The following is a 72089-nucleotide window of genomic DNA, read 5'->3' as shown; positions in this document are numbered from 1 at the left end:
TGTGTTCTGCCCATTTCTTCACTGGATTATTTGTTTTTCGGGTGTGGAGTTTGATGAGCTCTTCACAGGTTTTTGGATACTAGCCCTTTGCCTGATATGTCATTTGCAAATATCTTTTCCCATTCCATCGGCTGCCTTTTAGTTTTGTCGATTGTTTTCTTTGCAGTGCAGAAGCTTTTTATCCTCATGAGGTCCCAATAGTTCATTTTTGCTTTTAATTCCCTTGCCTTTGGAGATGTGTCAAGTAAGAAATTGCTGTGGCTGAGGTCAGAGACGTTTTTTCCTCCTTTCTTCTCTAGGGTTTTGATCGTTTCCTGTCTCACATTCAGGTCTTTCATCCATTTTGAGTTTATTTTTGTGAACGGCGTAACAGAGTGGTCTAGTTTCAATCTTCTGCATGTTGCTGTCCAGTTCTCCCAGCACCATTTGTTAAAGAGACTGCCTTTTTTTCCATTGAATATTCTTTCCTGCTTTGTCAAAGATTAGTTGACCATACTTCTGTGGGTCCAATTATGGAGTCTCTATTCTATTCCATTGGTCTATGTGTCTGTTTCTGTGCCAATACCATGCTGTCTTGATGATTACAGCTTTGTAGTAAAGGCTAAAGTCTGGGATTGTGTTGCCTCCCGCTTTGGTCTTTTTCTTCAATATTACTTTGGCTATTCGGGGTCTTGTGTGGTTCCATTCAAATTTTAAGATTGCTTGTTGTAGCTTCGAGAAGAATGCTGGTGCAATTTTGATTGGGATTGCAATGAATGTGTAGATACCTTTGGGTAGTATTGAAATTTTAACAATATTCTTCAAGTCTGTGAGCACGGAGTGTTTTTCCATTTCTTTGTATCTTCTTCAATTTGCTTCATAAACTTTCTATAGTTTTCAGCATACAGATATTTTATATCTTTGGTTGGGTTTATTCCTAGGTATTTTATGCTTCTTGGTGCAATTGTGAATGGGATCAGTTTCTTTATTTGTCTTTCTGTTGCTTCATTATTAGTGTATAAGAATGCAACTGATTCCTGTACAATTGATTTTGTATCCTGTGACTTCGCTGAATTCATGTATCAGTTCTAGCAGACTTTTGGTGGAGTCTGTCAGGTTTTCCATGTATAATATCATGTCATCTGCGAAAAGTGAAAGCTTGACTTCATCTTTGCCTATTTTGATGCCTTTGATTTCCTTTTGTTGTCTGCTGATGCTAGAACTTCCAACACTATGTTAAACAATAGCAGTGAGACTGGACATCCCTGTCGTGTTCCTGATCTCAGGGGGAAAGCTCTCAGTTTTTCCCCATTGAGGATGATATTAGCTGTGGGCTTTTCATAAATGGCTTTTATGATGTTTAAGTATGTTCCTTCTATCCCGACTTCCTCGAGGGCTTTTATTAAGAAAGGATGCTGGATTTTGTCACATGCTTTTTCTGCATTGATTGAGAGGATCATATTGTTCTTATCTTTTATTTTATTAATGTGATGTATCACAGTGATTGATTTGCAAATATTGAACCAGCCCTGCATCCCAGGAGTGAATCCCACTTGATCATGGTGAATAATTCTTTTTATATGCTATTGAATTAAATTTGCTAGTATCTTGTCAAGAATTTTTGCATCCATATTCATCAGGGATATTGGCCTGTAGTTCTCCTTTTTTGCTGGGTCTCTGTATGGTTTGGGAATCAAAGGAATGCTGACTTCATAGAATGAGTCTCAAAGTATTCCTTCCCTTGCCACTTTTTGGAACAGCTTGAGAAGGATAAGTATTATTTCTGCCTTAAATGTCTGGTAGAATTCTCCAGGGAAGCCATCTGGTCCTGGACTCTTAATTGTTGGGAGATTTTTGATAACTGATTCAATTTCTTCACTGGTTATGGGTCTTAGCATGATTTCTGAAGAGATGTCCAATTAATTCTTATCCTTTCTCCCCTTCTGGCTTTTTAAAAAATTTTCTCTCTTTATTTTATTTTCTGCACTTTTTAAAGTTTATTTTTTTTTATTTTGAGAGAAAGAAAGAGTCAGCAGGGGAGGGGCAGAGAGAGTGTGAACGAGAATCCAAGCAGGCTCCACATTATGAGCACAGAGCCAGATGCTGGGATCAAAGTCACGAACTACGATATCATGACCTGAGCCGAAATCAAGAGTCAAACACTAAGCTGAATGACCCATCTAGCTGCCCCTGTTTTCTGCGCCTGTTTTTGAATATGTTATATCTCAGTGCGGTTTTCCCCCCTGTATTTTTATCTTGCTGGGTGTCCTTTGAGTTTCCTGGATCTGTGGTTTGATGACTGTCATTAATTTTGGATATTTTGCAACCATTATTCAAATGCTTTTTCTGCTCTTTTCTGTATTCTCTCTATTTCTGGTATTCTTATTACATATGTAGTATACCTTTTTTCCAAATTTTCCTGCAGCTCTTGGATTTTGTGTGTGTGTGTGTGTGTGTGTGTGTGTGTGTGTGTGTGTGTGTTTTATTCTTACATTTCAGCTTGGATACCCCTAGTAACTTATCTTCAAATTCACGGATTTTTTTTTCATCAGCCATGTTGAATCTCTGATGAGCCCACCAAAGACATTGTTCATTTCTCAGTGTTTTAAATTTCTAGCATTTCCTTTGGGTTCTTTCTTAGAGTCATCTCTTTGCTTATGTAACTATATGTTCTTGCATGTTGTCCACTTTTCCCATTAGAACGCTTAAAATATTTTAACTTCGTGATTTTAAGTGATTTTAAGTTCTTGATCTGATAATTTAAAAATCTCTACCATATCTGTGTTAGTTTCTGATATTTGCTTTGTGTCTTCATCGTGCTTTTTTCTTTGCTTTTTAGTATACCTTGTAATTTTTTTGTTGAAATCCAGACACGATGTATTTGGAACTGAGGTCTTGATTGTGACCTCAGTTTTATGTTTATCTGTCTAGGAGTTAGGCTGCATTTAATGTTTGCATTAGCTATAGCTGTCAGATGCTTCAGTTTACTCTAGTATCCTTGTTTTTATCTCTCCTGTAGGCTTTGGGTTTCCCTAGAAACTCCCTCTTAAGTAGAGTTCATGTCTTGCTGCTCAGTTAATTGTATTTTCCTGTTGGTATACTGGAGCCTTGTTGATGTTGTATTTTGTACGGGAAGCATTCTATCATCTTAGGAATAAATGTCCATTTATTTTTTCTAAAGAGGGCTGGAGTCTTTGGACTGTGACCTTCAGAAGAGTTTCTTTTCTTTTCTTTCTTTCTTCTTCTTCTTTTTTTTTTTTGAACTGCCCATATGTGAGACAGAAGGCTACAGGGGGCTAGAGTTGGCTCATTGTTCTTCCTTAGGTCAGATAAGGTTCTACTGAAGTACTTTTCCTTGAGGTAGGCCTATGTTTTGGAGAACAGAATGCTCATGATGTATTTCAGAATGTTTACTTTTCCTTTTCTCCTTCACAAAGAACATGGCCATTTTTACCAGTCTTCACAAGTGGGAATCTGGTGAGGTACTTAGAGGTAAAGCTCATGAATATACAGTTTCTCTAAAACTGGTCCCTCAGGAGCTTTAACTCTAAAGCTAGTCCACATTCAATCTCCAGATATTGTCAATTACAGTTTTTAGAGTTTCTACCAGTTTGAGGCTCTAGTGGTATCTGCCTCTGGTAAGCTGTGATTCTCTGTGTTCTCGTGTCTCCCCAGGTTTCAAGGCAGTGATTTGCTCTGTGACCTCAGTTGTCTGAAGAATCTAAGAAGAATTGTTGAGTTTGAGTTTTTCAGTTTTCTTCTTATTTTGAGGGTGGGAGTTATGACTTCAAAGTAACTTATATGTTGAGTGGAAAATGGAAGTGACAATTATTTGCATTATAGTTTTCAACTCAAGAATTTCCTTTTTTTTCCTTTTTACAACTTTTACCTCTTTCTTGATAGTCTCTATTTGATGAATCACTGTTACCATATTTCCCTTTAATTTGTAAGTATGGTTTTCTTTTCTTCCTTGAACCCATTTGTAATAGCTTCTTTCAGGTCTTTGACTGCTAAGTGCAACATTTGGTCACCTATTATAGTCAGGTTTCTCTTGACTGCTTTTTTCCTCATGTGTGGGCAACAGTTTTGTGTTTCTTTGCATGTATTCTAAGTTTTTGTTGAAAACTGGACATTTTAGATAATATAGCAAATGTGAATTTGAATCTTCTCTGGTTGTCATTTGAGTTTTGCTTATTGGTTAAGGATTTATTTGGACAAATTCTCTGGAATCTGGCTACCCCCAGAGTGTGTGAAGATGTGTTTGATGTTTCTACTATCATTTTTTCTTTTTCATTATCACTTTTATGTGTAGCTTGACTTCATGGGCTTGCTCCCATGCCAGAATTGCTAGTGTTCCTTCACTAATTACAAGTTTTACTCATCTACCTTGAGCCAGTAAGGCGTCTGCCTTTGTTTATGGATTTATGCATGAGTTGGGGGACATATTTGAAGTTCAGATGGTTTACTAGTTGTTCCTGGCTTTAGCTTTCTGCTAGCACAGTCCTCACATTCATCCAGGGATAAGTAGATATGTGCCTTCTCCAGTCTCTGTTGAGAATATGTGCAACCTTGGACATGCACACCATCTTTAAGACCCCCAGAAATATGTGGGAGCCCACCAAGGCTTACTCTTGCAATCTATCTCCTGTTAAATTTATGCCTATTCTGTTTCCCTGTTTTGTTGGCCCCAACTAGGATCACAGTCTCAGGCTAACTGACATTGGCCTTTCTTATTTGTCACTAAAATTGCTACTGTGACTATCAATGCCCAGGAGTATGAGGATTTTGTGTTCTGGCAAACGTTGGCCCATATCTCTCCTGGGTGAGAGGCTGCTGGTTTTCATGGCTTTCATCATCGTACTACATAGAGGGGCATCTAGTACATAGATAGATGGCAGGGGAAGAATGGTAGAACCCCAGGCTAAAATACCACAGAGAAGTGTTTGTCTGAACTACTTTAGTGGTTTCTCTTACATAGATCCCCCTCAAAATGCTTTGTGCCTTTGTTCTGTTTTCAGAATCTTGAAATTTTTCCTTTTGACAATTTTATCCAATTTTATCATTGATTTTTGGGGAATGCTTTGCTGAACTCCTCATTCCACCATTCCAGAAATGTTGCCCAACCATACATAATTCCTTTGGTTTCCTTAAGGCAGATTGCTGTGGTTGAGGAAAGATGTTGAGAAAGTGAGCAGCGCTGCAGTGGTAATTGAGAGGGATGGGAATGGAAACTGACCAAGGGATGTGTGGTAGAACTGGTTGATGGTTCTTATGTCTCAGCTGAAGTTCTAGGATGGGAATTTAGCAAGGTAGCATTTGACATGCTATTCTGAATATCTAGTACAACACCACCCAGATTGGAGCTAAAGGACTATCGATAATAGCCAAAGTATAGAAAGAGCCCAAGTGTCCATCGACAGATGAATGGATAAAGAAGATATGGAATATATACACAATGTAATATTAATCAGTGATCAAAAAGAATGAAATCTTGCCATTTGCAACAACGTGGATGGAACTAGAATGTATTATGCTAACCAAATAAGTCAGAGAAAGACACGTATCATATGATTAAACTCATATGTGGAATTTAAGAAACAGAACAGATGAACATAGGGGAAGGAAGGAAAAAATAAGATAAAAATAGAGAGGAAGGCAAACCATAAGAGAGTCTTAAATACAGAGAACAACATGAGTGTTGCTGGCAGGGTGTTGGGTGGAGGGATGGACTAAATGGGTGACGGGCATTAAGGAGGGCACTTGTTTGGATGAGCACTGGGTGTTATATTTAAGTGATGAATCACTAAATTCTATGCCTGAAATCATTATTACACTATATGTTAACTAACTTGGGTTTAAATAAAAAAAAAAAAAGATTAGAGCTAGAGGCCTGGAGGAATTTAGCTGGTGTTGGACTTCACCTAGGTGGTTTCTCAGAAGGTGATGGGCAGAAGACAGTGAAGGATGCTGGTGAGAGATTAGTTCATATGGTTAACCTTGAGGTATACACACTATGAAAGGGAAAGAAGCAATGATAGTGCCCATGGTCTAGAAGAACTTGAAGGAGTCACGGCACTGAAAGCATTGGTAAGTTGGAAGTAAAAAAGGTATTTATCTTGAAGTCATGAGTGAGTTGGAAGTCATTAAAAATTTGGGGTCAGAAGCTAAGATGGAGTAGATGGACCAGAAGCTTCAGTGGAACCAGTTATTTGCTACCAAACCTTACTAGCACTTTCAGATATGGGATAATGAAGAACATTCAGTTTAATGGATTATAGGGGAAACTGGAATATCCATGTGATTAAGAAGAGTCATAACAGACAGTGGAATCAAGTTCTAGAATTTGATTACTTAGGTTTTACTTCCTGTTTTCCTTTCACAAATTGGTAAAAATTACAAAAACAAATAAAGAGCCAAACAGTTTATTCTCCAGCCTCATAGTTAACTGTATAGTCTTCCTCTTTGACCTATCAGGGAGGATGCAATGGCCTATTGCACCCCTTGGGATCTATTTCTTTGACCCCCATGGCTCTTACTGCAGTGGGCACCCTGGAAATGAGAAACTGTGAAAATAAGATTTGGACCATGATGAAATGATTAATCTTGTTAGGAATTTTGACAAGATAGCCATTTAAAAAAATAAAATGTCTTAGAATAGCATAACTTGAAGAGGTTATTTTAGTATTCCGCCCCTCAAAAGTGTTTCTTTTTTAAAAGCTGGCTCATTGTAAGTAGTATTTGGCATCCAAATAAGTAGTTAATTTAATCCATTTGACTCAATTGTTTATCATCAAGACCTCTCCCCCGGCTCTATTTTTTATCATTCAACAAGCTGTCATAGCATGAATAGGTATAGCTGTGGGAGGGGGGACAGATAGGTCTCTTGTACTATATACTTGGTGTTTAATTCATTTTCTACACTTGTTGTTGGTTCTTCTAGACAAGGGAATCTGTAAGAAGGTATATGAAGCAAAGTTGTAGAACTAACAGGTGATTTTTTTTTTCCTTAGAAAAAATACTTGGTTTGTCATTTACGAGCTTGATCAATGGCTCCATAATGAATTCAGGCTTTAGAAATTTCGATTCTGATTATTTGAGTTTTTAGAAAAAAATTTAAAAAAATTTAAATTAAAAATTTTTAAATCTGTTTTTTAAATGATTTTTATGGCAACTAGTTTAATTATGGATCATTAATTACCTCACTTCCATTCTAGTTTCATCAGAGTTTCTTTATTTTTCATTTGGGAAATTTTCAAAGGGAACAAACGTCTCTTGAGAGATTCTCACTGTACCCATCATGGCTTCTGATGGTGGGACTGAAGAGTAACCACAAAAGCTGACCATGAAGTGTCAATTATTTATTTACTTACTTATTTATTCATCTCTTTACCTATTTAACAACTGATGAAATAGTTTCATAAAAAAGTATGTTTTCTAAGGCATCCATTTAAAAATAATTAAATTACTTATTATTTACACACCCGAGCACGCACACGCACACACACAGGCACACGCACACACACCATAAAAGTCATGGATGTTTTGTAAGAGAATAATTAAAATTTTCATTTTGTTAGTTTGAAGCATGTATTTGCAAGACTGCAGTGAAAATGGAGCTTCAAAAGTGTGTGTGTTTGTGTACATTTAATTGACACTTAGAATTATATGAACCATATCCTTCCACCCTTAAGTAGAAGATTTCTTAATCATCCTCATCTCAGAAACATCATTTCTTAGTTCATTATCATGTGGAATTTTGATGCCATTTGCTTACCTCCATAATTGCCAGATTCAAGGATAACATTTCTTCCTAGTGTTAGAAATTCAAACTCAAATAAGACACGTACTAGCAGTTCAAACTTCTATTTTTGTGATAAAGAAGTAATTCTCTATTTCATAAGCTCCATGGCTTGGTGCAGTCAGCCCCAGGACCATCCTTGGTGATCCTTACCCCAGGAAGCCCTTAGTAATGGACCTGCCAATCTGCCCTACACGTGCTAGCCCAAGGATTGTGGAAGGCAACATCAATATCTTGCCCTTGAAATCATCTTCCCTCAGTCTCTTCCCAGATCTTTTTAATTAATGTGTAAACTTCTTATTTTGTGCTGTGCCCTATCAATCTTGGAATGATTTACAACTTCCCCATGTAATTTTCATTGTGGTTCTTTCCAGCAGTGAAATTCCTGTCTCTCCTCAGGGAAACAACTTCTCCACTCCTCATTTTTAACCTTGAGAAATGTACTGACTTCTATATGCTTTTGCTGTGTTTGAGGAGACCTGTCTCATAGTTTTCATACTTTCTTAACCTGATTGAATGCATTTCAATTCTATTTTATTCTGTAACCGTAATCGGGGGGGTACCAACAGGATGCAGGCTATGGAGAGAATCTTTCTCACTAATATGTTTCACTGTGGACAATGAGACTTTTAAATGTACATAGATAACTTATTTTATTTAGATTTATTTTTCAGGATATTCACAGTGACTGTGGTAGATAAATATTCCCTTCAGGATAGTGTGTCTCTGTACTTTGTGTGGAGCTTCAAGGAGAGATAAAGATGGGTTATTCCTATCATTAACAAAGAAAGGCCCCTTCCGTAGAGTGCTAAGTAAGAATACCGGGATTTGATTTGAGAGAAATGCATATTACCTAGTTCAGATTACAAGAAGAAAACAAACATGTTGCCTAAGATTTTCCTTCAGTCAAGAGCTCTTTCTTCTGCAAAATAGCGGGATTGGATTTGATCCATGATTTTTTTTAAAATTTTGGTTTGAACTTTGGAACCATTTCCTAAATGTAAATATTCTCCTTGAACTTAATGGGTATGTGGAAGTTTTAAAATATTGCCTCAAATTCTTTGATAATGTTTCCATTAAGGTTAGGGTCTATGTTCCTCCCCCTTGGGTCTAGGTAGGTTTGTGACTGTTTCAGCTGATAGGGTATAGTGGAATAGACACTAACTTCTAAGGTTGAGTTGTAAAAGGCCATAAAACTTCTGCCTTGTCTGGAACACTTACTCTGAAGGCTGGGAACTTACCAAAGTAAGCAGTTTGACTACCCCGAAGCCACCAGACTGAGGGAAAGTCCAAACCACAAGGAGAGGCCATGTATCAAGATTCTGGTCAACAGTCTCAGTCAGATATCCCAGTCCAAACTCTGGGATTTCATTCCTCATCCACTTGAATTGCCCTCTAGCTGTGTGAGACTTCTCAGCAGAGGCTTCAAACGTCAGAGACCAGAGACAAACCATGCCTTCTATGCCTTATCTGAATTTCTGAGACTCACAGAATTTGTGAGAATAATAAAATGAGTGCTTAAAAATACGATTGGGGTTTGGAGTAGGTAGTTAAGCAACAATATATGACCAGAACAAAACTATAAAGAGAATATTGGAGTTACTTAAGCTGAAGTAAAGGATCTATGGAATTCTGGCAATTACCATTCTGAAAACAGCTTATGATACCTGGCAACCATAAGAAATAGTGGGCCAATGATGGTCTTTTGCCGATGAGAGACATACTACAAATCTTTCAAAATGTTCATTCTTAATAGTAAACACTCCATGGAAATATAGCGTGGCTGTAAAAGACCTTTGATGAGAAAGGTCACCATTTAAAATTACTTCCTGTGATCTGAGGTTATGGAGGATCCACTTCTGAAAATGACATTTCTTTTGAAAATGTGGGTGTTATGAACCAGGTGGATACCGATTATTTTATTTTATATAAAAATTCAAGGTAGTAGCTCTATGCAGACACAATCTGAAAATTTGCGTGGCACTTTTCCTTTAGCTATGTATTTCACGATCAAGAGCATTCTTCCCAGGTAATTAAAAAAAATTGGTTATGCTTCTTCCTAACTAATTATATTTTGAAAGTTAAGTCATCGATTTAAAAATTCAGTACAGACATAGTTTTAAATTTTTATTTTCGAAGATAATTCAAAGTGGCAGATACCATCCTTGGATGGACTATCAAAGGAATATTCACCCAATAAAATCTTCCAATGTGGTAAAACTATAAGCTTACATAAAGGTTTGTAGATCATAGAAATAGTGTTCTGAACCAGTGTAATTTTTTTCTTCCTCAAAGAAGGTGAGGTGTGTTTGACAATTTTGATTGATAGAATATGAATGGAGAGCATTTGAAAAGTAGTTATATTTCATAGATGCTTATTTTTTTTCTGAAACACAATGATTAAAGGGATGTGAAATAGGATTTTGATAATCTAATTTCCAGAAAAGTTAGTATGCATGCTAGCAAAATAGTGGGGTTTTTTGTTTATTATTTTTCATGAATCTACACATGCATGCACTGCATATAATCTTTGTAACAGGAGGTGGAAGGAGAATGATTAAAAAAATTAAATGTCTGAAATGTCTGGGGTGTTGAGCAACAAATGAGTCCCACAGCTAACCTGCTTTCTGAAATAATCTCATGTAGTTAAGCAAGGCTCTAATTAATAGTTACAGATGTTTTTGATGTCTTTGAACTCTCTTTCAGAGACACAGTTACAGCCCATTAATAATGTACCTGTAGATAAAAATATTTTAGATAGTTATCTGTGTAGTGTGACAAGTTGGGGAAAGGGACAAATTGGTTTAAGAACTGATGCTGCGTTACATCTCCAGCTGTGACTCTAAGGCTAATCTCACACTTTATTACTGAAAAGAGAAGGGAAGTAATAGGGTTCACAAAAGGCTGCCACACAGGATGCCGATGGCCACAGAATCACCACCAATAGGCATCTGCCCTAACACTGCCCTGCAGCAGGTAGCAGGGGGATTAATGGGATAATGTATGTAGAGGGCTTTGATTCTTTGGGAGAAGTGGCTGTACAAACCCAAAGCTTTATATTATTGTTATGACTTTTCCTCTAACCTATGATTTTTCCACATTATGCAGGCTTGTCAGTTACCCACCTGTGCCCTGTTCATGCCACCATGATTTTATTTCTCATTTTTAAGGTTTATGATTCTAATTGAGAGACATTGATGTTTCCATATTCATCCTGGCAGATTAATACCCAGCAAGAAAGACCTGCTGTCAATGGGCATTTTGAATTATGTGTTTAAAATTGCTTTTGATAGCAAGGATGTCAAATTATGCGCTTCACTAAAACGGTTTTGTGCTTCTTTGCTAGGTATGTGATTGAAAATCGCAGATGTTTGATATCACATTTTACTGCATTTGTTTGGTAAGTGAAATCTTAAACATATTATACTTCTTTGAAATCCATCTTCTGATGCCATTTAGAGAACATTAAGAGAAAATTAAAAAAAAAAGACTTCATATCTCTGACATTTAGCTTCTAGAAAAGTCAACCTTTTAAGTCCCACTCTGTTTTGGAGTACTTGTTTAGGATGCAGAACATTCTAATGTCATAGCAGGAGCAGATGACAGAGTGGAGCTGTATCATGCATTCGTGGGGAGTCCTTTGCCCCCTCAAGCACTCTTTTAGTGAAAAGGTTTACCAGATGATGAATCAGATCAGAAGCTCCCAATAGAACACACAGCGTTTTTCTTTCTGGGGTTATTAATGACTTCAAAAATGAAAGTCTGCCTGTTTCTTGAGTTTCTTCTTCAAATGGCTAGAATGGTTCAGTGGATAATGGTCTTTGATGAAGAATGTTCCAGTGTTAATTTCTTACTCCGGATTATTCACAGTTTTAGATGCAGATGTAACAGGCATACCTTTCACAGTTCTCTCCGCTTATGGAAAAGCAATAGGGACAAAGAAGTAAGAATGAATAAATACCTGGAACTGTCAGATCCGGATTCAAGGAACATACTTGAAATGTGAATTGCTCGGGTCATAGTCTTCTGTATGCATTTTCCTCTCGAAACTCTTGATATCTCCGAGGCAAGGTTATTATCCCAGCGTCAAATGAGGAGAGAGGTGCTAATAGTAAGTGATCTACATCCACACAGTAATGAATGATAAGCTTCAGTTCAAATTCTTAGATCTTCCAACTTAGAAATCTAGGACATTTAACAGTGTAACATAGCTGTTAGAAAAACTGGTATTTAACACTGTATTCTGGCTGTTTATTTCTGTATAACCACCCCAGAATTCTGTGGCTTAAAACAACAGTAACAGTTTTGTTCATAATTCTCCAATTTGGGTTGAGTTAGTTTGGTGGGAACGACCTGTTTCTCCTCCATTCAGCATCACTTGAGCTTCAATCATCTAGACTCCTTCACTAACATGTCTCATGATGGGTTCTTGCTGCTGGCTGACATCTCAGCTAGGACTGTTAGCTGGGACACCTACACATGGCCTCTCTGACTCTATGACTTTGGAGAGTCAGTAGACACACACACACACACACACACACACACACACACACACGTGTGCAGTTAGGGGGTGGGTCTCCATCTGGAAGGGAGTTACATCACCTTTCCTTCTAAACTAGCCTTGGAAGTCCACAGAGTCCCTTGTGTGACATTATTTTTTTATTAGAACTGAGTCACTGTGATAGAACCATATTCAAGAGGAGAGGAATTAGACTTGACCTTTTGATGGAAGATACTGTGAATTGAATGTTTGTGATCTCTCAAAACTCCTATGTTGAGATCCTAACCCCCATTGCAATGGGTTTTGGAGATTGGGCCTTCAGGAGGTGATTTAATGAGCGAGGCTTTCATGAACGATTTTGCACTCTTATTAAAGAGGTGCCAGAGAGTTCTCTCACCCTTCTACCATGTGAGGACACAGTGAAAAGATGCTGCCTATGAACCAAGAAGCAGGCTTTCACTAGACACTGAATACGCCAGCCCCTTGATCTTGATTTTCGAGGCTTTTTCTGCGGGTGTAGCATGTTTTAATTTTCAAATATTTAGATACATGGTACACAGCCCTTCATTTATGTGCTTACTTTGGACTCCACATGCTAAATGTGAGCCTGATGTAAAACAAAACCACATCCAAGAGGAATCAAATGGAACCATTCTAGCCATAGAAGTTTAGGTTTATCACTAACTCTGTAGTAATGGGGAACTGAAGATTTGAGTCCTGCTGCATATTCTTTAGAATTTGTTAGAAATACTTCATACTTCAAACTTGTCCTCAATACAAAATAAATAATTCTCAATTAATGGTTTTTTAATGTGAATTCCCAAGGTAAATAACCCCTCTAGGTATTTGTATGCTTTCATGCTTTTGGATCACACCTGACTATTAAAGTTAGTATCTTAAATCTTGAAGTAGGGGAAACCAGACAAGTAAATTCATTGCAAAAAAAAAAAAAAAAAAAAACAGTGCCTCCAAAAGGCACAATGATATTCCCGTGTCTGAATATCCTATGCTTTATAGTAATTTCTACCAAGTGTTTACTCATGCAATGATGGAGAGACCTGTCTACAATACTGCTTCTTACTGATTATGTGGAAACATTTTTCATATCAAAATTTCTTATAGTGTTCTTCAGTGAAAAGCCTACTTCATGATAACAAAGCAAAACAAAATGAAAACAAGTTTTCAGGAAATGCTTTGATAAGAAATTCTGAACGAATAGCTTCAAGCAGATACTTCTCTGACGTCTTGTGTGTTATCTTAAAAAATATTGAATATTTTTGATCTATCCAATAAAATAACTGTGGTTGATAGATATATGTATATTGATAACATATGATATACATTGATATATCTATCAGTGTATGTACATGATATACATATGTATATATATGGATACATATATGTTATGTATGTATATCAATATACATATGTATGTACATATGTATGTATATTGATATATGTTGATATATAATTAAATATATTTATACTAAAATATATTTATATTTTATATTTATGTAAAAACATTTATATTTATAAAATGTATCTATATTTTATTATAGATGTATATTATATGATCTTCTATGTTAAATATATTTATTACATAAATATATTGGATATGTGACATGCATATAATAAATATATATTTATTATAATATATATATATAAATAAATAAAATAATAAAATAGAAGTATTAGCTCAGGAGTTAGACTCAGGGTTAAATTCCATTTTTGCCATCTACCATTGTGAAGAGAAAGTTTCAAAGTCGCTCTTTGCCTCAGTTTCCTACCTTGAAATAGAATAAATGTACTTACCTCATGGGTTTTTGAAAGAATTAAGTGAATTAATACAAGAAATTTTCTTTAAACATTACCTGGCACATGAATATTATATGCTTGATAAATAAAATATGTACTCAATATTATTATAGCTCAATAAATATTAGCTTTTAGCTATTACTGTGTAACAAGGCACTGCAAAACCTAGTGACTTAGAATAACAACCACCATTTCACTTTCTCACATAGTTTCTGTAGGCCATGGATTTGGGAAGGGTTCGGTTGATTGGTTCTGGTTTGAGGGGTTGTAGCTGAAACAATAAAGGGCTGGAGTAAACTGGGAGTTGACTGGACAGTTCTTTTCAAGAAGTCATGAGTTGTCCTTTTGTTCTCACGTGTGGGCTATTTTGGGCTTCCTCACAGCATGGCTGCTTCAGGGCAGTTAGCTTACAAGCATAGAGACTCAGGGCTCCAATTGTGATTATTCAGCAGCAAGGTGGAAACTAAATTGTCCTTCATTACCTGGTCTCCAAAGTCAGGCAGCATCACTTCCACTGTACTCTTTTTGTTGAACCTGTCACAAAAGCCCAGCTGGTTTCAAAGGGAAGGGTTATAAATTTTACCTTTCAATAGATAAAGTTGCATTGTAAAAGGATTATGTGGGTTAGGAGACACTATCTAGGCCATCTTTAGAAGACACAATCTGCCACAGCTATTACTATTATCTAGTGCTTTCTTGACAGTCACAAACCTCAAGAGGCTATAAACAATTGAAGAAACATCGTTCGAGCATATTTCTCTCATGAAATGAAATGAAAATTGCCTCAATAAGGCTATTGCCTGGTGCTAAGGAGCAGTCAGCTCCGTGGAATTTTCTCACAAATGGAGATAATTCTATGTTGTTGTTGAAAGAAGATAACATAGTTTGTCGATATCAGATGCAAATGTGTCCTACTTCATATTCTGGTAATATTGGAGTCTAATGTGAATTATTGTTTAAAAGGAGAGTCATTTTTCCTTCTTAAGATGGTATGCTCTGGAAATGTCTTTGGACATTGTATTCATCTACAAAGAAGGAAATGCATTTTCTTCCAACATTAAAGACCCAAAACTATCATTTCTTCTGGATGCCAGACATTCAAGAAATCTGGCACTTTTAACCCAAGAAATCTCTCTATAGAATGAAGTTATTAGTTTTCCCAAAGTCAACTGAAGAATCTGAACACAGACATTATTCATGAATACTGAGCACAGAGAAATTTCTAGGGAAAAAAATTTCTATACATTGTCTTTCTAGTTCTCCTCTTTCCAAGCTCAGATAAGTGATATAGTTTTGAGGCAGTAAAGGTTTATTAGTGCTCTGATAATTTTTGTTGCCAATAAGCTGTTGATGACTGTCAATATAAGAGCTTTACCCTTTCAGCATCATTTTTTCTTAATTAAAGACTATTGGGAAACAGTTGACCTTGAACAATATAGGTTTGAACTGTGCAGGTTCCAATTAGATTTTTTTCCATATAGACAGTACAGTACTGTAAATGTATTTTCTCTTCCTTATGATTTTCTTAATATTTTTTTCTCTAGTTTACCTTATAAAAATACAGTAGATAACATACAAAATATGTGTTAATTGGCTGTTCTGGTAAACAGTAGGCTATTAATAGTTAAGTTTTGTGGGAGTCAAAAGTTATACACTTAATTCTGACTGCACAGGAGGTTAGTCTCCCAACCTCCATGTTCAAGGATCAACTGTAGTTAAAACAGAAATGTGAAAAATAAGTATTCATGTAATGGAAATGCCTCAGAATCAAAGAAATGAGAAACTGCTCTGTGGGAAAAATAGTCTTCTGTGTCTCGTAAACTCTTGTCGTTATACAGTATGCTTAAATCAAAGGACGGAAGTAGTTGGTGACACATTCTTGTTGCTAGAGGAGAAATCTTCTAAATTTGAACTTAACAAAAAGAAAACACATATGTAAAAACTAAATCCGTTGATAGTCAGTAATAGCATATTTGTTTCCTCAAAAATGAATTATATGGATTGCAAAATGACATATACAACTGACTATCATCATATTCAAATATAGAAAATGGCACACATGCACAAACACAAAGATTGCATAGAAAACTCTGGAGGACTAAAACATAGGAAGTTGAAATGTCCTCAGTAGATGCCTTTGGGAGAGGAAGTAGAATTGCAGTCATGAAAGAATCATGAAAGGGAAGTTTTCACTTTTCATTTTCCCGTATAAGTTGACCCTTTTGTGGGGGAGGGGTGTAAAAATATTATTCATGTTTTATTTTAAAAATAGTAAGAATTTTGTGTGTATTACAGCTTTGGTTTGTGTCAAGATCAGGGCATATTTGAGGCACCTGGGTGGCTCACTCACCTGGTTGAGCATTCCACTCTTGGTTTCACCTCAGGTCATGATCTCAAGATTTGATTCGTGAGTTTGAGCCCTGCGTTGAGCTACGTGCTTGGATTCTCTCTCATTCCATCCCTCTCTCTGCCCTCCTGTGCTCTCTCTCTGTCTCTGTCTCTCAAAATGAATAAAGAAACTTTTAAAAATCAGGGTATATTTGTTACTAGGTAAAGATGTCTATTTGGCATTTATTTCACAGGAGAACACAATACTATTTTAAAAGGGTAAAAGGATATAATTATTTCTAATTGGAATTCCACAACCGAAAGCAAAACAATGAAACCATTACTTCTCAGGCTATTTCCTTCTCCAAACTCCTTTGTTTTTCTTTTTCTTTCTTTCTTTCTTTCTTTCTTTCTTTCTTTCTTTCTTTCTTTCTCTCTTTCCTTCCTTTTTTCCTTCTTTCTTTCCTTTTTTCCTTCTTTCCTTCCTTCCTTTCCTTAAAATTCCGGTGTATCATTTATCTTTTCCTGTGTAAGAACAACTCTCCCCGCTCCTCCCACCCCAGATACTTAGTGGCTGATAATGATAATAAGTTATTTATTATCTGTGATGCATCTGTGAGTTGACTGGACAGTGTTCTGCTCCACATGGTATTAGCTGGGTCACTCACATGGCTGCATTTTGCTGGCACATGGGCTGGGTTGTGAGAAGGTAACTGCCTCACCAAGGTCTGTAGACCATGGTCACTTGAGTCTTTTCCCATGTCGTCTTTCTCCTCTTGGTATCTCATCTTGGAGAGGGCCTCTCCAATTGGCCTCTGTCTGTAGCAGGACAGCCTGTACTTTACAGAGTGGCCACTGGGTTTTATGAAACAAGGTCAAGGCTGTCTGGGCTTTTAAGGGCTACTTTTGGGACTGCTCAAGGTTCCCTGGATTCCATTGGTCAAAACAAGTCACAGGACCAACCAGATTCAAGAAGGTGGCGGGGGATGGGTGGGGAATAAACCTCTTCTTGAAGGGAAGAATGGCTTGTGCACACAGGAAGCAGAAGAACAATTGATGATTGTCTTTGGAGCTATCTGCCACCTCCTCCATATCATCATTGCCTTGCATGAGCAAGCATCACTATGAATCCTGTGAGGGGTACTTTGATAGAAAACTTAAGTTCCTTAAGGTAGTTCTTGCTGTTGTAATAAATTCACCAAATCTTAGAGGCTTAAAACAATGAATTTATTTTTTGTTTACATAACAAGACCTGGTCAAGACAGCTTTTTATATACTTGGTAATTCAGGGATCCAGACTCCTTTGGTCTTACCACTTTTTCATCTTCAACATGTTTCCAAGTGAGCTGTGCTGGCAGGCAGTGATAGATGAAAAGATAAAGAACATGGAGATTCACACAGGCACGTTTTTATGGGCCGGGCAGAAATGGTTCCCTTCATTTCTACTCACATTTCACTGGCTACAACTCAGTCACATGGCTGCACCTAGTCCCACAAGGGAGCCTGAGAAATATGGGCTGGTGGCTGTGTGTCCAAAAGAAGAGGAAAGGGGCTTGGTGATTAGCTAGCATTCTCTACCACAAACTACTTCCCTACCTCTAAACAAAGGAAAGAAAGAAAGAATAAACTTTTTTGTTTATTTTTATTTATTTTGAGAGAGAGAGAGAGAGAGAGAACGAACATGGAAAAGGGCAGGGAGAGAGAGAATCCCAAGCAGTCTCCACACTGCCAGAGTGGAGCCTGACATGGGGCTTGGACCCACAAGCTTTGAGATCATGACCTAAGCTGAAACCAAAAGTCAGATGCTCAACTGACTGAGCCACTCAGGCGCCCGAAGAAAGAACTTCTTTCTGGTTATCAGTCATATTTGCCTCAGCAGTGGGAAAAACTTGTTCTTTTATTGGAATTTTAAAATAAACTGAACATGCTTTTTGAATGTTACGAGGCAAGATGTCTGTGTTAGAGATCAGGGAGATTGGTACAACGGTGTTGAACTTGAAAGAAAGCTGAATAAATAGAAATCTGAGTTTACCAAACATAAATTAGGGCATAAATACAGGCAAAAAAAGAAGATTCTCTTGTTTGATTTATGTATTTATCCAGTGATTTTTAAATGTGCTTGTTGACAAAAATATATAGCTGTCACAATTTTATTTTGTGGAGAGTACAGGCGTAGGGCACAGCTGTCTGAGCAGCAGGCACCAGAGTAGGATTCCATGAGAAGAGACTTACTGAGGAAACTGCCAGTGAGGGAATGTGTGAGATAACCAGAGGTACCCGAAGGGCTTTCACACTCTGGTGCAGGTCTGACCCCCCTGAGGGTGAGAGGGATAGAAAGAAAGGGAGGATAGAAGGAAGGAAGAAGGAAGGTATTAGACTGCAGTGCAGTTTTAAGAGTTTCAGCAAGGCCGACAGGGAGCCCTCTGGCCAAAGTACTCCCAGCAGTGAATTTGCAGGAATGGGTTCAGGCAGCGGCTGAAGTGTGGCCCCATCACAGACTCAGTGAGGGACTTCAGAATGCAGTACCCTGGGCTGTTGCTAATTACGCTCCTAAGTTGGAGATCTGAGAGGTGCATGTTCATGGTTGCCATAGTATGTCTTTATGCCTTTATTCCTGTGGCCCAATTAGAAATTAGAGAGTGGTATCAAAATAGCTATTTAGCAGTTATTACAAAAGACATTTATGTTCACTTACTCCTTATCTATTTCCTGACTGGACCAGAGCAATAGTTTCAAAAATTCTAGTCGGGCGTGATTAAATTAATTTTTGTTTTTAGCCTAGCAGCATGCTTCTATACTGTTGGTGCCATAGGAGAATGTCTGATGTTCACCTCACTTCAAAAGTACTAAGAGAAAAAACACCCTAAATTTGCATCTGTCCCTTTCCATTCTCTGCTTAACCACTGTCAACACCAGTATCCTATTTGATAGGAAAAGCCTCATTTCTCAGACTAAGCTTCAACTCTACCTTCCTTTGCCTCTTTCATATTTTTGTTGTTTGTTTCATCACAACAGGGTGCTGGCAGTAACATATATTCTCAAATATAAATGATAGTTTCTTACCAGAAATCATTAAAGGACATGGAAAATTAAGCTACATTTTGAGCAATGGCACATGTAAAAGTGCTCAGTGACTTTGGGCTAATATGCTGTTTTCTTTTGAATTGTTTTAGAACAGGCTATTGAGGAGGGAAAATTCAGAACGCTGTGTCCTTGAATTACAGTCTTATTCAATTTTATTTTAATTCACGCGATGCAAAAGAATTTGAAATTAAAAAATATAGCAAAGGTTTTGGTATGTCTTTTCAAATGGATATTTCTTTTTTTCCCCTTAAACTATTGGATGGATAGAGGTAATGATCATAATCCAATCTGATTAACAGATAAACTTCTGCAGCGATTTGGATCTTAAGCAAATATATAATTGATTATAGGGTAGACTTATGGTAAAACTGTACTGTAGAATCAGTTGGCTGCCTCTGTGTAACTGAGCTGCCTTTCCTAATTTAATGTATTGGTCTGTCACTCCATCATCCTTTATGCAGAAGAAAAGCACAGTGCACTTAGTAATCTTAGAGAATTTGAGGTAGATCAGTTTGCCTGCTATTATTACTTATCTTCCCAGTCATCTTTGTGCTCATGACAGAGATGATAAATGGTTTTAGTAGGAACACATTGGCAGTAGGGGGAAAATAGCTCACTTAAAATGTCAAATGTAACAGCTATCTCTGTATGTGAAGACTAGTGTTCTCGTATAGGCTGAGAAGAAATGGAGAACACATCACTGATTCAGCATAAAGAATGCAAGATTCCATGAAAGTAGATGGGAAAGAAATGAACATAAAATGCAGTAGTGCTAAAACATATTATTTGATCATTCATTCATTCATTTGGCTTTTGCTATTCCAGGTGCCGGACAGATAGCAGAGAACACATAGAAAGATAAAGATTTCAGGGAGAAAAAAAATTGTATTCTTGATATCCAGGCATATATGGTTTCATCATAATATACACTTAAAAACTGAATTCCTGAAAAGTCAAGATGGTAATGACAACAACAGTGACCATTTTGAAGGTTCTGTGCTAAACATTTATGTAGATGATTTTGACAATGACTTTATTCAGTAAGGAGTTGTGGTTACTCTCATTTTACTGGCTGAAGAGATTGGAGCTTTGAGACATCTGAAGACATTTCCAGTTCCATTTGCTTTCAGAGAACGTCATGGCTATTGCTGCTGGTCTTCATTCTGAGTTAGAAAGAACGTGCCTTTCTCTCAACAATAGCCAAATTATGGAAAGAGCCTAAATGTCCATCAACTGATGAATGGATAAAGAAATTGTGGTTTATATACACAATGGAATACTACGTGGCAATGAGAAAAAATGAAATATGGCCTTTTGTAGCAACATGGATGGAACTGGAGAGTGTGATGCTAAGTGAAATAAGCCATACGGAGAAAGACAGATACCATATGGTTTCACTCTTATGTGGATCCTGAGAAACATAACAGAAACCCATGGGGGAGGGGAAGGAAAAAAAAAAAAAAAAGAGGTTAGAGTGGGAGAGAGCCAAAGCATAAGAGACTGTTAAAAACTGAGAACAAACAGAGGGTTGATGGGGGGTGGGAGGGAGGGCAGGGCGGGAGGGAGGGCAGGGTGGGTGATGGGTATTGAGGAGGGCACGTTTTGGGATGAGCACTGGGTGTTGTATGGAAACCAATTTGACAGTAAATTTCATATATTAAAAAATAAAAAAAAAAAAAAAAGAAAGAACGTGCCTTTGGTGAACTCTTACTCATGTTTATTTGAAGAGCCAATTCAAGTGTCTTCGGCACCTTGCTTTGGCCAGTCCTTAGTGTCCAGACCCCTATATTCAGATCTTCAGAGATTTCTCAGCAATGAATTGTCTTAGACTCAGTTAAGGAGCTCCGCCCCCTTCAGAACAGAACTCGGTAAATGTGGTGAGTTCTAGATAGACGCCACAGTTCTCATTTTGTCCAATCTGCATCTGTGGTATGCAGAGCTGCAAGTTCTGAGGCTCTGTAGGGAGTCATTTCTGGTTTCCCATCAAGATACCATTGGAAAAGAGAGGACAGAAAAGTGGGACGATGTCAATGCAGGAGTTCTATGCGGTGGAAGCATGGCTAGGACTTTCAAAGTAAAATATGTAAACAGAACTGTTTGAAGAAGACTACCAAGTGGCGCTGAACAAGTCACACATGGTATTTGGTTTTCTGCAGCTACGAAAACCAAGTCCAGTCTTTGAGAATCCCTGGGGTAAATGTTCACAGGGCGAACACAGAAATCCCTTTTACTTACATGATGAGAGCCCATTACCTGCTGCCTAAGGCTACGGTTACAGGGATGAAGGTTACTAAGGAGTACATCAGCCTTTTATTCATAGTTGATGTAAAAACAGCAACAGCAATAACCCATCATCACTTCTGAGTTAACATATTAAAGGGAAGAATATATGGAGATTTAGGGGAAAAATTGTATATGTATATATATATATATATATATATATATATAGAGAGAGAGAGAGAGAGAGAGAGAGAGAGAGAGAGAGGGAGAGAATTTAATTATCATGTATGGATTTAAAGTTTAAAAAAGAAGAGCAAAATGTGAGTAGGTATGTATATGTGAGCAGTATACATACTGAACCTATAAAGGAGTTTCTTTGCTTAGGGAATTAGAATTCAATACTGTTGGTGAGATGACAATAAAGGTTTTTACATAAACATATGTGTTGATTGTGATTGTTTTAAGGATAAACTCTTGTACTCACTACATAATAAAAGAAAAAAAATATATAAAATTATTTTACAAGTAAGATAGTAGCCCAAGATGTATTTAGTTTTGGGTGGTTAAATAATTTGCAGATTATGCATTTTGGCATCCTCCCCAGTGGTGGTTTTTTTCTTGTGAGCAGTTTTATTTTATATAGTAATTGTCGGGGGTTTTTAGTGCCATGATTGATAGCTTGGGGTAAAAAAAAGAAGTTGTTTCTGAATGACAGAAAGTAACATTAAATATGATGAAAACTTCTCTGAATATTAGTAAATAGGGTACCAGTGAAATGACATTTTGGAAAATATTTTGATTTCAAGTCAATTAAGGATAATGCTAATCTACATAAAATAAATGAATTACATTTTGATTATAAAAATTATTGCTCGATATGTCATTTAATGTATCTTGCCATATTTTATCTGAAATAAAATGCATCCAAGATGTAGGCTGGTAATTTCAGACATCTAATTAGTTTAAACACCTATTTGGCCATATAATGGTTGATTATTAGAGCATCTTTGAATGGCTCATTTAGCTGAGCACATTAATAGATACTCTAATTCCATTTCAAAGTGCCTGATGATAAGGAAATGGTGTAAGACAGATTCTGTGTTAGGTGTTCATTTTTTTTTAATGTTTATTTATTTTTGAGAGACAGAGAGAGAGAGAGAGAGAGATCAAGTGGGGGAGGGACAGAGAGAGAGGGAGACATAGAATATAAAGCAGTCTCCAGGCTCTGAGCTGTGAGCACAGAGCAGACTTGGGGCTCAAACCCACGAACCATGAGATCATGACCTGACCTGAGCCGAAGCTGGATGCCTAACCAACTGAGCCACTCAGGTGCCCCTGGGTGTTCATTTTTTGAAAATCTGCAATTGTGGGAGACTTCTATGCTCTACAGCTGGTAGTCAGTTGGAGGATCACCTTCTATTTAGTGGGTATTGATTTGTCTGGATAAGTAGTATTAAAAGTTTCACTTTCTTCCTTCCATTAATAAAACATTAATAAATGTTTTCACAGTTCTAGCGTTTGAACAGTGTAGAAAGTTTTGGTATTCTGAATAAAGTTATATGTGCCTTAGGAGGGTCATTTCATGTTTGCTTAAAATTCTTACAGAACAGTTTATGAAAACGTGGGAGAATGGAACTAATACCCCGACATTAATTTTCCTCTCCTGAAGTTGCTTAATGACCAGAAAGATTCCCAAACACTTAGAATTTGAGCTCGGGACTTTTGTTTTTTTGACACAACTATTTGTAAATATTTAAAAACAATAATTTTTTTTGCATGATTAATAAAGTATTCTTTGGGTTTCTACTATGATCAAGGCACTTTGTATTATATGGACATCCACAAAACAAAGAGATGTGGTTCAAACATTAATATTCTCTTGGAGATTATTAGTTAATTGGGTGTCTTTTATGTTTTCTCTTTAAATAGGTACACTTAAAATAATTTATAACTCAAGAATTAGTAAAATTAGGAACAAATTTTTAATTAATACCATTCTAGTCTTTTTCTTAATTGAACGGACTAATTTTCTTGATGAGTCTAATGTGAATGGGGGAGAACTTTTGGGAAAGCTGATTAGGTGTAAGATTAAAAATGTTTAGAGCTTTAATCTTAGATCCTGCAGTGGCTATAAGTAGTAACCATCATGCATCGTAAAATGGTAATACAAACTGATTGATGAATTATAGTTTCAGGTATGTTCAGACATACAACAATGGAAATTGCCAAGGCATGTGAAAGCATTACTATTCTGTAATTTTGTGCCTCATTCTTTTAAGGATATTTTATTATTTTTCAAGGTTATGTTTTTGAGGGAGATCTGAATATAACATAAATGAGACGTGTAGATGGGTACTGTAACCAGAGAGGCAAGGATTGAGTTGGGATTGAAAAGAGATTAGGCACAACTATAGGATTTTGTTCAGTTTGATGTCTCCTTTGCTCTCTCTTTCTGATCAGATGCTTTGGGCCCTCAGTGATATTCTGAAAAAAACACGATTCCCAAAAATTGGCCACTATAACTCATGTGGACAGAGAACCAATGACAAATGTTAAAAGTCTCCAAAAGGGTAATTGAAAGAAGAAAAGATGTAAAGATAGGAAGCAAGATACAGAGAGATTAAGATCCTGGAATTTGGAGCCATATATACTCATTTCTTAGCTTTATCATTTATAAACGTGACCTTGGCTAACTTATTTAACCTCTTTGAACTTGGTTTTATTATTTGTAATCTGTGGCTAATAATAGTAATGACTTTATTGTGAGGATTAAATTAAATAATCCAGAGACTGTGTAGCACATAGTAATCACTAGATATATGTAAAATGTTATTACTATTTATTATTATGTACTTAAAGGATGGCAGAAGAATAAGGGAAGGCTGGTAAAAGCAGGAAGAAGAAGGGAAATTGAAATGAGAGGTAGCGGGGCGCCTGGCTGGCTCAGTCGGTTAAGTGTCCGACTTCAGCTCAGGTCACGCTCTCGCGGTCCGTGAGTTGGAGCCCAGTGTCGGGCTCTGTGCTGACCGCTCAGAGCCTGGAGCCTGTTTCGGATTCTGTGTCTCCCTCTCTCTCTGACCCTCCCCTGTTCATGTTCTGTCTCTCTCTGTCTCAAAAATAAGTAAACGTTAAAAAAAAATTAAAAAAAAAAAAAAAGAAATGAGAGGTAGCACTATATACCTTGGAGCCATTTTTGAAAGTGTAGTCAGGTTAGAAAGTTATTATTGACTCCTTGCTGTTCCATAGGAATTGTTTTGTAAGCAATACTTAGAGTGTTTGTCCTGTGGGGCTTAAGGTTATTAATGGATTTCACTGCCTGTCGCCTGTTCTTTTGTACTAAAGAGCTCTTGAGGCATAAATGGCTTCTCTGCCCTTGTGCCATGGATATAGATCTTTGTCTATTTCATTGATAATGGGAATCAGGATCCCCAGAGGAGTAGATATTTTGACATAAGGAAGACTGAGGGGGAATATTTGGGGACAGTTCACTGCAGCTTTAATTAAAGATTTTTGAAAAAAATTCCAAAAGCATGCTCTAGGATAGATCTAAGGAGAAGGAAGAGAGAAAGCAGATCTGAAGACGGACTACCTGATAAGGGGGAAGGCCATGGCCCTTGACAAGGACAAGATGAAAGAAGAGGAAATAAGATAGTGGAGCTGAGACAGAGGAAGTTGATTATGTATTATATTTGGACGTCAGAGAAGATTTTTCTTTACAGTGTCCAAAGGCCAGTAACTTATTTTTAAAATTTAAATCAACCTTTAATTTTAGAATAGTTGTGGATTTACAGAAAAGTTGCAGATGTGTAACAGGGGGTTCCCATACACTCCTCACTGAGCCTTCCCTATTGTTTGCATGTTACATTACTATGCAACCTTTGTCACGACTAAGAAACCAATATTGGTACATTACTGTTAACAACACTTGTGTTCAGATATCACTAGTCTGTTTTCTGCTCCAGGATCCCGTACAGGATGTCACATTACATTTACTTGTCATATCTCCTGAGACTCCTCTGGTCTGTGCCAGTTTCTCAGAGTTTCTTGGTTTTGAGGACTTTCACAATTTTGAGGGGGTATTGGTCAGGCATTTTGTAATCTCCTTCAGTGGGGATTTATTTGAAGTTTTTCTCCTGATTAGACTGGGGTTATATGTTTTGGGGAGGAAAATCATGAGGTAAACTGGTACTCTCATCACATCCTGTCGAGGAGACATGCTATCAACATGACTTACCATGGAGGATGTTGACCTTGCTCACCTGGCTGACGTAGTGTTTGTTAGGTTTCTACGCTGTAGAGTTTTCTTTCCCCTTTCCATAGGTGAGCCCTTATGCTCCACCTCCATGAGGGCAGAGTATATACATAAATTATTTAGAATAGTTGATTATAAGAGATTTGTCTCTCCTCTATTTTATTTTATTCAATCATTTCTTTAAATCAGCATAGACTTAGGGATATTTATTTTATACTTTAGGTTATAATGCAGGGCTTAGTTATTTATTTTGTTGTTCAAATTTTTCCAGTTTGGCCACTGGGAGGTGTTTCAGTTGGCCACTGTGTTCTTTTGACATGCCCTATGTTGCTGTTTTTTGTTTTTTGTTTGTTTGTTTGTTTGTTTTAACATTTCCTTACCTTCTAGTACTACAAGATGCTCCAGGATTATCATTTTTATTTCACGCTCCAGCCCTGGAATCAGTCATTTCTCCGAAGAACCCTGTGCCTTTCATTGAAGGCACATGTTGTGAGAAACAACTTTGTTGACTAGAGTAAAATGTTTATGTGAAGTTAATTTTGTCTTTAGTCTTGTAGTTTCTGGTCAAAGTATCATTCTCTAAAGTTACTTAGATTAGCACTTTTTACCCATTCTCTTCAGTGAGGTTATGTATATGTGTGTGTATGTGTGTGTGTGTGTGTGTGTGTGTGTGTGTATGTGTATGTGTGTGTGTGTATGTATGTATGTATGTATATGTATATATATATGTATATATGTATTCTTTTGTCACAGTCTGCATTCCATGTTAGGATCCTCCAATTCCCTGGTTGAGTTTTAAGAAAATTTGCATACATTGGCTCTCTGTGTTATAAATTTCTGCAGGTTTTTGATGTATGCACGGTGTTATATATCTAGCATATAGATGAGTTCTGCCAGCCCTAAAAAATTCTTTGTGTTTTCCCTGGTCAAATAGGCCTCCCTTCCCAAACTTCTGGCCACTACTGATCTGTTTTCTATCCCTATAGTGGTGAGAGAGGGCATTGCTGCCTTGTTCCTGATCTTAAGGGAAAGGATCTAGCCTCTCACAATTAAGTATGATATTAGTTCTGGGTTAATTATGTATGTATGCATGTACAGGAGGCCCACAGAGATATGAAACTCGAAGTAACCAGAGAAGGAAGCTTTTATACCTTTAAGGCAAAGAAACAATAAGTTTGCGAAGAATTGACAAGACAAAGGAGTTTGGGCTAGGAGTGGTAAGATGGTGAAGAAGTAACAAGATACATTTATATAGCCTTCTTCTCCCTGAATTACCTGTCTTTAGTGATAAGGATGTCTTCTACTCTCCTGGTACAGGGAGGGTAAGTTTCACATGGGAGACTTATCTCCTGCTTTCAGTGTGAGGAAGAAGGGGCAAAGCATCCTTGGTCTGGCTGTTTCTCAAGTACCTTTAATTCGAAATAATCAATATGCCAAAATGGCATGTTTTGGGGTGACATATTTTAAATTTTTTTATTGTTTATTATTTTTGAGAGAGAGAGAGAGAGCGCACAAGCAGGGAAGGGGCAGAGAGAGAGGGAGATACAGAATCGGAAGCAGGCTCCGGGTTCTGAAAGCTCAGGACAGAGCCTGACGTTGGGCTTGAACTCAGAGACTACGAGATCATGACCTGAGCTGTAGTTGGCTGCCCAAACGACTGAGCCACCCAGGCGCCCCTGGGGTGACATTTTAACCCCCTACACTGATTTGTGTTAAATGGCCTTCTATGGTGGGCTCTCTGACTCACAGATTTCACATGACTTCTAACCTTATTTCAAATGGTGCCAATGAGATTTTGGATCAGATCTGTATAGTTTCTTTGAATATGTTTTCTCAAATACTTAGAGTTCAATGAACTTAAATTTGAAGTCATTTTTACAGATAATTAAAAAAAAGTTTCATCCAAGTTTGTTTTCCATTGTGCCTTCCTCTTCTCCAGTCAACTTATTTGAAGTTGAGCAAAATGTATATCAGTTGTCCATTTTCCTCCTTAATGCAGTGCTTATAGGCTGTTTATCTGGAAAGAAGAGACAGATGTCACCCAGGGTGGCCTCTGCTATTTCACTTGTAGCTTCTGGTCATGTCCCCATTCCTTGATTTCAAGCAGCAATGGCTTAGTTTAGGGTTTCCATTGTGTGACCTATATCATGGGTACACCTTTAATTCCTTGAGTTTTATTTTTTTTATGTTACAAAAGCCAATTTCCTTTGAAAATGATGACTCTGTTTTCTCAAGATTGTCTCTGCTACTGAATTAATAACGTTTACAAGCTTTCCATTTGATTTCCTTTCTGGAAGAGTCCAACCTGCTTATCTCCTTAGAAATAGTACTTGGAGCTCCAAAGACATTTCTTTGACTGGTGTTTCCTTTGAACTTAAAGAATTTTTTTTCTCAAAAATATCTTCCAGTTAAATAATGGCAATGTCTCTGAATATTAATTAGTTTTCACAATTCTGTTATATCTCATCATTACATGTACATTTTAGTGTTGTATTGCATATATTTTGAGGTATGACTTATATAGGGAAAATAACTAATAATATATTAAGTATTACATGTTCAGTCCCTCTCATAAAATGTTATGTTGAACCAGCAAAAAAGACATGTATTGTCATATTATTTTAATGTTAATGGGGTGGTATGGTGAAAATAACAAAATCTATTTTAATATGGAGGGTCTGTTCATACTGAGTAACTTCATAATATACAACAATATTTCACATAAATATATAATTCTTTAATTTAGAATTTACAAGTTAATTATTTTTTTAAACGGTGCCAGTGTAGTTTGGGTAAGTCTTTTGTTATCCAATTGAAATTGAGATTTTTTTTCTGTAGTTGATTTATATAGCTCAGATATTGGCTGTAGAAAGAGCTGAATCAGATGAGCCCAAATACCAAATCAGATGAGCTCAAGTACCAAATTTTCCATGCTACAGTGCAGTATTTTTAAACCTGCTTACAGATGACCAATAAAACATTACCTTGCTTCCATTTTGAAATCACTAGTTTTTCCTGATATTGCTCCATTTTGCTCCATTTCAAGATCATTTTAGTGTATAAAAATTTAGTTTCGTTCTACTGTGCATGATGTAGGTATTTGGTGCCCTGGAGGATATTTTTTTAAATTAGCATTTCATTTTTAGCAGATCCAAAATAAAACAATTAAAGTCTTCTCCTTGATGTTCGGAATGAGCTGGCATGAGACAAAAACAAAAGAAGGTTGGCCGGCGTCATTGCTGCATTTGAAAGCCTCATCTGAACACGCTTTTATAGGCTCTTGGCTACTCTGTACTACTGGCTGGGAACCACTCTGGCAATTATCAAAGTTGTGAATTAGAAATTATGCAAAGCTCTCTCAGACAATCTAGGACACCAATGTACTTTATTTTTAACAAATGACACATAAGTGTAAATTATTTATGATAAATCTTCACATTACACTAGTAGGTGTCTCCTGTACCTTTATTAGGACATCTCAGTACTGTGAAATTTCCTTTCAGTTGGTTATATTTAATTCTGCTGATGTCTGGCATGAGAATGTCTGCTTTTATTATAATTATTAGGCTTTATTTTAACTTGCTAGAAGGGGTTTAGACAAGTAAAACAGTACATGTTTTACATTGCTCAGGGAGTTGTTAGGTTACTTCTAAAATACTTTCTTAAAAAAAGTATTGGAAATGAAAATAATTGCAAAATAGTTTTTAAAAAAGTATCATAAAATAGCAAATGTGGGGTTCATTTTGAAAGGTACACTAATTGATGGAAAATAATATATTCTTTTAAAATAAATTATCTGTCATCTATATATATGACTGTTTTTATAATGACTATCACTGTTGGATTTGGCATTTTGGTCAGTTGCTATTTTGGCACCAAGAAATAATTAGGAAGAGGGAATGATATCTTATTTAAGCATCATTCTATTCTGGGATCTTGCCTGTTGAAATCTGAATGTGTCAATTTCTGTTTACTATCTAATGTATAAATTTCATTTCAGAATTGCTGTCGTATTGTTGTTTCTTTTAAAGCTCTGAGCATATCTCTTCCTTGATCAAAGACTTGCTTTCCATGTCCCTCATTGCACATAGAATAAAGTTCAAAACCCTTACCCCTGGCCCTTTAACACCTTGGATCCTAACTCATGGCCTGTTTTCTGCTCAGACTACTCTGTCTGCTTGGAATGCTTTTACCCATCTCTGTATGTTCAAATTTTATCTATCTCTTTAGGGATCCATTTAAATGCAAACCTTCCATTATGGTCTCTTTCAATCTCAGCACTGGACTCAAGACTCCACTTGCTCTTCTAGGCACTTTACATATGTGACACAGATATTTTAAATACATTAGACTGTTGAATTTCATTTCTTCTTCAATCATGTTGGCTTGTAGTCTTCCATTTCAAGGCTGAGCCATGAGCCCGTGGTGCCACTGGTACAGAACCCAAGTATTGGCCCGATTTAAACCTCAAAGGTGACTTCTTGTACTGATACAATGGTCTTTAAATCCACGCCTTGTGGAGATTTCTTAATTTCAAAGATCCTCTTTTACCTAATCAAGAGCCATGTCTGGGCCTCCAAATCATGGAGGCTTTTCATGTTAGGGTTTTTCATATGAGGGAACTCTTGATGTGATATAGGAGAGAAAAGCTTATCTCATTTGTTTGGGGGCATAAAGATGAAAGGTGGGAGGAGAGAGAGAACATAAGTAAGAAATAGGCATTTATATTTTTCTGCCTTTCAGGGTAGAACCCAGAGGTTGGAAATATCCACATAATTATGAAGGAGCATGAAAAATTAGGGGAAGAGTCTAGTGGTATGTTTCCTTAATAAGCCTCTAGGAAAGGCTCCATTCTCAGCATCGCATAGTCTAGATGAAATGACATGGACAGAGAAAAAAGGCTTCCTAGATGAGACAGAAGAAGCCCTCCTGCCTTCCCATGGTCTTTGGGGTACACAGAGGATTCATGGGTTTAGAGGAAGAAACAGGTGTGGAGAGGCTACCAAAGGCAGGAACCTCTGAGCAGAAGAAAATGGCGGGGACAAGGATTTCAGCCAAAGGTAAATCATGGTACCACAAAAGCTCAAATGGGGCCATTGCATCTCAGTGTCATTAATGCAGGGAGCAGGCTTACTCAACCACTTCACAGAAGGGACCATTAATTTAATTTAATTTATTTATTTTGAGAGAGACAGAGACAAAGTGAGCAGTGGGAGCGGCAGGCGCAGAGAGAAAGGGAGAATCCCAGGCACGCTCTGCCGTGTTAGTGCAGAGCCTGTTGCAGGCTGGAATTCACGGAACTTTAAGATAATGACCTGAGCTGAAATCAAAAGTCTGATGCTTAACTGACTGAGCCACCTAGCGCCCCACAAAAGGAACCATTAAAGGGGGTGCCTGGGTGGTTCAGTCAGTTGAGCATCTGACTCTTGATTTTGGCTCAGGTCATGATCTCATGGTGGTGGGGTCGAGCCATGCCATGAGCCTGGTTGGCATTCTCTCTTTCCCTCTCTCTCTCTGCCACCTCCCAGGCTCACATTTGCATTCTCCCCCCCACCCCCCTCTCAAAACAAGACAACAAACAAATAAACAAAACAACAACAACAAAACAACCTGAAAGGAACCATTAAAGCTTTCAAGGCTCCCTTCTACACATCTACTACAGGGACATACTTAGCATACCCCATCCAATGTTCACTGATGCCATTTTGGTAAATAGAAACAAGGGGGAAAAAACTGGAAGGATGGACTATAGTTTGAATCTTACATGTCTTTTTCTTTTTTCAGCCAATAAAAATTGATTATTAATTGTTAGTATTTTTTTAAGGCTTCTAGATTCTCCTTCCACTATTGTCTAGCGTTAGAGGCTTGTGAGAAGATTAGAATAATTAGAGTATAAAGCAGCTACATACATTGTTTCATTTTGTTTGGCCAATCTGCATTTACTGGGAGTGAAATGCTGAACTTGTTACAATGTCATGGTAACAATAATCTTGAGTCTAGGAGATCTCAAGACAAGAATTTCAGAGCAAGTCATTTATTGAGGGAGGTGAATCCAGGAAACCACAGGAGAAAAGTAAGACAGGGAAGAGCAGGAAACCAATTAGGTATAATTAAGCAAGTTAATATTATGTGTAGCTCTTAAAAAAAGTTATGGGTGGCTCTTAGGTTGGTGAGCTCAAGACTGATTACTAGTGAGTGAGCCTAGCATTTGCAATTAAGTCAGTAATTCTCACCTAATATGGTCTCTTGGTTTTGGTGTGGATCATGTAGCCTGACATCAAGTAACTGACTTATTGTTTACTATCAAGGCTTTTGCCTTGTCAATTTAGAAATATATTTTAATAATGATTAGGAATTAAGTAGGAAATATAGGGGTAATGCTGTTACTTGACTTAGCTATAGAAGCTAGGGAGGAGCTATTCTAGATATTCTAAATTATTCCTAACCCACTTAGATCACCAGAAGCTTTCTTGTTGGAACATATTATCTCAGTTCTTTTTAGAACCACCTTCACTAAACTGTATTTTATGACTATTCCTTTAAGGTTTTTGAAAAAAAATGGCTATACAATTATACTAATGGTTACCATTTATAGAAGTCTTATGTTTTGGGCACCTTGTTAGGCATTTTAAATTGAGTTCTGGCAAACCTATCAGCATAAATTGTGGTCAGTAACACTTAAACTCATTGAATCGTTTTAAGATTAAAAAGCTCATGCATCTAAAGTGCTTGGCAGTAAGTAAGAAGTCAATATTTAGCATGGTAGTGATGATTGTCATTGTTGTTATTATTATATCTTATAATAATACATCTCTGTAGGTATGGCTCATTAAAAACTGTAGTTGGAAGCCCCAGAACTTCAAAATGCAATACTATGAATTCTTCTTTTTTAAAATTTTTTTTAATGTTTATTTATTTTTGAGAGACAGAGAGAGATAGAGTGTGAGCAGGGGAGGGGGAGAGAGAGAGAGAGAAAGAGAGAGAGAGAGAGAGAGAGAGAGAGAGAGATTGATTCTGAAGAGGTTCCAGGCTCTGAGCTGTCAGCACAGAGCCCGATGCGGGGCTTGAACTCACAAGCCGTAAGATCATGACCTGAGCCAAAGTCAGACACTTAACTGACTGAGCCACCCAGGTGCCCCTGTGAATTCTTCTTAATAAACAGAACCGAATATTGCATATGACATTTTTCCAAAAAGACAGTTGTGGAGAATAATGGTAGAGCTGTAGTTAATTAACTATATGTGAAATTGGATTTGTCTCACCAAAACAGGCTTGTTGGAGAAAAAAAGCAAGTATAAAAGTTACCCTATTTTTTGTGGCCTTCCCTAAAGATTCTGTTTGTTGATGGACCTCTTTAACTGTTGTAATAAGTTTGAATGCTTCATTGTACTAAATTTATTTATGATGGTGGCTATAATGAGAAGGAAGAAATGGCCAGAACCATTACCTGGTTGCTATTCACAGTGTTTAATCTTGGCATCTTCTTTGGAGGTCAAGGGAGTAAAAGAAATTAATTGGCTGTTTCTAATCAAAGAATGTCCCCTCCTTCAAATGTTCACATGAGGCTTTCTTCTAGGAACAATAAGCGGAGTTAGCAAACTTCCTTTTTTACTTTTCTCTTCCTCCTCCTCCTCCTCCTTCTCCTCCTCCTTCTTCTTTTTTTTTTCTTCTTCTTTTTAGCAAATTTGATTCTGAATGTGAAATAATGAGGTAAATAAAATCTGTAAAACAGGCAATTAGTGTAATAAGTGTTTTCTTTTATTTAAGAATGTTAGGGACTTTGGTAAACTTGGAACTCAGGAGGTTAAAAGTTACCCAAGGGTTTCCTCATAAATGGAGATAATGAGGGATTGGTATATTTATAAGTAGCTTCATATTTTCACTCATCTATAATTACAGATAATAATGAATGTATACATATATGCCTGGATTGATACAGGTTCAGAGCCTAGGGGAATTAGATTGTTTTTAAAAAAAGTTGGCTTTGATTTTTTTTCTTCCTGAAAAACCGCCTTTATCAACATTGGGGGAAAAAAGAAAACAACAAACAACTCACATGCACACACAATAAGCCAAACTCATCCCCTCATATTTATTTCTTCTCCAATCCTCCCTTTTACTTCAAGGTATCACAGAAGTACTTGTGTGGTACACTGTAAATGACCTTTGTAATTTTATTTTATTTAAAAAAAATTTAATGTTTATTTTTGAGAGACAGAGAGCAAGCAGGGGAGGGGCAGAGAGAGAGAGAGGGAGACACTGAATCCAATGCAGTTTCTAGGCTCTGACCTGTCAGCACAAAGCCTGATATGAGGCTTGAACTCACAAACTGTGAGAACAGGAGCTGAGCCTAAGTCTGATGCTTCACCAGCTGAGCCACCCAGGCACCCCAACCTTTGTTATTTTAAAATCTCAGTTATCTGATGGGGCTGGGAAAGTTAGCCCTACTTCGATTCTGAGGGAGATGACCCTGTGGCCTCCATAAGGAAGAGGGTTGTCACGGGGAAATAGAAATGGAGCTTGTGAGTACACACCGATAGCAATTCTGCCAAATGTATGGGACTCTTGGGGGTAAATGGTAGTGGAGGGGGAAAGCTCACCTCCAGATTCACCTCTCAAATTCCTTCTTTAATCTATCTACTCATGCACTTCAACAAATAATTGAGTACCTATGTGCCTGGCTTTGTGTTAGGTGCTAAGTTTATGGTGGTGGGCAAGAGAAACACATTGGTGCTATCATGGAGCTTACATTCTATTGGATTCTTTTAGGAAGGCTTCCTGATCATTTTGACTTTTATTCACTTTCCTCTTAATGATTTTCTCATTCATCTTTAATTAAGAATACTTAGTAAGTGCATATTAAGTGCCAGAAAGTCAGATATTGCTAATTCTTAATGAGACCAAGGCAAATTAGGTACCAACTCTATCCTCATGAAAAAGTTGAACAAATAAACCAATTTTGGCACAGTGAGAAAAGTGAAATGAGAGAGACATTCAAGGTGCTATGGGGCTGAAGACTAGGAGAATTAATTCTGCCTGAGTAGATCCAAAAGATTTGTAAAGGAGGAATATTGCTTCACTATCATCACAGTGCTCCATAAGAAATTACTCCAGAAGTCTGTGGCTTAAGCAGCCACCATTTATTATTGTTTGTGAATATCAGGGTTGGCTGGATGGTTCTGCTGATATTGGCTTAACTTGCTCATGTGTCTACCATCAGATGAGGGTTTAGGTAGGCAGTGTGGCTCTTATTGACTGAGGGTTATCACATATTTGGGGGTCAGCTGGCTGTCAGCTTCTGTAGGATGATCTTACCTCTTTGTCTTGTGTCTGTCACATCTCTTTATATTTTATTTTATTTTATTTTATTTTATTTTATTTTATTTTATTTTATTTATTTTTTAGAGGGGGAAGAGTGGCAGAGAGAGAGAGAGAGAGAGGAAGGGAGGGAGAGTGAATCTTAAAGAGGCTCCACGCTCAGTGTGGACCCTGTTGTGGGCTCGATCCCATGATCCTGGGATCATGACCTGAGACAGAATCAAGAGTTGGATGTTCAACTGACTGAGCCACCCAAGTACCCGATTTCTGTCACATCTCTTTACCAGGCTGCCTCAACATGATCTTACAGTGGAGGCAGAGGTGTAAGAATAAGCAAGAGAATAGGCCTTTCAAAGCCTTTGCTTGCATCACATAGGGGCATTTGTACCCCAATGTTTATGGAAGCACTTTCAACAACAGCCAAATTTTGGAAAGAGTCTAAATGTCCATCAACTGACGAATGGATAAAGAAGATGTGGTTTATATATACAATGGAATACTACTTGGCAATGAAAAAGAATGAAATCTGGCCATTTGTAGCAACGTGGATGGAACTGGAGAGTGTTGTGCTAAGTGAAATAAGTCAGGCAGAGAAAGACAGATACCATATGTTTTCACTCATATGTGGATCCTGAGAAACTTAACAGAAGACCAGAGGGGAGGGGAGGAGGGAAAAACAGTTACAGAGAGGGAAGGAGACAAACCATAAGAGACTCTTAAATACTGAGAACAAACTGAGGGTTGATGGGGGTGTGGGGGAGAAGGGAAAGTGGTGATGGGGATTGAGGAGGACACCTGTTGGGATGAGCACTGGGTGTTGTGTGGAAACCAATTTGACAATAAGTTTATATATATATATGTATACACACACACACACACACACACACACACACACACACACACACACACATAGTGCCTTTGCTATATATAAAGCCTTTGCTTGCATTATTTGTGCTAACATTCCCCAGGCCAAAGAAAACTACCTGCATGAGAATAGAATTAAACTCAGCATGAATTGAACATGCTGCCCGTAATGGGGAGAGTGAAGACGCAGCACCATCTACATCATCATTTTACTACAGGAAGTAGCAAATGGGCTGAACTTGGAAAGGTGAACAGACATCAGGTGAACATTCCAGGGTTATTAGGTATTAGCACAGGTGATGACACTGATTTCTAGTTTAGGGAGCCCCAAGGAAATTGATAGGATTGGAGGAAAGAATGCCTGTGTGAAATGGTATTTTAGGAATGGCAAGTTCTTTGCACTCTCAAACCTTTCTTGATGGTGCCTTTTGGAGTATTTTCCTTTGAGTACTAACTCCTGGTCATCCTTTAGGATTTAGCTCAAATGTCACTTCTGGAGACTGATAAACCCTAACCATGCCACAATTTGTATTATGTTTCTCCCTAAGCAGGTTATTTTAGGTCATGGCACCCCATCTTTACCATGCAATGCTTTTTATCACAGTTTGTAATTATATGAATATAGGCATCTATCCATCTAATATATGTCTTTTCACAGAAGAAGCTCCATCAAAAGCTCCATCAGCACACGTATTCTTTATTTACTGTTATAATTTCAGTGTTTGCCGGTGAATACCTAGGTATTCAATAATGGATAAGAGAGGCATCTGCGTGGCTCAGTTGGTTAAGCATCTGACTTTGGCTCAGGTCATGATCTCACAGCTCGTGAGTTCAAGCTCCACATCGGGTTCTGTGCTGATAGCTCAAAACCTGGAGCCTGCTTCAGATTCCGTGTCTCCCTCCCTCTTTGCCCCTCCCCTGATCAGACTCTGTATCTCTCTCTCTCAAAAATAAACATTAAAATTTTTTTGGATTTTTTTGGATAAGAGAGTGAATGAAAGACTGTAACTAGAGTGTTAGACAAGTGTTAAGCCAATCGTAAACAGCCTTTGTGCTGAGTAGAGGAGTTTGAACTTTGTCTTGGAAGGAGAGTTTTAAACAAGATGCTAACATGGTAATTCTGAAATTGAAAGAGACTGCATTATTAAAAGAATGGTTGGCACAAAATCTAACTGCAGGCAGGGAGACCATTTAGGAGGCTACTACAAACTCCACATGAGAAGTGACAAAAGTCTGGGCAAAGTATGTGGAGATAGAAGATTACACGGAGAAGAGAGGGAATCTATAGGACATGTTTTCTCATTGTTTGTTTGTCTCGTGTTCTGGATTTCTTACTTTCACAAATCATCATAAAGTAACAGAAAAGAACTAAAAACATGCAAATACATGTTTGATGAAACTAAAGTCTTGGAAACTCCAGACCATAAGATGTGAATAAGCACTGCCAAATGGTGTGAAATTAAAGAAGAAAAGTGTCAGAATGTACTGGAGACAGGGGCACCAGGTTGGCTCAGTTAATTAAGCTTTTGACTCTTGATTTTGGCTCAGGTCATGATCTAACGGTTTGAGAGATCGAGACCTACATTGAGCTCCATGCTGACAGCACAGAGTCTGCTCAGGAATCTCTGTCTCCCTCTCTCTCTGCCCCTCCCCTGCTTGGGCTCTCTCTCTTTTTCTCAAAATAAATAAATAAACATTTAAAAAAAGAAAGAGGATGGCTGTGGATGTAGACCTCAGACAACATTGAACATTGGCATATCAGTTCTTCATAGTAGTGGCATATCTGAGATTCAAAACTGATAATCCTCTCTTTCTCAAGTGGGAAGCAGATCGGAAGGTTAATGCAAGACTTTCTCTGGATTCAATTTTACTTGGAGTCATAATCGGCAGAGAAGACATGGTTCAGGGGGATGCAAACAGCAAGCCCTCTTTGCAGCAAATTATTGGAGGGACTGAGGGGAGGGAAGAGGGTCTATCTTGTGATCAGATCTACAGTGTTAATCCCTACTGGCTGCAAGAAATAAATATTAAGGCACTCACACCCAAACCTTTGTCATAAGAAAAATCATTGCTAGGAAGGAATATTGACCTTAGCTCCTCTCTGACAAGACAACATCCTCCATCCAATAGCCCAAGAGGAATTCATCTCATCGAAGATTAACAATAATGAAAAGAATGTATGCAATGATGCTATAAGACAAAAAGAGGGAAAATCAATGAAAGAATAAAAACACTTACCAGAAAATTGTTTCCCCAGAGTAGATGAAATATGTGACTAAACATATCAGTGTGAATTTAAAAAAATGATAAAGGGGCACCTGGGTGGCTCGGTTGGTCAAGCGTCCAACTTCAGCTCAGGTCATGATTTCATGGTTTGTGAGTTGGAGTCCTGCATCGGGCTGTCTGCCATCCGCGTAGGGCCTGCTTCAGATCCTCTGTCCTCATCTCTCTCTCTGTCCCTCCCCCGTTTGCACTCTCAAAGTAAATTAAAAAAAAAACATTAAAAAAATTTAAAAAATGATGATGACGCAGTCACCTTCATAACACCAAGGGTCAAAGTAGAGGTCAGACATAAATATAGGGGGAAATGCTTTCACTTGCCTTGATCTCCCCTTTCCCTGTCATTTCTAAGTCATGATTATTTGTTCCGATTCATTTTAAATCACATCTACACCTGAAACTTCATCTCATTCCTCCAGACCAGGAGTTCTCAACTGGTTATGAAGCCAGTGTCTGATTCCGGGGGTCTTTAGTGGGAGCCAGGAATTTGTATTTCCGAAATGCTTCCAAGTAATGGATACTGAAACTCCTGGTCCTAGTGCACTTTGAGAATCATTCCTTTGTTTCCTTTCTTGCTACTTGAGATAAATATTCCTTTACCATGACTTGTTCTGCCATCTTGAAGCTCTGGCATCAATCCTGCTCTGGCTGGTAGCCCACCTGGTCTTTGAGAAATTCCTGCAGGTGGGGCGGAAGGACAAGAATCCACAGGGAACCATAATTATGCAGGTTCTGGTATGGCTCTCTTGTTTCTGAGACACTTACAGGAGGATTTAGTCATTGAGATAGATCAAGGCTTCTTTCCCTTGAATTCCTGAGAAAGGGTAAGGAATTACTGTGGCTAGATGCTATTCAAAACATAAGTCTTGCTTTAAGATATTTCCCCATTGAAAATACATGATCCCAGTTCTGGAATTGTTTAGATACAGTTCTTAGAATGATAGGTCTTCACCATTAGGTTATGAAGGTCCTATTATTATGCTAATTTTTTAAAAAAAGTCTATTTATTTATTTTGAGAGAGACAGAGGCAGCATGAAGCGGGGAGGAGCACAGAGAGAGGGAGAGGGAATCCCAAGCAGGCTCTGCACTGACATCATGGAGCCCGATGAGGGATGACATGAGCTGAAGTCAAGAGTCAGATGCTTAACTGATTGAGCCACCCAGGCACCCCACCCCTATGCTAATTGTAAGTAAAGATTACTGAGGTGATCTATTTTCAGATCCCTAGAAAGAAAGATATATTCATAGAAAAAAAGATATAGTTGTATATTATTCACCATTGCTTGACTTCTCTTTCCCTCTACCTTTTCATTCATTTTGTTTACCACAAAGCATTTGAAGTGAAAATGGGTGTCAGAGAAAAGGACTCAAGGGCAGTAATGGCAGCAGGAAGAAATAGAGGATTAGCAGAGGAGGAAGGATGAAAGACAGCTAATGGGAAACCCAGGAGCAAGGAAGGGGAGAAGAGAGAACAGCTGGTGGGAGGAGCAGGGAAGGGAGAAGGCAGAGAGGCAAGGGACCAAAAAGGAAGTGGTCAGCTTCTTTATGAGAGCCAGAGCTTGCTGACTCAACGTGCTTTTCTCCTTCAGTGCCGCCATTTCTGGTTGAGATCACAGTCAGTGCACAGGCAAATACCATCAGCATGGAGAGCAGGCTAATGTGGCAGGGGAGGGAATCTGATGGTGCCAAAATGGAGTAAAAAGGCAAGGAGCAAATGACAACACATAGGTCAAGAGGACTCAGGGAAGGCAGAAACCAGTGTCCATTCACCTGATGGATTCCCTGAGCTGTAGGCTGCCCCCCACTCCTCATTGCTTCCTCTTCCCCTCTTCCAAGGTGGCATGCCAGTGGGTGCTCCAGCTTCCTGGAGTCTTTCCAGGAACGCTTTTGGCCACATCAGGCAGATCTACGCTGACTTTAATAACTGCTGGGGCTACTACTGGCAAAGTTTGATTCCTATACAGGCAGAAAGAGGGGTGGTATGTCCATTGTGCTATGATTCGAAGATGAAAAAGTCTACCTGCCTAGCTAATTGCCTGCAATGAAATAATTTGTTCAGTGAATTAAAACTTTGCATTTCCAAAAAGGTACATGTTAACCAAAATACATTAGAGTACAGGGAATAATAAGTTTAGCCAGTGGTAGCCATAAATAGATGTGTGAGAATGAATTGCTGGTATTTATTGAACCACTACTATTTGCTAGACAAAACTCAAGAGTTATTTTGTCCCAGACACTGCACTTGGCATATTTAAATATATAATAGGTTAATCTCCATAACAACTCTGTGGAGGTTAGAGGTAAATGAATAGAGTCTCCCTTTGGTATTTTATTCATTCAACATATATTGACTGTTTATACCAGCATAGTGCCAGGCCCTGGGGAATGTTAAGTGTGAATAAAATGTTCATCTCTCCTGCCTCCTTGGGTTTGAGAGCTGGTGAGAGAAAGTGAATTTTAAAGAAGATAATTACCATGTGTGGTAAGTGCACTTATGAGGGAAGTGGAGAGTGTCGAGGGATCACATACAAGGGCAGTAAATGCAGACTTAGGGACTAAGGCAAGAACTCCTTGGGGAGGGATCATCAAAGTAAGAGTAAGGCAGGGACAGGGGGCAGTGTCAGGAGTGATCCTTGCAGATGGAAAAAACATGGGCAAAGCCCTGGAGATGTAGAGCTGCTGTAGGACAACTGAAAAGGATTCTTTATAATAAAATGTAGGGAAAGATCCTCTGTGCTCAAGGCAGAGCAGGTCTCAAAGTGGGCAAGTCTTGCCCCTGAATCTAAGGGGGCCAGTCTTGTTTCTCCAAGACAGATTTTTTTTCCTGCCCAAGAGATGAGTCCAGTTCCTGGTTCCCAGGGTAAAGAGTAGAGGGGAAGTATCTCTAAGGTTGAACATCCCCAGGAGCTGACCTGGAGCCTTCAGATGGGCAATTGTGGATCTCCAGACAAAAATGTCTTCCTCTTATTTTCTCTTCCCCTAAATATATGTCTCCCTCCTTTACATTTATTTTCCTTATGAAATCTAAGACTCATAGACCAAAAGGGCATGATACAAATGCACAGGTAACAAATACTCATCAATGGATCACCAGAGTAGGACATGGAATGCTAGCAGCCACCCCAGAGTCCATAGAACTCTGGCATAGAATTTGGCATATTCCAAGCTTAACCCATCCAACCCCACTGTTCTGAGTTTTATGGGGAAATGTTTTCCTTGCTTTTCTAGATGGTTCACTCCCTAAAACACGTCCTAAACAATATTATAGTTTTTCTGGTTTCTGAATGTTATGTAAGTGTAATCATACTCTATGTATTTGGCTTCTTGCATTGGGCTTCTCTGCAACTGTCATCCATGTAATTGTGGGTATCTGTACTCCTTTATTTTATTGCTGTATGGTATTCCATAGCATAATATACCACTGTTTATTTATCTGCTATATTGATGATGGATGTCTTATTGTGTTCTGGCTGCTATAACAAAATACCACAGATTAAGTGATTTATAAACACTAGAAATTTATTGCTCACAGTTCTGGAAGCCAGAAGTAAGAAAAAAAAAAGGAGTAGGGAATGAGGAAAGAGTGATATACTTAGTATCATAGGGCCTTTATGTAGCAGACATGGAGCATGAGCTCAGTATTCCAGGTTCAGTAACCCTGCTTTTTGTGTTCTCCATGTTCCTTGTACCTCACCAACTTAGTGGGGGAAATTGATGGCAGGGACCTGAAGGATGGGACTAAAAAGGGCCTTTGGGATGAATATTGATAAAGAAAGGAATAGAGCTAATTCCAGAGATACCCAAATAATACAGGTGTATGTGGAGTAAACCTTGTATCTGGTTGACTTTGATGGTGGTGGTTTTCAGCAGGATGAGAATAAAGGCAAGAAAAGGAGGGTGATGGGGGGGGGGTACCCAAAAGAAAAATTTCATATTTTTTAAAGTCCTATTTAGATAATGTTGCATCTGCTATGATACCCCAGGTAGTGTTTTGTTTTGTTTTTTCTTTAGAACTGGATGGTAGCTAAAGCCATCTAGTTTTTGGCTTGTCATATTAACACACTCATATACACATCGACAGGTAAGAGGAGAGCAATTAGCTAGTCTGATCTCCAACCCAGCAGTGTGAAGCTGCTGACATGGGAAGAAGCATGGCATGTATAGGGGACTAAAGAAAGGCCAGTGTGTTCGGAAAGCAGTGAAAGAAAGCTGCATTATATAACAAACTGAGAAAGGGTGGGCTCATGTTGAGCTTCTCAGACAATTTAAGGATTGAAATTTATCAAAGAGAACAATAGGAAGGCATAGACAGGCATTAAGTAGGGCAAGGCTGGTTCCAGATCTTTACTTAAGAACAGTATGACGGGGGGATGCCTGGGTAGCTCTGTTAAGCAACCAACTCTTGCTCAGGTCATGATCTCATGGTTCCTGAGATGAAGCCCCACATACACTGACAGCAGGGAGCCTACTTGGGATACTCTCTCTCCCTCTGTCTCTATCCCTCCCCTTCTCTCTCTCTCTCTTTCTCTCTCAAAATAAATAAATATTGGGAAAAAAAGAACACTGTGGGTATTGTGTGGAATGTAGATTGGAGGGAAGCAAGAGAGGATGAGGGTAGACAAGATAGATTATTGGAGTGATCTAGATGATGATAGCTTGAAGTAGGGGGGGTGATAGCATGGATGGACTGGGGAGATGTCCCAGAGGTAGAATTGGCTGGTCTTGGTGACAGACTGGATGTGTTAATAGGATGGTGAGGAGGAAGAGAGGAAGGTTAAGGACAGCTCCAGGTATTCTGACTTTTATAGTGGAATACATCTTCATGCCATTACCAACACCGAGAACACTGCTTTGGTTTTGGATTTGTGGCAATGGGAGAAGCATTTGTGACGGAATCAGGTTTATTGTCAACACATTTTAAGTGTTAAACATTCCTTCTTCTTTCCCAGGAGTCTGATTTCTTATAGTTTTTCTGTTTTTAATTCTAGTTCTGCTCTCTGAATCATGAGTGGTACTGCCATGAGATTCTGTTTGTTCAAGGAACTCAGTAGATGTCTTCCTCTCATCTCACTGTAAATGCCTGTTTGCTTTTGTGGGAGAACTTGCTGGATCTTGAGCAAAGTTTTGTCTGTGTTTTATGCAACATCGTCTGTTGAGTTTCCAGCCACAGCACTGAGTTTGGCACTATGGCTTTTGAAAAGATGCCAGTGTGTATGGTCCTGGCTTTCAAGGGAATTTTTTATATTATTGTGGATCCAAGAGAAAAAAATAATCAGAAAAATTTATGGGTTTTCTGTGCATGATTTAAGGAAAGGGGACATGGAGAGCCATGTGGAAGTGCTATGTCTCTTTTTGTACATAGAGGACACAGTAATCTTTCATGAATAAAATTGGAGATGTGAAGAGAAAAGATATTTAGAGCAGGAACTATATGGCATGTGCTAGGAAATCAATAGGAGATTTAAAAAACATCATGAAGAAGTCCAGCTTTCTCTACTAAAATTGAACTCTGAAAGTGAACTTTTTAAATTGTCTATGATAAATCCCTGGGATGAGGGAAAGAAAGGGCACAGGAGAGAAGCTCTATATTAGAATGTAGTTTTGTTTCATTTCTAGCACCTAGTAATACATGTGAAAAGAAAATGAATAATGGAGGCATGGATGAATGGATGAGCAAATGGTGCATGGATGGATGGATGAATGGATGAATAAATGAATGAATGAATTGTAGTTCACTCCAGGCAAGGACTTACATATGGGACCAATCAAGTAAGAGGGGTAGAAGGATGAGTTCCTGAGGATGACAAGATTACCCATGGGGTGTGTTGAGAGGTTGTCAGGGAAGAAAACTGTGAACATTAAAATGTCATGGAGGCTACCTTCCTTAAATGAATACCCAATTTCAGAGGAAATCAGGGGAAAGTAATTGTAATAAAAATTCCATAGACAAGGACCTGGAGATTTTGGCACTCCTGACAGTCTATCCTTATTTCAAGTAGCAGTATAATTTAGACTCTGCTCTTAACCGAGGTGAATAACCACACCTGACTCTGCAGTTTGTGGTAAATGCTGGACCTTTTAATGGGACAATAAATGTATACCTTTTTGATTCACATGATCATTTTTGTGCTGCTTTCAATCCGTGCAATTTTTTCCCCACAGGAATGAGGTTTCTGAGCTGTTAATAAAGGCCAAGACCTAGATTCTGGCACTTTGCTTCACTTCTTCATTTTGAAAGACTTTCATCTTTTATTTATCCCTCCTCCCTCTGTGATAAGAACAAGAGTACGAGTAAAGTCAGCCAGTGGACTAATAGAATGCCAAAGAATTAACGTTGACTTGCAATATGACATTTTAATTCTAGAGTCAGGATTTATTCAAAACCTAGTTTCTTTAAAGTAGAAAGAGCAAAATTTTAAGAAGACATCTCCTTGACTTGCGGCATTTCTCTGGGCTCCCTAAAAGCCCTACTTACAGCAGTAAATGGGTCAGATGCCACTTTGGAACAATTTTCCAAATCCTTCATGAGCTCTCTCACTCTGCTAGAAAAGTAAATACAAAATGTCAAAGTGAATTTGCTGTCTTAAATGCAAAATACTGCTGACTAACGATTAATGACTTCCTTTGTTTCTGGAAAGGCTTGGAACCTCTTGAGAAGAGGGGGGGGGGTTTGTACACTCTGGGTCCCAGAAGCATGCTAGTTTAATCTGAGTTACACTCATTCTTGTCAAGGGGCAGGTTGAGTGCTTGTATTAATCTGAAGTTTCCCCATGAGAAATAGAACTTGGGAAATAGCAAAACCATGCATTAGAATACTTCTTTTTTATTTTTTCCCACAAATCTCTCACATAAACTATCTACTTTTATATCAATAATCCATGTGAGATAACTGTGAAAATAATCAGCCTCATTAAAGTGATCAGGCAAGTAAAAACATTTTTATGTTGTTTGAAAATTTATGCAGTACCGTCGTATATATAACCTTGTATAATCCTTGCAACAACGCTGAGGGACTTGGGGCGCCTGGGTGCCTCAGTCGGTTAAGCATCTGACTCTTGGTTTTGGTTCAGGCCATGATCTCACAATTCGTGAGTGTGAGCCCCACATCAGGCTCTGTGCTGACAGTGTAGATCCTACTTGGGATTCTCTCTCCCTCTCGCTGCCCCTCTTCCACTTGAACTGTCTCTGTCTCTCTTGCAAAAAAAAAACACCAAAAACCAACTTTGTAAAAGCTGAGGGAAGTGGATGTCAGATAACAACCAAGGAACCGGCTAACAAAATGGTTTGCTCCTAGTTTCAGGTGACCATCTCTGTGTCTGCTGGCTTTTGTGGAGAGCCTGTCATGTGCCAGGCACTGTGAGAAGTGCTTTACACACACCGGCTTATTTCTATCCTCCCAGCAACTGATCACACTCCCTTTTTACTACCACGAAAACTGGAGCTTTGTGAGAGTAAATAACTTGTCTATGTCACACAAAGTCTTGGAACCCAGAGTTGGTATCCTTGGTCCCAAAGTTCAAATCGGTGTCACTACTGTTTTGATGCCTCCTTGCCCCAGATTCCATGGCTAATACAATTAGTGCATCACTAGGATTTTGCTTTCTGTCCGTCCTATCACTGCATGTCTTCTGGGTGATGTGGTAGGCTCTGCAAGGACAACAGCGTGAGCTTCTCTATTTGGGAGAGGCAGTGAAGAAATCATTAGCTCTTGAGAAATATTTATGGGCATTCATCTTTATTGACATAATCACCAAAGCTGCCTAAACCCAGAGAGCTCAACGCTTATTTTTAGTCATTTGCAATACTGAGCTGCTGCCCTGGAGATCTAGCTTCACAACTGCATCCCACAGGCACATCAAACTTTTGACAGATCTGCTATCACTTTAGGGAAGTGTTGTGCAGTAGGACTCCCTATGACGATGACGACGTTGTATGTCTACACTGTTCCATAAGGTGGTCTCTTGCTATATGTGGGTCTTCAGCCCTTGAAATGTGGCTAGTATAACCGAGGAGCTGATTTTTATATTTAATTAATGAAAATCTGCATTGAAATAGCCATATGTGTCTGGTTGCTATGATATGGGACGATGCAGCTTTAGAAGAAATGACCGTGAGACAAGTGTTAAGTCTGGCCTTATACCTAATCATCACAGTAGTCCGGTCAGAAAAAAATGTATCTTTTCTCCTTATTCTTTGAAACATGGTGGCATAGAATAGGACATCGTATACTCACCTCTGGATGAAGAACTCGAGTTTCACTGGCCTTTCAGAAGGCGAGAGTGAGGGAGATTCATTCCTTACAGAGGCAACAATGTTAAGGGAAATACCGAAGTGTAAAATTGTTGGAAGGTAGAGATGATGTTTTAGTTTCCATTGTATCTTCTACAAATAATCATATAAATATTATTTAAATTTTTTAAAATATTTATTTATTTTTGAGACAGAGAAAGCAATCACAAGTCAGGGAGAGACAGAGAGTGGGAGACAGAGGATGTGAGGCAGGCTCTGCCCTGTGAGTGCAGAGCCTGACGCGGGACTGGAACTCACGAACTGCGAGGTCATGACCTGAGCTGAAATCAAGCGTTGGCTGATCAACCGACTGATCCACCCAGATGCCCCAATCACATAAATATTATTAATGAATTAACTAGTACTTACTGGGTGCTTATTGTGTGACAGGCATTTTTCTAGGTGTTTACATGTGTTTACTGGTGCTTATTGTGTGACAGGCATTTTTCTAGGTGTTTAGTTATTAACTCACTTAATCTCCACAATCACCCTCAAAGTAGATACACTTACTGTCCTCATTTCACACGGTAGACTCACAGACTATTAAATGAACTTTTTTCAAGTTTCTCTTTTCCTCTTTGGTACTAACACATCATCGCCAGCAGTCAATGTTTGTGAAGCACCTAGGAAGTTCTCATTTCTGGCATAAGTCAGAGCCATCACCCTGCACAACTCCAGGGGTACCATTCACATGGTGATCCATATAAGTGCTGCCCCCTGAAAATAGTGCAGTGGACAGGCTGGGCTCTCCAAAAACCTTAGCTAAGGACAGTTTTACTCCTTCAGAGTTTCTATATTCTATGGTCATATTGAAGCTCACCCAAATGGAGAATATCATACCCTGTAAAGTTCATTGTAAGGAACTACTTTCTAAAAAATAAAGTTTCCCATAATCATATGGGCTGTTTGAGAGATGATCCCCATTTCCAGAGATATTCATGATAACATGTGGGTCACCCTTTGGCTCTATAATTCTCTGACATCACAGTGGTGAAGCACCATGGGAACAGCCTGGGTTTGGGGCTTGAGGAACCAGAGTTAAATCTTAGCTCTACTATATTACCGAGTCTGACTGTGAGGGTCTGTTTCCTAGTTGTAAATGGCATTAATTTTTTTTCGTAGGGTTTTCATAGAATTCAATGAAACTGAGTAAATCCTTGATAAGTAAGTGATGGGGGTTTAATAAGTAGTAGCTATTATTTCTATTAGCAATAGTATTTTCCAACAGGTATGTGAGGCTGTAGATCCTGTCCTCACGAATATGAATAGGGGAAAGTGACATAAACACAAACAACTGCATTACAATGGGACGGTTACAGGTGATGGATATTCAGTAGCAAGAAAGAGATTACCTCCAAAGAATCATCAGGAAGAATTCCTCAGAAAGCAGTGATGGTCTACAGAGCAGAAGCCTTTTAAATGGTAACTTTTGTCAAATAAATAAAGTAGATGCAAATAATGTTCTGGGCCTTGGAAGTTGGAAATTAGCATTATTACTGCCCTTCTAAGCTTTCTGTTTGAAATTCTTGCTGTGTAGAGGACTTCCTATCCTCTGCTCTTATCGCTCTCCCCAAATTTTGTAAGCCCCCTTGTTGAATTTCTTTCTACTGGAGTCAATTTTGTTCCCCTGACGGACGCATTGTGTGTGTGGGGAGCAAAGTTGGGGATTCCAACATCAGTGTTCCTTGGGCAGACCATGGATGTGAGGCTCTCTCTCCAACTTTTAGAAATGTTTGTAGAGGATGTTGGGGTGCTGTGGGTCACAGCTTCTGCAGTGTCATGAGGTGCTAGCAAGAAATTTTTATCACTTAAAAAAAAGACTCACAGTGTCCTTCAGTCAGTTTCCCACATTCATACTCAAACTGTGTACAAACTCTGTGCCTAAGTTGTGCTTACTTGGAACTAGGATGTTTGCCCTCCCATAAATGTTAAGTTTATATTTACTGAGTACCGCTAATGTATTCAATAGAAAAATAGCAACTATTTATAGATGTAGCAAACAAAACCCAGCAGTGTTTCCATCCAGGAAGCACAAGACACGTTTTCCTGCCTAGGTACATCCGATGAATGCCCCGGGTAACAGCACAGCTGGTGCTGACGTCAGATTATGCAGCCTTCAGTGTTTGCAGCAATGACAATGAACTTCATGGTCTCTTTTGAAAAAAGCAGTTCAATCCAATAACTGCTGAAATGCCTGCTACCTGTTTATTGTCGTCTCTTTTGTCCCCTGGGACCTTCGGCAGCATATTTAAAAAGCCCAAGTCGAGATCACTGTGCAATACCCACTGCTAACAATATGTGTTCTTTTTCAGACAGTGATTAATAAACATAAAGAATTGTTAGCCGGGGAAAAAGTTGAACATTCTTTATGGATTTTCAAAAAGTATTTTCCCAAGCCTGGCAGATCAACCCTAAATGGAATTGGTGAAAAAAAAAAATCAAAGCTGGATATGAATCACTGTATCAATCCATCAAACATTTCATAAAGAGGCAGTAGGCATCAAGAAAAAAAATAACAAAGGCAAGTGGTAGGCCTCTCTTGCCTTTTAAAATGAATACAATAGAAGTTATTTATTTGCAGGAATAACATAAAGATCCAGATCTTTCAGTCTACACATTTTCCTCCATCACTTAGATCCATAGAATATGGCTTTCAGCAGTCAGTACAGAATTACTATATTATAACACAGTAGTTCAAAAGTTAACCGCAATTTAAAATTAATTAAGACAAAACTGGGGTGACTGGGTGTCTCAGGCGGTTAAGCATTCAACTTCGGCTCGGCTCAGGTCATGATCTCATGGTTCTTGAGTTCGAGCCCCGCGTTGGGCTCCGTGCTGACAGCTTGGAGGCTGGAGCCTGCTCCGGATTCTTTGTCTCCCTCTCTCTGCCCCTTCCCCGCTCGTGATCTGTCTCTCTCTCTGTCAAAAATAAATAAACATTAAAAAATTAATTAATTAAGATAGAACTTCTTTTACATGTTGCTCCACGATGAAATACATACTTCATCTATATGATTCTTTTTTTTTTAATTTTTAAAAAATTTTTAATGTTTGTTTATTTTTGAAGGAGAGAGAGTGGGGGAGGGGCAGTGAGAGAGGGAGACACAGAATCGGAAGCAGGCTCCAGGCTCTGAGCTGTCAGCACAGAGCCTGACCAGGGCTCGAACTCACGAACTGCGAGGTGATGACCTGAACCGAAGTCGGTCACTCAACTGACTGAGCCACCCAGGCGCCCCTCGTCTAGATGATTCTTAAAGACTTTAAAAAATCTATCATCCCCAGGATGTCACTGATGCTTAGTAATCTTCCAAATGAGCACAGACTTTGAAAGGCATTACCTCCAGATGAATGTGATTCTTAAATATATGGCCCTAGGAGCCTTATTGTCAATTAGATCTTTAGACACAATGCTAAGGTGTCCAGACCTAGATTTGGGGATTTCTCAGTCCATGAACAGCTAATAAAATGGGTAACTCTTGAATACTATACACACCTGAGGCTTATCCAATCACCAGATAGTCATTTAATGCCCTACTCTGAAAGTATTGTAATTTTCCTATGTGTAAAGTCCCAGAATACAGAATACTCTGTTGACTTTAGTCCATAGTTCTGCAAGAAAAATGAGTCTTGAACAAGGGTACGTAACTTTTCTTTTTCTTTAAATTTATTTATTTATTTTGAAAGAGTGTATGTGTACACACACATGGGGGGGCGCAGAGAGGGAGAAAGAATCCCATGAGGGCTCCACACTGTTACAGTCCCCGTGTGGGACTTGAACCCACAAACTGTGAGACCATGACCTGAACCAAAATCAAGAGTCAGACACTTACGTGACTGAGCCACTCAAGCACCCCATAAGCTTCCTTTTAATAAATGCTAAAAACTGTTCTTTCTGTTAATTGTTACACAGAGACAAATTCTCAAATGCATTTATGAAAAGCATATGTTATAGCACAACCCACTAGTGAGTATTTCCTGTGTCAAGTCCAAATACTCCCTTTTCCTTTTGTTCTTTCTCTCACACATATCAGGGATTTAGTCCTTCCATCCAATTATCATTTAAAAAGATTTTGTTTCCCTTAAGTGTGAATTTAGAATGAGACACAGTAACATTGTGTACATTCCCCATCTCCTTGCTACTCCCAAAGGTATGCACTATTTTCAGAGAATTGCTTTTGAGAGGTGGCCACAATGTAACTGCCGGATTACAGAGTGATGAGGAAAAGACTAGCCCAGGAATATCATACTCAGCCAAGCTGATATTCTTATATAAAGGAAATAGGCAGACATTTTCAAACATGAAAATGTTTGAAATGCATGAAAATGCAAACATGCATTCAGATAATATAGCTCCCTTGGTTTTCTTAAAACATACCACACACACACACACACACACACACACACACAGAGAGAGAGAGAGAGAGAGAGAGAGAGAGAGAGAGAGAGAGTAATAGAATAACTCCAAAGCAGTCATACGTGAGGAAAGTTGAACAAAGGGTTTGGTAGTAAGGACTGAATCCATAAAAAAGGAGATATAAGTCTGTTACATCTTTCTCTTTTTACTTAGCATGATTCTTACTCTACAAATTTAGCTGTGTAGAAATGTTATATTACTCAGTTTTTCTAATTAAACCTGACTGCAAGAAGCTTTGTTGCCTGGATGGGGGGAAATTCAATGTCTTTTTATTTTATTATTTTATTTTAGTTGCTTTGTTTAATTATACAATATGAGCATGCTGTGTACAGTGTTCTGCACCTTCCTTTATTCTTTTTTTATTAAGACTATATTTTTAGAGCAGTTTTAGGTTCATATCAAAATCAAGAGGAAGGTACAGAGATTTTCCATATACTCCCTGCCCCCACCCACACATGCACAGCTTCCTCCATCATCCATATCCCCCACCAGAGTGGTACATATGTTACAATTCTGGAATCTGCAGTGACTCAGCATAGTCAAAGTTCAAGGTTTACATTAGGTTCACTCTTGTTCTACATTCTAAAGGTTTGAACAAATATATAGTGACATGTATCCATCATTATATATTATGATCTCCCACAGAATATTTTTACTGCCGTAAAAATCCTCAGTGCTCTGCCAGTTCATCTTGCCCTGCCACCCAGGAACCACTGATCTTTTACTGTTTCCATAGTTTTGTCTTTTCTAGAATATCATAGAGTTGGGATCATATAGTATGTAGCCCTTTCAGATTAGCTTCTTTCTCTTAGTAATGTGATGTAAGTTTCCTTCATGTCTTTTCATGGCTTCATAACTCTTTTTCTTTTTAAGTGCTGAATAATATTTCTTTGCCTGGATACACCGCAGTTTATTCATTCACCCACTGAAGGATATTTTAGTTGCTTCCAAGTTTGGCCAATTATGAATAAAGCTGTAAACATCCATGTGCGGGTTTTAGTGTGGGAGTAATTTTATTTTAATTTTATAGATTAGGCACAGGCATACTGCAAGAATATGCAGTGATTACAGAATTGCTCTCTCAGTTTAAATTTATCTGATTCACCAGTGATCCCCATATTATCCAAGCCTACTTAGTTTTTCTGAAGTCAGAACTCCAGGTAAGCTCAGGGATGAGAATCTTTGTAAGGGCTGTGAGCTTATAAAAGCACCCCCATGCAGTTCTGAGGTCTTACCAGCTAACTTCAAGTGTATGCTCTGTAAGTATGTAAACTTATATATATATATATATATATATATATATATATATATATATATACACACACACACACACACATATACACACACACACATATATACATACACATATATATTTATATATTTATATATTATATATATATTTATATATTATATAGTGTGTGCTAATAAACATATATATTTATATATTATATAGTGTGTGCTAATAAATCAACATGACTTCATGTATGAGTCAATGCATGTCAGGAAGACATGATGGCATTTTTGCTACTCACTTCCCAAGAGCCCTGAGGAATCTCCCCCTGCACTCTCTTTTCTTGGTCTCATCCTACCTTTTCTCTCCCAGTCCTCCTCCTGACTTTGACCATTCTGTATTTTCAGTTTTTTTCAATGAACATATATTACTTTTGTAATTGGAAATAACTAGGTAAACGTGGAGAATATATACATACCCACACACATATATATTAGAGGGAGAGGATAGAATCTGGTGTAATTCATAATTACCCTATATTTTCATTTGCAGAGTAAGCCATGATTGAGAGAGTGGGGCAGTAAATTTGTAACCTCCCCTAGGTTATAGGTTGGGCAAGTGGGAATATTCATGTTAGTGTGTTAAAAAACAAAACAAAACAAAACAAAACAAAACTCTCACCTTGGGTCTTAACAAAAATAAGTCTTTGTTCTCACTCAAGTTATAGTCTCCTTAGATTGATGGTGTGCTCTACCATTCAGTCATCTAGGCTCCTTTTCCCTCAAGGGCCAAGATGAAGTTGGAGGAGTTACAAGGGAGAAGGAGGTGTCAAGGACAACCATCATATCATTTGGCTTGTGCATGTCAGTGAATGTCATTTGTTGCCATTGGTACCTGTGAGCATACAAGTGAAACTGTCAAGGAGACAGCTAGTAGGATTTCCCAATGGAGCTCAGATCCCAGGAAACCCAGATCTGGCACGAGCCTGTCCAGCTTACTCCAGTCCAAAACTGAGGATGGTCCCATGAGCCATGTGCTGGGCTGGGCAGTTTCTCAGCTGCTTTCTCATGCTTTAGTTGTAGAAAAGAAGAAGAGGAATATTTCTCTCTCTCTATCTTCTATCTGTGTCTATCTATCTATCATCTATCTATCTATCTATCTATCTATCTATCTATCTATCTATCCAGCCAGCCAGCCAGCCAGCCAGCTAGGTATCTAGGTGCTGGGAAATCAGACTTGTGATATAAAACTAGACCTAGAGTAGTGGTTGTTCACCATGTGAACATAGAGTGGTTTGCTGGAACAGCAGCAACAGCAGCAACCGGGACCTTGTTACAAAGGCCAACTCCTGGGCTCCACCCAGACCTGCTGAATCAGAGACTCCAGGAGAGGGGGCCCAGGAATCTATTTTAACAAGTCCTCCAGGTGGTTCTGAGGTGGTTAAAGTTTGAAAAATGCTGTCCTAGCTGATCTGTGGGGAAGGGTATGATGAGCCCCTTTGTGATTTCTTCTTGTGTCCGTTCATTCCTTTAAACGCAGTTCTCTCGGTGCCAGCTGTGTAACCAACCACTGCTGGGTTATTCAGGGGCAGAAGTGTCACTATTTTCTCACAGTCTCCACTCCTCAGTATCCTCCAGGCACAATTTCCATAATCATCCAGGGGAGTCATGCTTGTGGAATGTAAATCAGGTTGAATGCTTGCTGAAATTTAACAGGTTTAGGAAAATAAATCTGCTACAGGACATGCATGGAACACATTTCAAATAAAATACAATGAATTCTGCATTACTCACTATTTGTTTTTATTATCCTCACTAATATTCTCCCACATTTGCCTTAGTAATTAAATGTTGCCTGAATATCAAATGTTTACATCTCAGGTTCTGTGAAAGCAGATGTCTTCCTTTAATTTTGCAAACTCATAGAAGTTATGTAAGTTAAATTGATATTAACTGTGAAAAGAAAATGAACTGAGCAAAACTATTCTTATAAGCTTTTCCCACCTCCTCTTCCAATTAGTTGGTAAAATGGCAATAAATGTATAAAAATAAAAATGTATAAAATGAGCTCTTGAGAAATGAATGGGCACCTTGTCTTCTAAAGAACTGTTACTCTCTCTTCCTCACAGAAAAGTCAGCCCGCATGTAGACTTCTTGATTTCTGGGCTTACTTGGTACAAGGGTAGCTAGCAGTTTTTAGTGTTTCCAGGGGGAAAAAAAGAAATTGCCACACTTTGGAGACAACCTAAACAGCATTTTTACAGACTATTCTTGCAAACTATGTTCTGTAGAACACCTGCTTCTCAAACAATTGAAGAATCTGTGTTTTAACACACTTCTTGAGGTTTGAGAACATTCGGTCTGCACCAACAGAGATTGGATCGTTTGAAAAAGTTGGGGGTAAGTTGAGTGCTTTCAGGGGAATAGGGACTGATCTGACTGCAGAGCAGGAGAAATTCCAGTGACTGAGAGAATGGGGCGTGCCAAGAGTGGTTGACAGCCGCAAACTTTAGAACTAAGTACCCTAGATCTTTGAACAAGGGTGACTTGATGAATGGCTGTGGACTAAGAACTTTGCCTAGGATTTGAGACTTCTAGAAAAGGTGTCTGTGGCAAAGTTTGGGAAAGAAGGAATAGATGATTCCAGGCAGGTGCCTTCAAATGGACCAAAATTGCTTGGACAAAGATCAGTTTTCTGTTAAGACAAAATGGGATTATAATCAAGTATCTCCTACATTTTTGTTATATTGCACGAGCCCTGAGGTCTTGGTAAAACCCATGAATGAGAGAGTAAGCTTGAAAAAGTGAGTAACTTTGAACTTCACATTAACTTTTGAGTAGGGCCTGAAACTTAGCTTTGATTTGATTTATAGGGAAAAAAAAAGTATCTCTTGTATTTTATCTTAGAGCACTTAATGAATTTGCTCAAAATATTTATTTTTATTCTGCCTCCTGGGATTTTTTTCATTAGGGTTCTATTATATTTGGCAAAATCATTTCATCCTATTTTCTGGTCTCTATGATACCTTTTATACCTTAATTTTGCATTATGGTTTCCTCAGTGAAATATTAAGTTCAGGTCTTTCCACAGCAATACAGCACTATAGATACAGGGAAGGAAGCAGTGGAGATGGCCAGGCTATTTTTAGAGTCCAAATTATGTAGACTGGCCTTCTGTATTTAGCAGACTCTTGATGCCCCATTGATATCCCTTATCTGTATTTAGGACCAACTTCTAAAGACCAGCACTTGCTTTTAAAAAAAATTAGGGCCTGAGGGCTTTCTCTGCCACAGGATCCTGCTTCCTCCATGTCTAAGGCAAGATGGAAGTGTGAGTAATCAACACCTCCTCCTGCCCCAGCAGCTCTCACGCAAGACCAGTGGGAGCTGTTGTGTGAATACCCCTGCTCCCTCACTCTGTAGGTAGGATAAGTCTACTGCACATACTGCACATTGGCTCTTAGAGTTGCCCAGCATGGTTAAGTTCCAGTTAAGTACATTGATAACCTACTCAATAATGGGCACTCTGTTGGCTCCCTTCCTTTCCCACTTCCCTACTGGCTTTTTCTCATATCACCTCCTAAGTGAACTATTTGCACTCAAATTCTTGTCTTAGGGTCTTTTCCTGGGAGCACCTAAACTATGAAACTATGTGCCCTAAGTTTAAGGCTATTTAACTACCAGGCTTCTTTGGCTTGTGTCCAAAACATCAAAAATGAAAACAAGTGTTCAGTCCTTGTCACTTTTGTGAGGATAAACATGAAGTCATATAGGAAGAATAATTTTTTTAATGTTTATTTATTTTGAGAGACAGAGTGGGAGAAAGAGAGAATCCCAAGTAGGCTCCCCCACTGTCAGTGCAGAGCTCAGTGCAAGGCTCCATCTCATGAACCATGAGATCATGACCTGAGCCAAAATCAAGAGTCAGACCCTTAACGAACTGAACCACCCAGGTGCCCCAAGGAAGAATAATTTTTAAGTAATTTGATCTTCAGATTCATTTTTTAAATTTACTAATTTGTAATGAAACAGGGAGAAATAAACATTTTCTTTTCTTAAATACAAACATTGAGTGTCTGCTGAATATATAAAATTGCCCTAGGCAACATGGAAGATACAGAAACATTCACCTAGAAGTTCACCTTGCCCCCACCAGGAAGAAGGATGGATGCTTCAGATGACATACGACTGTGAACTTCTGTGTAGACACAATGTCATAATCTCTGATGTCTGGCTTTAGTCATGGAAGGATCTCAGAACAGGTTAGTAGTTTAGGAAAGGAGATGAAAAAATGGTCAGGATGGTGAAATGTAAACACCATGAGCAATTTTTGTCTCAACAAATGTCAGTGTAAGGGACTAAAATTGATATAAAAACAATTCTCCTAAAACAATAGTGTCTTGTTTTTATATTTAACCAGATTAGAAAGCAAGTGCTACTCAGACCTTTAAAATCCAGCAGTAAGAAAACTAGCAGTGTGTAATTTCTTTGTACCAGGTTAAACAATGCCAGTGTATTCAAATGAGATTAATGCATTTAACAATGGGTAAGAGAACAGTTGATTCAGAACTCTAAGCATTTATCATTTTTTCTCTAGAGGAGAACAATTGAGATGGTGTATTGTAGAGCAGGCAGAACAAATATCTCCCACTTCTTTGTTTTACTAAATTAATCCTCTTTGTGAGCAATGAGTTGGCTCCCTGAGTTGTTAATGGGATGCAACACATTTCCCATCCCTGTCCCTGGATGAGAGCAAGTCTGCTCAACAGTGACCAAAAGTCATCCCGTTGATTGATTTTACTAATTGAAGAATGTATCTGCTTTTAGATGCTTTGGACTGAAGGATAAGCTATTAATTTGTTTTTTAATCACAAAAATGGTTTCCAGTTAAGGTAGAATGGTACCTTTTCATCTTTTTCTTTTCTTTCTTCAGTCCTTGCCATTTTTGTAGGAAACATTGCATGGATCCAGGCATGAGATCTTTATGCAAATGCAAACAACAAACGAATTGAGACTTTATAGTGTTGACACCTAGGGATTTTGAAATTGGCACTGGCATTTTGGGCTCTGTGGCTTGAAAGTAAGACAATCTAGTTTTTTTTGTTTTGTTTTGTTTTGTTTTTGGATTTGTCACAGGGTTATTGTGAGAGAGTCGGTTATCCCCCACTCTGTTCCCAGGCCTGATTCCTGAATTTTTATGTTACTGAATTCATATGTTTGAAAGTATTAAAAATCTAAATTCATCTAGGACCTAAACTTATGGTTTGTAATTTAATATACCTTGTTAGCATTAAATTGCCATCCATAAATACAGATTTATAGGATGCCACCTTCTAGATATGAATAGATCTTATTTTAAAAGCCTCCCAGAGAATTAAATTCATCCCAAGAAAAATAAATCTTTGTTTAGTTACCACTACATTTAGCAAATGGTCTCATTTTACTTCCCAACCTGCAGAGAATGAAAGAAGAAAGGAAGAGGCAAGGTAAACCCTGACTGCAGAGGGCTGTTCTCTGGGGGTGGGGGGTGGGGGGGGTGGGGAGGAGGTGGAGGCTTGTTGGGGATGACCAGAAGTAACAAGTAACATCAGTTACTGAAATTGATATTAAAGCCTGCCAAAATTCAAAATCAACATTTCCACCAGTCAGGTTCCAAATTTTGACTCCCACCAAGACCCAAATGGACCCATATGGCAATGTGGCAATTCTAGGGTAGGTCTAAAAGAGGAAGAAGCAGATATAAGCAACTGATGAATGGCACAGGTCCAGTCCTAGATTATGCTGCAGAAATGTTAAATAGTGAGGCCATACTGAGGGTATTAAAATCTCAAAATAATCCTACCTGTGGTCTACCTCCAGGGACTGATGGGTATGTGGTGTAAAGGTATTTAAGGTTAGCTTTTGTTTAATAAACACTGGACTCTCCAAGATTGTAAGGATATCTCTCATACTTAGTTATAAAATTTTTAAGTTTTATTTTTAATTTATGTGGAATTGATTTTGTATAGTGTGAGGTATGGATTAATTTCTTTGTATGCCCCATATGGATAATCAGTTGTTCCAGCCCTCTTCATTGCCTAACTGAAAGGCAAGGCTGTATGTATTATATATCAAGTGTCAAACAAGCATGAATCAGTTTTGGGTTTTGTGGGTGTTTTTCTCAATGACCTGTCAGATCTTTCTTCATTCTAATACCACACTGTCTTAATTATTATAGCTTTGAATGAGCCTTGATGTGGAGCAGGTGTGTTGGCCCCTCTTTCCCCTTCTTCACTGGTTTCATGATTATTCTGTGTTTACACTTACAAATAAAATTTAGAATGAGCTTGTCAAATTCCATTAAAAATTCTATTGGGATTTGACAGGAATTAATTTAGACCTCAAAATACAGCTGGGGAGAATCGACAACTTTATAATGTTGTCTTCTGTTAATTCACACATGATATGTCTCTTCAATTAGTTAGGTCTTCTATCAATGTCTTTTAATCAATTTTATAATTTTCTTCTTAAAAATCCTGTACATTTGTTAGATTTATTCTTTTGTTACTTATGTTTTTTGAGTTACTATAAATGACTATGTTTATTATCATATTCTTCTTATTACTGATGTCTGGTAATAAAACTGATTTTATATTTACCTTGCTGAGCTCATTATTAATCTTCGTAATATTTCTGTAAGGTATTTTTTTATTTTTTTTTAATTTTTATTTTTTTAAAACTACTATTATTCGGTACTACTTTCTGGCCTTTCTTTTTAAAGTTTATTTATTGTTTTAGTAATCTCTACATTCAACATGGGGCTTGAACTCATGACCCTGAAATCAAGAGGCATATGCTTTTCCACGTGAGCCAGCCAAGCACCTTCTCTTTTTTTCTAATACACAAGAATCTTATCTGTGGATACCATCAGTTTTTCTTTTCAATTCTTCTATCTTTTATGTGAGATAAAAACTAGCACAATATTTAATAGAGGTGGTAATAATGTGTACTCTTGTTTTATTTTGTTTCTGATTTTAAGGCAAATGCTTTGAATAATTTTCCATTCAGTAGGTATTTTCTACATATTGTAGGTTTTTTTCTACATATTGTTTAACATAGTAAGAAAATTCCCTCTACTTATAAATCAGTAGGAGATTATAACTTGAATGGATGTTGAATTTTATCAAAGGCTTTTTTAGTAGCTCTTTGAATAATTATTTGTTTTTCTTCTTTTATTGGCTAAAGCAATAAATTATATTAATTGATGTCAGACCAACTTTGAATTCAGTTCCTGGAATAAACCCATTTGGTCATGATAAATTGTCTTTTTATAAGCATTGTTGTTAAATTTTAGCTTAGGGTTTTTTTTAAATTTTTTTAACATTTATTTATTTTTGAGACAGAGAGAGACAGAGCATGAACAGGGGAGGGGCAGAGAGAGAGGGAGGCACAGAATCTGAAACAGGATCCAGGCTCCGAGCTGTCAGCACAGAGCCGACGCGGGGATCGAACTCAGGGACCGTGAGATCATGACCTGAGCTGAAGTCCGATGCCCAACTGACCAAGCCACCGAGGCGCCCCTAGCTTAGGTTTTTTAATATGTATGCTTTGAAATCACCTGCAGAAATAGCATGACCTCGCACTAAAGTTTGGTTGAGCAGCAAAGACTAATGATGCCAAGTTTCAGATATCAATCGGGAGTGAATTATAATAGAAATTTGAATCCATCTTTCGCTGTTTGTTGTTTGACTTGTGATAACATTTAAGTCTCAGCTTTTCTTCCTCCCTTTCTGCTCTACATATGGGCAATCTGATATGAAAGCCTGAGTGTGCCTTCCTTTGGACCAGGTAGGAGATTCAAACCACAAAGTCTTTGCCTCTGCATTAGAACTCTCCCTCTGGAACCACATCAACCCCAAGCTGGTCTCTTTTCCTAGCTTCTTCAAGCCATTTTTGGACCAGCTGGGGAAGCCCGTCTTGCCCTCCCTCAAAAGCTTCATAGGTGAATAATAAATCTTTTCATACATTGTTGGTGTATGTGGCGTATCATCTATATTCATATTTGAAACAAGTTTTGAGTAGGGGTTCATCCTGCATCTGTAGTTTGGCCACAAAGCAACACGCTTTTGCTACCTTTGCCTGGTTTGAATATCAAAGTTATACTAGATTTATTAAATGAGTTGAAAAATGAAAAAATTCAAAATTTTTTAATAGCAAAGAGTTTACGTAAGATTACACTCACCTGTTCCTTGATTTTTGGTAGAACTCATCTGTAAAACCTGAGCAAGAGTATTTTATGGATACTTTTTATAAACTATAGATTTAATTAATGATTTTGAAGTGATTCAGGTTTTCTATTATTTTTCAGTCTGAAAAAAAAAAAGAAAATATCCAGTTTTCCTGGGTTGTAATGTCAGGTATTAGTGGTGGTATGGGATAGAGACAGAAGGAGCAAGAGAGCTTTCTGGGTTCTTTTTTGTAAGGTATAAATTCCATTCATGATGGCTCCACCCTCGTGATCTAATCACTTCCCAAATACCCTAGCTTTTTTCAAAGATGTTTAATAATTTTTGGTGTACAGGTCATATATCTTATGTTAAATTTATTCCTACACATTTATTTTTTGTTGCTATTATAAATAGAATTTATATTTTTAAATTTCATTTTTGGATTATTCATGGCTAGTGCATAGAAATGATCAATTTTTGTATATTGATGTTATGTCCTGCAAACTTGCTTCTTATTGGTTTCCTTAGGGTTTTCTACATACAATATAATGTTATCTGAGAACAAGAATAGTGTTTTTCAATACAGGTAGCTTTTCTGTCTTTTGAGAAGCTATTAATTTTTTATTTAGTTTCTTTGATACAAGCTATTCAGATAACTTACTTCTCCCTGTGTTTTGGTAGTGTGTATCTTTCAAGAAATTGCCACAATTCATCCAAGTTATCAAATTTGTGGGCATAGAATTGTTCATAGTAGTACTTCCTTATCTTTTAATATTCATGGAATCAATGGTGATGACTATTTTTTAATTTCTTATATGTAAATCTCCCTTTATTCTTGGTATCTTCTTGGCATCTTCTCTATTTCTTGGTTGGGCTGCCTAGAGGCAATTTTCTCTAGTGGTTTTGACTTCATTTTTTTACTTAATTTTAATTAGTTCTTATCTTTTGCTTTAGATTTATTTGAGTCTTTTATGGGATTTCATTTTGTCTCTTCTTTTAGCATATCAATTATACTTCCTTAAAAGTGGTTTTAGTTTTTGCTCTGTGCTTTCTGGAAAGTTTCTAGAAACTTTCTTTCCAGCTGGCAAGCGAGGGCAGTTTTAGGGCAAATATTTTTAACTTCTCATCTCTGGATACCAGTATCCTTCTTTGCTTAATGTCCTATGTCTGGAAACTTTCAGCATATTTTTTTTTCTGGTATATCTTAAAAAATTGTTTTAGATAGGAAAGTAAATCCAGTACCTGCTATATCATCTTGGGTAGAAGTGGAAGTTTGTTAGGAATATAGATCAACTTCAGGGCACCTGGGTGGCTCAGTCAATTAAACATCTGACTCTTGATTTCAGCTCAGGTCATGATCTCACAGTTCGTGAGTTCAAGCCCCACATTGGGTTCTGTGCTGACAGTGCAGAGCCTGCTTGGGATTCTCTCTCTCCCATCTCTCTCTCTGCCTCTACCCCATTTGCTCTCTCTTTCAAAATAAATAAACTTAAAAAAATTTTAAAGAATATAGATCAGCTTCAACTTAACACATTTTTACTACTAACACCTTAGTAAACTTCATCTTCTACATGGAAATGAATTTGAGAGACTCCTAATTATACATCATCTTCTGACACACATGGACGTAACTCTGTGTATTTATTTCAAGAGTAAGTTCACAATGATTTGAAACCGTTCAAGCTTGCTTTTAGGTGCAGCTGAAGTTCCAAAATCTGTGATAATAAGTTTTCCTGTATTTAAACAATAGATTGAAAATAAACCATGATAGCACAGAGATTATAAGGATGAAGAAACAGAACTTGAATTACTTCAATTATGTTATTTGACATGGTAATTTGGACTTTTTGTCTGTGTTCAGAATTTCGAAGATTCAAATGGAGTAGGAACTGTAAAAGGATAACATTTTTGTTTGGCGAGTGCATATTTTAGTTCATAAATAAAATATTTTACTTATTTTGACTAGTATATTTTAAATTTAAATGTATATTTATTCTTTTTAAACTAAGAAGTAAATATAAATATTATTGCTTATTGTCCCATGATTATTAGTGAAAAGAACTATCATTTCAAAGAGGGAAATATTTGTTTTTTTTTCTTTTTTAAATTTTTTTTTAACGTTTATTTATTTTTGAGACAGAGAGAGACAGAGCATGAATGGGGGAGGGTCAGAGAGAGAGGGAGACACAGAATTGGAAGCAGGCTCCAGGCTCTGAGCTGTCAGCCCAGAGCCTGACGCAGGGCTCGAACTCAAGGACCGTGAGATCATGACCTGAGCCAAAGTCGGACGCCCAACCGACCAAGCCACCCAGGCGCCCCGAGGGAAATATTTGAAATATAATACACTGTGGTTGTCAAAAATACTAGGTATGCCACTGTGCAAAAGATATATTCTCTTGAATCACCTCACTCAAGGAAGTCCAAAGCCATGACTTCCCATTAAGTATTTATAGTTTATTTAAAACCTTATAAGTAATAAAATATATCAATAGGGAGACATTTCTGCCATAACCAATATTAACTGGTGACAAATCTGACATTCTATCTTTATCATGTTTCCAAGGAACCCACCTAAAAAGTTACTTCAAGATCAAATACATCCATAAAATAAAAGGTAATGTTATATCTACTCTTTACTCAGATGTGTGTATACAAATTATATATGTATAATTTTATGAAAATACATGTAAGGTATAAAATTGCTATGGAACTTGCAGAGTGGTGATTAATTCCAACTGGAATGATGGGAGAAGGCTTCCTGGGGACTATGAATTTCAGTTCATAAAAATGATCAGTAATATTTCCAAGGGTAAAATAGAGAGCCCTTAGAGGAAAGTGTATTCCAGGCTGAGGAGGAGGCCTGCCTCGTTACTACTAATAAATGAGTTTCTTTTGAAAGCTATATTGACTCTTCAAGTGTTCTTGGGCTTTCCTATGGGAATGGAATACAAGGAACAGAGGTTATTAGATATTCTTTTAAGGTTTGTGGTCTACTTCTAGGCTTTTTCTTTTTAAGTTCAGAATCTAGTACAATATTCCATGAGATGTAAAGAATCATCCAAAAATAGACCATTCCTTTTTCTGAAATTGTTTTTCAACTTGAACTGTTATTAAGGAAGAAATCATGAGGCATTCTTCTCTAGCACAATTAGGACCCACTTCTGTTTTGTGCAGTTTCTACATTCTAGGCCATGTAAAATCACCACAGACCTATTTCCTAGTAAATATTCAATGAAATGGCAACATAAATTCTTTTTGTTTTTGTCCTAAAGGAAGGGTGAAAGTTTTGCAGATTATTTTTCTTCCCTCCTTCCTTAATGGAAGTTTGAATTACATAAGAGAATATGATGGCTTTAGAAATCTAAAACCATGAAATTAAATGTAATTACTTTGTTCCTTTTTACTTTTAAAGCCATTTGTGTTCAAATGTTAGAAATTAAATTAAATTACTCTAAATTAAAAGGCATACTTTTGGCATTTTGAAAGATGAACGAAAATGCTTACTAGAAATAAATGCTAGTTGCATGGACAGTACAGAATGAGAAGGCTTTTGGCACTCTCTGTCAGTGTCTGTTTTCACTGGTATTTCCTTTGCATTTTAGTCACTAACTCAAAGTTTTGGACAGCTGTACAATGTACGGCTGATACTAAATGGGCCACCTACCGATGTTTAGTGATTGGAGCACAATTATTTAGACATAACTGCAGACTAGCACGCTCTTCTACTTGAAAATGGACTCTTAGTGAAGATAAAATTGAACAGATTTTCTACGTTTAAAAAAATCAGGAAATTCACACATATTTTTACAAACAGCGAATTTCTCTACTCAGTATTTCCAAACAACAGTGATACAAGGTGAGAAGCTACAGTGAGGAACTGTGAAAGTGGTATGGTTTTGAATTGAATCTAATTCTTAGGTATTGGAAGAAAAACAAACCTGTATAGGGCTGTCCTAATGAAAGCTTTAATTACGTTACTTGATCAACAATCTGCTTCTCATTATTACAGACAAAGGAGAAATTCCCCTGTGGAAGCCCTTTCTCCATTAGAGCCATGGTGAATGCCAAAATAATTGCAGTATTATAGAAGAGAAATGTGTGTGTGGTATCTGAACAGATATTAAGTGAAGGTCTACTTTAATTAATTGGCATGTAAAGCCCACAGAAATATCAGAAACTCTAAAAACAAATTGCAAATGATTTCATTAAGATGAAAGCTTATGTGTTTGTAGGTTACATGCAAGTTTCTTCACTATTTTGATGATAATTAAAAATTCTGTTGGATTTTATCATGGTGTGATTTTCATTAGCAAATGTTCTTATTTTGTAAAGGGGTGATTATTCTCTTTACTATTAGTTAGAAATCTTTAAAACTTAGAAAATACTCTAAACTACCTACTGGCTACAGGTTGCTTCTTAAGAATATATAATGGGGCATACCTTTTTCTTTATGTTGTTATTATTATTATTATTATTATTATCATGATTGTTTTATTTTAGAGAGAAAGAGAGAGTGCTTGAGCAGGGAAAAGGGGGAGAGGGAGGGAGGTAGAGAGAGAGAGAGAGAGGGAGAGAGAGAGAATCTTAAGCAGGATCCATGCTCAGTGCGGATCAACAGTTGGATGCTCATCCGACTGAGCCACCCAGGAGCCCCTTTATGTTATTCCTGAAATGTGCACAGAAGTCAGGGCCTACTAGAATACTACCTCCCAGATACATGTGCTCAAAGGATAATACATATTCTATTCAAAAGTCTATTATATCTGTGTAAATGTAAGAAGCAGCAATATATTGTAGTATTTAAATACACATCTCTTGAAATGTAAGACCTGAGTTTCTTATTATATGAATTTGGCCTAGTTAATTAATGAACTAATGCAACTAGTCCATCACCAAGTATCTGTGAGATACAGTAGGATTTACCTCATGAAAGTAATAGTCCAAGCATTTCCTAACAAACAATACAGACAAACAAACAAAAATTCCAAATAACAAAATGAAATCCACAGTTAGGGCTGTATTTGTGCTTTGAAGAAAGTATACGTGATGACGTGAGAGTGTATAAAAGGGAGGCTTATTTATTTATTTTTTATTTTTTGAAGAGTCAGGACAAATGTTTCTGAGGAAACAATTCATATTATAACTGAAGAATGAGAGGGATTTACCAGTTTTAAAGGAGTGCAGGTGGGGACTTTCTATTCAGAGTGAAAAGCAGGTAAACCACTGTGGTAGAAGGCAGTGTGACACAAAGTACAACTTGTCTGGTAAGACAAAAGAGAAGAGAAGACAATATGAGATGAACTTTGAGAGCCAGGTTGGGCCCAGAGCAGTGAATGTCTAATTGACAAGGTATCCAACTTGCCTGGGACAGTCCTATTTGTATTTTCCCTGGAATAATTTTTAGTACCTCCTTTCCCCAAACACACACACACACACACACACACACACACACACACGCGCACACACATGTCCTCCTCTTAAAAGTATCCTGGTTTTGACCATATATTTTAAGAGCATTTTACCTAGAGTTCATGTTAAGGATTTTAGCCTTTAAGAACTAAATGCTCTTTTTCTTTGTTTTGAAGCAGGGGAGTATTATGTTTATATTTGTGTTTGATAAAGGAAATGGTAAATAGTTTGAAAAGGAATTAATTAATTGTTAATTGGCAAAGTGGATGATAGCATTCCAAGGGAGAGCTAGACGGAATCTTGGAAGAGGAGGGAAGATGCTATTAGTGGAGATCACAAGACACAAATGAACCAAAGACATGATCAGAAATTCAAAAATCATTAGCTCATGGTGATGGACTGCACAGGTTGGAAGAAAGAGAAGACTTGGTATGGCTCCCGAGTTTCTGGAAGAGTAGAATTTGATAAGATATAATATCAAGTGAGAGAATCAAATGTGGAAGAAAATTCACAAGTTTGTGTTAGGATACTCTGAATTTGAAGGACCTTTGAAGCACTTGAGAAGGAGAAGTCAAATTTGATATATGTGTCATATGCATCAGGAACTCACATGAAGGCTAGAGATTCAAATCTGGTGCCAATGGCATGGAGCCTAGACTTCGGATGCGATTGCAGAGAACAGGGTTTCTCTATCTTTGCACGGTCAGCATTTTGGGCTGGGTAAGTTTGTTGTGGGACCTTCTCCTGTGCATTTAGGGTGAAGTACTAGAGGCAGTAATTCAGCCTTTCACATTTGGTGGCAGAGAGGCCAAGCGAAGAGTATGTTTTAGACAGAGGGGCGTGGTCCTCATTGTTGAGCAAAACTGAGAAGGCCAAGTAAGATGACTGCAGATGCCCACTGGATTTAGCAACAAGGTGGTAACTAATAAATTTAAGGAAGGCTTTGTTGTTGTTGTTGTTGTTGTTGTTGTTGTGGAATCATGGGGGAGGAAGCGTTAGCTAAAACCAGGATTCAATTGTCAAATTAGATTCATACGTATCAGTTATAAGACTAGCGTCCTTCTTGTAAAATATTTCAAGAATATAGGCAATCATGTGGCAAAAAAATAAGGGCAGCCTGTGACCTGCATAGTTACCCTGGCCCTTTCTTCCGTGTGCTTTTTGATTCAGAGTAAGAGATGAAGGCACCAAGTGAGTTTTTGAGAGTTATTACATTACCCAGAAGAGAAGTAAATATATAATGTTGATTATTTTCTGATGCTGATAGTTATACAAGTTGCTCGACATTCTCCAGACAGCTGTGCTTCATAGATAAATTAATTTTAGATTTACTTACTGTAAGTAATCTTTAATAATTCTGATAAGACCACTGTATATATAAAGGTTCATTCTAACAAAATACAATTAGTCTATTTACCTGGAAGTCCAATTGAAAGGAATTCAGGCCATTTCACCTAACTTCTTTTACCACTTCACTTACCAAGAACACTTGTCCCGTAAGCAAATATGAGGTGGAGAGTAGGACTGTGATGGATGTCAAAATCCTCTCTGAATGATGCACAATGAACTAAAAGTGTGTGATGACTGCAGCTAGGTGGGTAAGGAGGTAATCAAGTCACATGATGTCCTTAATATCCCTGGAGCTTAAACATATCTTGGCATACAACAAGAGTTCTGTATTTTCTGATTGAGTTAAGGAATGATTGAATGAATGAGTCTCAGAGGGACAGAATTTTGAACAAGAGTGTGAAGAATGGTGTGGAGCAACAGTTGGAAGGGAGGAGGATACTGATGCCCCTTCTGATCACTGACATGTATGTAGTACACAGAATGAAGATTCACTGTTTATCAGAGCTTTGGAAGAAGCCACATGGTCAGGAGAGAGCCGAGCTTCAGTCAAGGACCAGAGAAGAGGCTGAACATAGGAGTGGTGTTGCAAAGGGCAGAGTGGAGTGCTTGGAAGGTGGGAAGCAACAGAGTACTGAGTCAGGTGCAGGAAAGTGCAGCACACACATGGATGAAATGGTCAAGAATCAACTTTCTGGAGAAAGATGGGCTCAGGATATTCATCCTGAGGTGTACTAATAAAAACAGGAATGCTGACTCAATAAATTCATTTTCATTTTTTAGAAAGATTTTTGTTGCTCTTCCTCAGTTCCTAATACTAGATCTTTATTTACCTACATTGAGAGAAAGAAAATATGGTCATGTTTCAACAGAGTAGAATGATTTAGTATTTTGATAATGTCTTTTTACTTAAGGCAAATTATTAGAGCAAGTATATCTTCTCTGATCCATGATTATATAAAATTCCATAGTGCTATGCTTAGCTTAATTACAAAATCCTTTCCCACATCCAAAGATGTAGCCACATAAGCTTCCCTATTTATATATTAAAAATCCTACCCATCCATTTTAGTAGCTGTGTGTTACTGGGTTATCATTTAACCCCTCTGAACTTCAGCCTCCTTGTTTTCAGAATAAGGTTTTAAAATAGGCTCTATCATTTAACTGATAAAATTTGGGAAGGAATATAAAGGAATTGCAAACATAAAGTAGCTAATGCTGCACCTGGTGTAAAATTAGTACTTTTCTACCTTTAGAAAGGTTTGATATTTAGCAAATATATCTGAAGTTCCCTCAAAGCCATTTCTTTACATGTCTTTTTGGAGGTGGCAGCAATAGAGGGGTGGGTCTTAAGTAACTTTATGATTAAAGACTTTACCTTCAAGTTCAGTTTTATAGAGCAATCAGGAGAAAGAGAGGAAGGCACTCATGATAGAAATCATCAATTTCTGTAATATTCTCTCTTCTTAGGGGTTTAATGGATGACTTTCTCCACTAAGCTAATAACTCTTTGAAGGGACTCAGGCTATCAAGGACAACACAAGAAGCCCTCTGTTCTTTTCTGTTAGCCACAAAGAATGTGGTTATTTAATAGGAAGCAATAATGACTTCTTTCATGTTCTTAATGAAAGAACACATTTTATATCTGCAGGTATCCCTGTTTTACTCTCCATGGCACTCTAAGAGTTGATAAGTGAAATTCAACTTTTGAAGATTTAACGAGAAAAATAGCTGTATGTCAATGTATCATTGCTTCACACTCTATACTAACTCTATACACTTTATGAGGATAATAAGCTTTCATTGGCTTCAAGTTACCAAGGAGAACATCATGTAGCAATTTTCTCCTACTGTTACCTAAGATACATTTGGATTATAGAGCAATTTCCTGCTACTTTTAGTAAAAAATCAGGTTATAGTTAATTTCATTAGAGTAAGTGGTAGTTATGGACTGCCCTCTCTCCTGCAGCTAATGCAGTCACAGGAGGTACTAAATTTAATTCCAGTCCTTAAAGGATACATAATATTCACAGCATTAATGGCCATAGTTATTCTGAAGCTGTGTTTCACCCAGTTAAGTTACATAAAAGCATGGAAGGGATGTGTGTGTGTGTGTGTTTGTGTGTGCACGCGTGTGTGTGTGTGTGTGATCTCCATGGTTAATATGATGCCCAAAACACCATTTCTCAGACAGAGCTTTGGAACACTTAATGAATGCAAGAAGTTTTAAGGTAGTTGTGCAGTAATGAAACTGTAATTACGAAAAAGTGGAAATTAGTTCTTAAAGTGTTGCCTAAATTTTCTATTCCCTTTTATTATTTTTTAAAAATTTTTATTAAAAATTTCTCTTTAATGTTTATTTATTCTTGAGAGAGAGAGAGAGAGAGAGAGAGACAGAGCACGAGTCGGGGAGGACCAGAGAGAGAGAGAGACATACACACACAGAATCTGAAGCAGGCTCCAGACTTTGAGCTGTCAGCACAGAGCCGGACACGGGACTCGAATTCATGAACCACGAGATCATGACCTGAGCCTCAGTCAGAGGCTTAACCAACTGAGCCACCTAGTTGCCCCTCTATTCTCTTTTAAATACAAGCCAAACATGGGGCGCCTGGGTGGCTCAGACTGTTAAGCGTCTGACTTCAACTCAGGTCACGATCTCGCAGTCTATGAGTTCGAGCCCCGCGTCAGGCTCTGGGTTGATGGCTTGGAGCCTGCTTCCGATTCTGTGGCTCTCTCTCTGCCCCTCTGCCGTTCATGCTCTGTCTCTCTCTGTCTCAAATATAAATACATGTTAAAAAAATTTAAATACAAGCCAAACAGGTTTTAGTTTCCAACCCCTTTCCCAAACAGCTCTCTTCCAAATCCCTGGTAACTGGGATATTGATAAATCCAAGGGCCTATTTGTGATCCTTCTCTTATTTGAGTTCTCAACACCATTTGATCCAGTTGATTGAACATGTTCTTGAACATTCATGTTCTCTAGTTGCTTCTGGTCACCAACCCCCTTTGTTTTCCTTTTGTCTCACTGCTTGCTTATTATCACTTTCTCTTGCTAGTTTTCTTCCTCATCCTCCCATCCATTTCCTTTTCTTAATGTTGGCTTAACTAAGGGCTCATCCTTTGAACTGCTTTTCTTTTCAATCAACTTCAGGTAATCTCATCTGATCCTTCGGGCTTCTAATATGACGGATATGATGATAGCAGCCTATTTATGTATTCAGCCTGAATCTCTCTGAAATGCAAATTCAAAACCCAATTGCTCATGAACATCTCCATCTGTCTAATAGTCTCAAATTTAATGTATCCAAACAGAACTCTTTTCTTCCACTCAATTCTACTTTTCCTTCAGACTTCTCAAATACTTAAATGGCAACGTTAGCCTGCCAATTACATAAGCCAACATTTGGAGTCATCTTGACTTTTCTCTTTTTCTCATACTCTACATTTAATCCATTGGCAAATCTAGCCCACTCTACCTTGAAGATATACTTAGAGTTCTACCATTTTCACCACCACCACCACTGCTACCACCCTGGCTCAAATCACCTTCATCTCACCACTGGATTTTTATCATATCCTTCTAATTAGTCTCTGCTTCTGATATTGCTCACATTTAGTCTATATCGTACATTTCTGCCAGAGTAATCCTATTCAGATATGTCAGATTATGTCCCCTCTGGATAAAAACCTCTCAACAACTCCCTATGCCAATCAGAATAAAATCCAAAGTCCTTTTGATGGCCAGTAGGGTTTTGTGTGATCTGGCCCCTGCTGCTTCTCTGATCCTATCTCTATCTAGTTTCTCCTTTTCTTACCACTCTAGTCACATTGGCCTCCTGTGCTGTTCCTCAGTCACCAAACACAGGCTTTCCTCAGGACCTTGGTCCTTGCTCTTTCCTCTGCTAGAAACTCTTTCTGCCAATGTCTACATGATTTGCTCCCTCATGTCCCTCAAGTGCTTGTGCATATGTCCTCTCATCACTGAGCCTCCTCTGACCGTCCTATGTGAAATTCAGCCCTTCTCACATCCCCACTCTTTCCCTTGCGACTCCTTTTACCTTCTTTTCTTCATAGCACCATCACATTAAGTGTTGCTCATTTAATTTCCTATTATTTATCTCCCTTATTAGAATGCAAACTTGTTGAGAACAGGGAACTTTGTCTCTTTTGTTCATTGTTCTAACCTTGTGCCTAGTGTAGTATCTCATTTATAGAAAGTATTTCGTTCATATCTGTAGAATGAATGAGATTGAGTAAGAGGGAGTTTTTGTTATGTGTGTGATGGTTAACTATATCCTCATGACTTTCACTTTCCAGAGTCTTTCTCTGATTATTAATTATCCTGGTCCCCAGGATCAGCTGCACCATTGGGCTCTAGAGCGTATAAGGGTTGGATGGGAGATTTTTTTTGTTATAATTATTAAAGGGCCATGCTAGGGATGATTGGCCCCAGAGATTGAATGGACCCAAGTGAACAGACCAGGGGTTGGGATAGGACCCAGAAGTAGTTGGTGGGGAAAAGCTCAGGAAGATAGTTCATCTCAGAAATTCACAAACAGGCAAGCAGAGATGTCTCTGATTAGAGGGAGAGCACAGCATGGGAAGGGGAATCATTTGGGAACAAGCAGATAGTTTGAGTCAGGAAGTTCCTGATGCAGGTGGGCTTGAGCCAAATCTCTTAGGGTCAGAAGCAAGCCTCTAGTTGCACAGCAGTAAAGACATGTAGCAGAGATGCAGACTAATAGATGAG

Source organism: Panthera pardus, unplaced genomic scaffold (assembly GCF_024362965.1).
Source record: "Panthera pardus isolate Hobbes unplaced genomic scaffold, ASM2436296v1 HiC_scaffold_16, whole genome shotgun sequence".
Lineage (NCBI taxonomy): Eukaryota > Metazoa > Chordata > Mammalia > Carnivora > Felidae > Panthera > Panthera pardus.
The sequence above is the reverse complement of the archived record's forward strand: the minus strand, read 5'-3'. Positions refer to the sequence as shown.